Genomic DNA, 71,414 nt, shown 5'->3' with positions numbered 1-71,414 from the left:
CGTTGTTAGAGAAGAATGCTAAATTTGTATGGACTAAGCAATGTTAGGACAGTTTTGAGGAGTTGAAGAAGAGATTGACTTCTGCCCTAGTGCTCATCTTACCTGATCTCACCAAAAGCTTCTCTATCTATTGTGATGCCTCACGGCAAGGTCTAGGCTGCGTTCTTATGCAAGAAGGCAGAGTTGTTGCCTATGCATCTAGACAGCTGAGAAAACATGAGTTTAATTATCCAACTCATGATCTAGAATTAGCAGCTGTAGTACATGCTCTCAAAATTTGGAGGCATTACTTGATTGGTCATAAGTGTCAGATTTATATAGACCATAAGAGTTTGAAGTATATATTCACACAGTCAGATCTAAATCTGAGGCAGCACAGATGGCTAGAGTTAATCAAGGATTATGATTTGGATATGTATCACCCGGGAAAGGCTAATGTTGTAGCAAACGCCTTGAGTAGGAGGAGTTATGTGAACATGGCCTATACAACTCAACTACCTAAAGGGTTGTGCGAGGAGTTCAAATACCTGAATTTGGGTATTGTGGCTAACACCATGGAGTTAGAGGTAGGACCTACTCTAGAACAAGAGATTCATAAGGGATAGCTGAATGATGAGAGGATCAAGGATATTGCGGAATGTATAGTGATTGGTAAAGCCCTAGGATTCCACATGGATGATCAAGGGATGGTATGGTTTGGCAAAAGGATTTGTGTTCTAGAAGTGAAATCCATTAGGGAGTCAATTTTGAGGGAAGCTCATGACTCAGCCTATTCCATACACCTGGGGAGTACTAAAATGTATCTTGATCTTAAAGAGAGATACTGGTGGTATGGACTAAAGAGAGATGTAGCTGAGCATGTGGCCATCTGTGACACTGTGCTAAAGAGTAAAGGTAGAACATCAGAGGCCAGCAGGTTTACTACAACCTATGAAGATACCTGAGTGGAAATGGAAATAAGTTGGAATGGACTTCATAGTTGGATTATCCCATACACAAAGAGGATTTGACTCTATCTGGGTAATTGTAGACCGTCTGACAAAAGTGGCACATTTCATTCCTGTCAAGATAACTTATGTGGGTGCAAAGTTGGCAGAGTTATACATGGAAAGGATTGTATGTTTACATGGAGTACCAAAGAAGATTGTTTCAGATAGGGGTACACAGTTCACATCACATTTTTGGTAGAAATTGCATGAGGTCCATGGATATGAAGTTGAACTTTAGCTTAGCTTACCATCCTTAGACAGATGGATACACTGAGAGAACAAATCAGATCTTAGAGGATATGCTAAGAGCTTGTGCTCTACAGTATGGGACAAGTTGGGATAAGAGTTTACCTTATGCCGAATTCTCCTATAATAATAGCTACCAAAAGAGTCTTAAGATGGCACCGTTTGAGGCATTGTATGGTAGAAAGTGCAGAACCCCATTGTTTTGGAATCAAATGGGGGAAAAGTCAAGTCTTTGGACTAGATGTTTTGCAACTAGCAGAAAAACAAGTACAAATAATAAGGCAAAACTTGAAGGTTGCACAGTCTCGATAGAAAAGCTATGTAGACACGAGAAGAAGAGATTTGGTGTTTGAAATCAGGTGACTTTGTTTATCTCAAAGTTTCACCTATGAAAGGAGTTAAGAGATTTCATACCAAGGGAAAGTTGTCACCTAGGTATGTGGGACCATTCAAGATCATCAATAGGAGAGGAGAAGTTGCTTACCAGCTAGAATTACTAGAGCAGCTTTTTAGGTGTTCATGATGTCTTCCATGTGTCACAACTTAAGAAATATTTGAGAGTACCTGAGGAACAACTACCTTTGGAAGAACCGGATATCCGAGGGGATCTATCATACAAAGAATATCTAGTGAGAATCTTGGAAACAGCGGAGAGAATCACAAGGAGCAAGGTAATAAGAATGTGCATGGTTCAGTGGAGCAGACACTCTGTGGATGAGGCAACTTGGGAAAGAGAGGAAGATCTAAGAACTGACTATCCCAATCTCTTTGAACCATCTGAATCTCAGGGACGAGATTCATCTTAAGGGGGGTAGGTTTGAACTGGATATCCAAGACAATCTATCATACAAAGTATATCCAGTGAGAATTTTGGAAACAGCGGAGAGAATCACAAGGAGCAAGATTATAAGAATGTGTAAGGTTCAGTGGAACAGACACTCTATGGATGAGGCAACCTAGGAAACCGCAGCGCCGCTCGCCTACAAACCCCAAGCTGAACCCCTCCCTCTCTCCTTTTCATTTGCCGCAACTGAGCTCACGCACCACCATCGTCTGCCTGCTCCTAAGCCCCAATCGATGATGCCGACGCGCCTGTGAGCTCTGATGTACTCCACCGTGTTCGTAGGTGGCCTCAATTCTTCATTTTGGTAACGGAACGATCAGATTTCACTCACTCGCGCTCTTTGTCTCTCTCCAGATCACCGCCACCATCGTCCCAGCCCTTCAGAGCTCTCCCAGATGCCATGACCACCTCCATTGGACTCGCGGTGAGCTTCTCCACCTCCCCATGCCCCCATTTCATTGAATGATGCCCTGGAGTGCCGTATCGGTGAGCTCTAGTCATGTCGGCCATGGCGCCACCGTGGGACTATCGCCTCGATGTGTTCCCCGCCCTAGGTTTGCACCTCATTGAGTTCACAAGCACATTTACTCCAATCCTATGTGTTTGGTTTGTTCTGGGGTGGTCCAGAACACTGTATCCGGCAGTTCACCGAGGCGCACAGCTCACCGTCAGCCATGGCGGGCTCACTAGAGACATTGTGTAGCCGGTGGGGGATCTCGCGTTCGTTCCTCACCGTTGGATCTACGCGGATGGCTTTGATTAGAGCATACCCCTTGGGTCTTAACCAGTCCACTATGGGCTGTGGACTAGGCCCATAGTGCCACAGTCAGCGCGTGTCCATGCACACATGGTGCACCGCGCCACTCACGCATGGGCACATGGCTGCCTAGTCAGCCGACGACGTGATCAACTATGACCCACCAGACATTTTGCAGATTAGTCCCTCGGTTTCTAGTGAATTAACCCGCGGTTCAGTTCAGTTCAAATGAATTATTTTTTAGTCCTGTTTTTATTCGTTTTAGACCCTGCAGTTTTAGGAAATAGTGCGCGCCGTCCATAATACGTTATAATTCAAATTTTAATTGTTCTAATTCAAAAATGAGTTTTATTTATTTATAGAAATGCCATTGGAACCTTATTTCATGCATAACTTTTGTGTTTTAAGTCCGATTTGAGTGATTCTTTTGCTCATGTGTTCGTAGCAGTACGTAGAATAGTTTTATAGGCTTCTTAATCTATGCTTCTACTGTTTGGTGTACTATTCTAATATAAGTCTATTTATATGCATGTAATGATTGGATTGGATGCTTGATTGGTGAATTAGAACATGTTTAGAGGGTGAGCAGTTCATGGTGATTGAGGATCAGTAGGAAGATCAGCAGTACTAGGAAGAGAACTTTGAGGAAGGCAAGTGTTAGCAAAGGCCCCTTGTACCTATGAACTTCACAATTCATATTCATGCATGTGTCTAAATTTGAATTACCTTTAATGACTTTACCTAGATTATTACTTGTACCACATATCCTTGTTACCTATGGTTTGGGATGCATTTTGGATAGATGCTGTAGCGCTCAACATAAATAATTGTTAAACATAATTAAAGGTATTATGCAATATATTAAAATGGAGCTTTTTAGCAACAATTAGGGGGCTAGAGTACGGGGTTGAGTGATCTAGTGCCTCTCCATAAGGACTTAATCCTGAAGCAGCCACCCAGAAGGTTTCGTACAACCTCGAGTGTCATATGGCTCTGACTTTAACCTAGTTAACTAGATTGTACTAGCTCGTCTGTAGCTTTTCGTAAGGGCAAGAGGAGGGCACTAGTTGGTATGTCTCCTTTCCTGCTAGGGTGTGTACAGTGCCACGACCATGCGTGCCACTCCTAGAGGAGGGACACATACAGCTAGACGGCTGAAACCTTAGTAGCTACGACTTGTTAGTGCAACTAGTGAAGGGTTACATAGTGAAACCCTACCACACTTCCTAGGTAGAGGTGTTGTGGGCTTTGCAAACCCCTGGCATTGGGAATCATGGCTCGGTGGGTAAAGTTGTACAATTTCTATAGAAATATTTAACCTGTTATAACAGCCATGCTCACGGATACGAGCAATCTAGATCCATCATGATTAGTGGTTACTGTGGATGGTTGGGAATTGATATAATCTTGATTATACATTAATATCACTTAGGATTTGGGATTATTCACTAAAGTAGTGATTCAGGATGCTAAAACTTGAACAACTAAAATTGCGAACCACAGTCAAACCGTGTCTAGCCTTTGAGCCTCATAGATCCCTTTGATATACTTGCTAAGCATGGTGAGCTTACACTTGCTTTACATTCAATGAAAATCCTAGATGGGTAATAGATAATGTGTATGAAGAGTTTCTGGAGGATATCTAGGACTACTAGGATGATGCTCACCAGTTGGAGTCCCTAGTGGTAGTTTGGGTTTAGTTGTCCGCTGTGTGTAATAATGTTGCCTAATGAGCAAGACTATGTGATAACATTATGATGAGATATGCGATGTAACAAGTACTTTACTTTGATATTATTACAATTTGATGGTATATGTGTGTTTGGACATCCTGGGCGCACATATATGAGTACTTGATTTTGCTATGCAAAATTAGGGTGCGACACAACTCCTTCATGTGCAAGATGCAAAGTATCCCAAATTTACTTGGCAACATCCACACCAATCACTCTATTGTACTCATCACCATCCAAGACACTAGGGTAGCACACTAGTGGCTTGACCGTTGAGGTGGATGATTCTCATTTCTTCCATGGTTGGATTCTTGGGATCAACTGGTGGCTTAAATTCATTACAAACGACCTCCCAAATGCTAGGATGAAGACCTATAAGATAGGCTCTCATCAAGTGCTTCCACTTGGCAAAGTTAGTCCCATCGAAATGAGGTAACTTGCCCGTGGGCACATTGATGAAAGACTTGCGATCATGGTTAGTCATAGACATAGAGGAATAGTTGAAGGATACGACAACATATTTGTTATCATTATTCTTCTTGCCCTTTCCTTTCTTATCCTTCTTGCTATGCACTTGGTAGGACTCATCATCATCAGCATCTTCAGAGCTGCTAGTAGCTCACTTGAAGATGAATTGGAGGCTTTTGCTTCTTGTTCCTTCTTTCTCGCTTCTCTTCTTTTTCTTCTAGCTTCTCTCTTAAGTCTTCTTTTTTCTTTTCTTGTTTTCTTCTCTTCTAACCACTGCTGCTCCTTTTTCTTCCCTCTTGCTTCTCTTTTCTCTTTTGTAGCTACCTTTCTTCTTCATTTTGAGCTTTTTTGGCATCAGTTGCCTCTAGCTATGGGAGCATGGAGTTGCTTGTTGTAGAGGCGCTAAGCTCACTACTGTCGATGTCATGTAGCCCAACATCCTTCGGATCAACATTGATGGGCTTCACAGCACTGGATCCTCCCCTAGGCTCCATACCTCACACGGTGAAGTGCACACGAGGTAACCTTGGAGAGGCGCTTCTTGCGGACAACGAGGTTGATGACAAGCGGGTAGCATCCCAGTCTCACGACGTGGGAGGGATGGTCCCTCTAATCAAAGGTGATCGGAGATTCTAACCAGCTGAGGAAGGTGGGACGGCTATCTCAGCAGCGCATGTGTCCCTATAGCGTACCTTGTGCTAGTGCTTGGACTAGATGGCATCGAATCTATCGAAGATCATGATGCATTCGTCAGCATCGGGGAAACCGTCTCTGTCCTTGCCCGCTGTGCTTCCTTTCTTGGCTACCGCATCTTTGCCGTCCCCTTCTTTTGGCCCGCCGGCCTATCATAGGAAATGTTTGAAGAGCTCATAGTCCTTGTAGAGGTGTTTGATAGGGTAGGCATAGTTGGTGCATGGACTGTCCATGAGCTTGTTGAAGTGGTCAGGCAGTCCCTATTGGGGCTACTTGCCCATGCGATCAGCCATGGCGACCAACAGCGGTGTTGTCCAATTGGTGCCGATCCTTTTTGTTCTTCTTGCCCCTCTATGTGGAGGGGCCCTTGTCTTGGTCCGTGTGCTTGGCCTTGCCTTTGTCCTAGCCCCTGTTGAAGACCGCTCCGATCGCTTCCTCGCCGGAGGCGTGGTTAGTGGCGACATCGAGTAGGATGCAGGGTGGTATGGGGTTTTAGGCATCCAAGCTTGTGGATCAGGGACTCATAGGTCATCCTAGAGAGGAATGTGTTGATGATGTCCACGTCGACTGACATTAGGGAGGGAGTTGCATCAGTTGGGAGAACCTACGGATGTAATCCCATAGGGACTCGCTGGGCTCCTGCTAGCAACTCTTGAGGTCCTAGGAGTTTCTAGGGCAGACATACATCCCCTGGAAGTTCCTAACAAAGACCCCTCTGGAGGTCTGCCCAGTTGCAGATGCTGCCGTGTGGGAGGAATTCAAGTCATGCCCGAACATGTTCCCCCACGCATATGGGGAGATATTGAATGATGAAATAGTCATCATCCACCCCTCCAGCTCGGTAGGCAAGCTGGAAATCTTTGAGCCAAATACCAGGGTTTGTCTCCCCAGTGTACTTGGTGATGTTGGTGGGCAGTCAGAAGCGCTGTGGGAACGGCGCCCTCTGAATACGTTGGTCAAAGGCCCATGGTCCTAGGCCCTCAGGGCTAGGACTTCGGTCGTCCAACCGATGACCGTGCCTAGGTCACTTTTCACCGCTCCCCTCGATGGTTTAGCTAGGATGCGTGTCGCCTGCTCTCATCGCTGTCCGGTGGATGTCATCATCATGTCAGGCCCGATGCCAGTTGCTAATGATGCTACGAGCATCCTGGTGTGGACCAGGCCGCTAGTGTACCGACGGTCGGTGCGGAGCAGGCATTAGGTTGGATTGAGGCGTGACTGCTGCCTCCCAAGCCGCACCTAGCGGCCATAGCGATGAGCGGATGGAGCAATCCGTCTGGCATGTCCCCGCTCCCCTAGTGGGGAGAGAGGGCACGTGTCGGAGTCATGACGCGGAGCTTTCCGGTTGTTGAACGATGGTGGCTTCTACTAGAACCCAAAGGTTCCAGTAGACCGCCCACTCCTAGGGGTCGATGGGCTCGAAAACGCCGCGCAGAAGCATTGCTGCAACAGCGAAGTTCTAGCTAGCCCGAGCGAACTATGGGAGATCGTTCCCCTCGTTCATGATGTCATGTTGGACCTAGCGGGTGTGACCCAGGGCGCCGCCTATCGGGTTATGCGCATGGGGCATGATGTGCTGCACCGAGCTTGTCGGAGTAGGCCGTAGCTGGTTATGCCGCCATTGTCGTAGTTCCTTGGCGTGCGCTTGTGCAAACGCGATGGCCCCCACACACGGGTCCAGAGAGGTGTGAGTTTGTGCAGACTCTGCAATGACCAACGGCTGTCTCAGAGCGTCCACCACAGTGCACTCCCGGGATGATGGTGGCTAGGTGCCACATCACCGATGCTAGAGTCATCACTCTCACCCTCGTCACCCAGGAGTTCATGGAAAGTGGTAGGAGCATAGCTCGCCATTCCCACAAATTCAGATGTGAGGGGGATGGCGGTAGCGTCCCTCAGAGCCCATCGAGCCCACGCATCCATGGGGGATGTGAGGCCATAGGGGAACCAATCAGTATGGTGTCCATGATGCGGTCAATACAGTCCCTCCAGATAATCGGTGGGAGATAGTAAATAGAGAGTAAATTTCAGTATGCATATTACTCACAGCGGGGTTTGAGCAGAGAGTTTGCTCGGAATGAAGCACAGATGCCTCATTGTTGAAGTCATCATGCGTCTCGGAGCGGATGGAGAGCACCCCTCTAATGGGCGCCAAAACAAGTGCCTCCTCGCGAAGGTGTAGTATGCTGAGCCAGTCGGCGATGAAGTCTAGGCTTCCAAAGAGGAAGGTCTAAGATGGCTCAAAGACTGGTGGAACCCACATCCCAACCGATGGGAGTCCAGGAAACTTCAATGTGCCAAAGTGAGTCGTATCGCCTGAGTCCGCCGTGGTGAAGGTGGCGGAAAAGTGGGCCATCTGATGACCAAAAAGTGTTGAACGTACAACATCTTCCACACGTACGATGCCAACTGTCGGTGCACAAAATGACCAACAAGTAAATATTTGTAGTTTTACCATACATTGTGATCGGAGGTGGCCTAGCACTCAATGACATAAGGTTTATACTAGTTCAAGCAACGTGCCCTACGTCCAGTTTGAGTCGATCGGTGACTTTATTCCTAAGCCAGGTGCTCGAAGTTTGTAGTAGGGTTACAAATGAGAAGGAGAAAGATGGGGGGTACAAGAGGTCCGGTCGGACTCTGGTCAGAAGGGACAAGAGCGATAGGAGCTCCGCTATGAGCTAAGTGTTCAAGCATGTGCTTGAGGTTCGAACCTGGCGGTTCTATGGTTGTGAACTAGTGAACTTGATTGATCTAATGAATCTAGAATTACTTGAAAGTTGGGAGAGAGCAGCATCCCCTTTTATAGATGAAGGGGATGGACTTACAAGTGAGGGGGAGCGAGTATGTATGGTTCTGAGCCTTGCTACCGATGTCAGCGGGTATAGGATGATGGTAGGTGCCCACAATACTGTTGAATGTCAGATGCACATGGGAGGTGGTGTTATCTTCTTCAGGCATGGTAGATGTCAGCGCCTGCCACACTGTTGATACCTAAGGTAGGCAAGGGGTTTTTACCATGTTCGTTTGGTATGGTAAAAGTCGACGCCCACAACACTGTCGATGCCCAGAAGCATGTGGGAGGGCCTTACTATGTGGGAGTTAATGGTGCCCACAATACTATAGAGAAAAATGTCGGCGCCTACAACACTATTTGTGTCAGGGAGGTTGTAGAATATTGTTTATGCAGGTGTATAGGGTACGGTCCTTGGTATCATGGTTTGACTTGTGCACCCTACCTTGCTTTCTCTATTCATTCCCCAGTCCCTTCCAAGCAGGTGTCGCACCCAATTTTGTATAGCAAAACTAGGTACTCATATATGTGCGCCTAGGATGTCCAAACACACACTTATATCACGAATTGCAATAGTATCAAAGTAAAGTAGTTATTACATTGCATATCTCATCATAAAGTTAATACAAAGTTTACTCAAAGGCAATATTATTACATTCACAGCGGAATAACTAGCCCAACTGCCATAGGGACTCCAACTGGTGAACGTCTCCCTAGTAGTCCTGGACATCCTCCGAAAACTCTTCATATCCATTATTTGTTACCCATCCGGGATTTTCATTGGATGTAAAGCAAGTGTAAGCTCACCATGCTTAACAAGTATATCAAAGGGATCTATGAGGCTCAAAAAGGCTTGACACTGTTTGACTGTGGTTCTCAATTTTAGTTGATCAATTTTTAGCGTCCTGAAATACTACTTTAATGAATAGTCCTAATTCCCAAGTGATATTAAAGTATATTCATGTTTATCTCAATTCCCAACCATCCATAGTAACCACTAATCTTGAAGGATCTAGACTGCTCGTATCCGTGAGCACGGCTGTTATAACAGGTTAATTATTTCTATAGAAATTGTACATCTTTACCCATTGAGCCATGATTCCCAATGCCGGGGTTCGCAAAACCCACTACACCTCTTCCTAGGAAGTGTGGCAGAGTTTCACTATGAAACCCTTAGCTAGTTGCACTAACAAGTCGTAGCTACAAAGGAATGGCACACGTGGGCATCGTAGCATGATGCACACCCTAACAAAAAAAGGAAAGATACCCTCTTACCTCTTACTGGAGCTACGAACGAGCTAGTATAATCTAGTTAATAGGTTAAAGTTAGAGCCATATGACACTCGGGGTTGTACAGTCCCTCCTGGGTTGCCGCTTTAGGATTAAGTCCTTATGGAGAGGCACTAGAGTACTCAACCCCTGTACTCTAGCCCCCTATCTGTTGCTAAAAAGCTCCATTTTATCACATTGCATATAGCCTTTAATCATGTTTAACAATTATTTTATGTTAAGCGCTACAGTATCTATCCAAAATGCCTACCCAAAAACCTAAGGTATCAAGGATATGTGGTACAAGAAATCATCTAGGTAAAGTCCTTAAAGGCATTTCAAATTAAACACATGCATGAATATGTATGGTAATAGTTCATAGGTAACAAGGGGCCTTTGGTACACTTGCCTTCCTCAAAGTCGTCCTAGAAGTACTGCTGATCCTGCTGTGGGTCCTCAGTCACCTCAAATGGCTCACCCTCTAATCAGTGATCCAATCATCAATCAAGCATCATACCAATCATTACATGCATACAAGATAGACTTTCATTAGAACAGTACACCAAACAGTAAAAACATAAGTTGAAAAGCTTATAAATCTATTCTACATACTGCTACGAACACGTGAGCGAAAGAATCACTCAAATCGGACTTAAAACACGAAAGTTATGCATGAAATAAGATGTAATGGCATTCCAGTAAATAAACTGAACCTATTTTTGAATTAAAACAATTAAAAATATGAATTTCCACGGTTATAGGACTGCGGGCACTAAATCTAAAAATATAGGGTCTAAAGTGAATAAAAACAGGACCGAAAAATAATTACTTTGAATTCAAATGGACTGCGGGTTGATTCTGAGAAAACCGAAGGGTAAATCGCAAAAGTGCTCGGCGGGTCACGGTTGACCACGTCACAGACTGATTGGGCGGACGCGTGGTGCCCTCTGGTTGGCGCGGTGCACCACGCATGCGTGGGCGCGCTGATGTGGAGGGGTGGACCGGGTCCATGGCCCAACCGGTGGACCGGTCATGTATCGAAACGGTGCATCTAATCCTAACCGTCCAACGCAGATCCGATGATGCCAGTGCATGCGGGTCAGCTTCCGGCGTCAGTACAGTGACTCCGGCGAACTTGCCATGGCCGGCGGTGACTGTGATCGATGATACAGTGTCCTAGCACACAAAACAGAGAGCTATTGTGTCCACGCCCCGCTAAACGTCACTGTTCGACTGCCCGTTCCATCGATTCACTCTGCGGCACCATCAAGTCCTGTATTTGCCTTTGATTGCCTTGCCTGCCGTGTTTGCCTCTGTCTGCTGCCTGCTTTTGTCAATGCCTCTGTTTGGATGCCCAGGTGGCCAAGCCGTGCTAGGCCTATTCCTCTCCTCCCAGCGTGCATTCACCATCACCATCGTCGCCTATCTTGTGTCTGTCGTATACCATTGCTTGTCTTGTTTACATCTGCCAAGTTGAGCTAGGTTGGCCTTTCCCACCCTCCCTTTTTTCTCTGTTGCAATGAATGCCGTTGCCGGCCACATCGCGCTGTCCTTGCTATCGCCTGAAGCCAGCTCTTGTGAGTGAGTAGCATGGAGCTGCATGCATGTGCTTAGAGATAGGCCAGTAAAAGCTAACGTCTCATCAAGTTCTGTCCGCTGTCTTCCATCTTTTTAGCAAGTAGCCAGTGCACCTTACAGCAAGTAGCCAGTGCACTATATAGCAAGCAGCTGAGCATTGCTACAGCAGACCTTTTCCTCCTCTACCTCTGCTACCGGCCTAGATTGGCCTCTGGACTGTGTCTGTGCCGAGCCAGCACCCGATTTGGTAGCGCCTGCATCGCCTTGGTCCACTCCCCGCGCCATTCTTGTTCCTCTCCATGGTCTCTCCCAGGCCATATCAACCACAACACCGCCATGGCTAACCACCGACGCCACTGCCCGGCACCGTGCGAGCAGGTGCGCCCTGAGCCGTGCACGGCTCCGCGCCTTCCTCTCACTCGCCAGTGCTGTTTCCCCTCCAGTCACGCCCTGGCTACGCCGCCATTGTAGGTCCCACGCTGCCCATGCTCCTCAGCCCCATGCTGCCTACGCCAAGTCCCCATCGTGATGTGCCACTGCGCCCGCAGCCACCATGCCTAGAGCTCCGCGCCGGTTCGTGCATCTCCCCACTGACCTGCTGCTGCAGCCCGCACCTCAGGTGGCCGCGCCGCTCCATCTCCGTAGCACCTCACTACCGCCGTCCGCTGCGTGAGCTCTTGGTCATGTTGGAGTGCCGCTCTCCCACTCCTCCATTCCCGACTCTGTCTTCCTCGCAGCAGCGCCTTGCCTCCACCGGCTGCTACCGTGGCTCTTTCCGTCTCCCTGTGCACGCAAGCGCGCAGCTCGCCTCGAGTCTCCTCTACATCGCTCCATCGTTTGTGGCCACACCCGCTGATGCCATAGTGCCTGCACCCCCGCTGCCATGCCGCTGGCGACCACGCTGTCCTCGGCCATCACCGTTGCTGCCGAGCTTCCTGCTCTGCCTTGCCTCCTCTTCACACGCGTAGGTGCATCGTGAGCGTCTAGACGCCATGCTCTTGCAAGCAAGCAAGGTAAGCTAGCGACCTGGCTGTGCATGCTAGCTTGTTGACATCCCCCCTGCGTCACACCTAATTTGTGGATGTTTTCTTGTAGGAAAATAATTCTAGAATACATTAAGAATACTGCACGGCCTGTTGGGCCACAGATTGCGCGGCTGGCGCAAATCGCGCCAGCTATTGGCCTACGCCCTGTTCCAGCGCTGGGTCGGCCGTGTGCCAATCCCGCCTGGGCCGCCACGCCCCTTACGCATCGCGTGGGCTAGCCATCCACTGGGCCTCGCGCCTCTATAGGCCGCTGCGCCTGGTCAATGGGCCGCACAGCGCTACTGGGCCACCGCCGTGCCTTACTGCGCTGCTGGGCCGGCCGAACACACCGTCCACGCGCTGGGCCGCCTTTGCCGCCACGGCCTGGGTTTTGAGTTGGACGGGCCAGTCTTGACCGGCCAGGCCTAATGCGGTCGTGGTGCGTATTTCGCTTTCTGCTAGTTTTATTAATTGTTTAAAATGGCTGAGGTTTAGTAAATCCATAATAAATCAAATAAAAATCATAAAATAGTGAAACTAGTCTTGTTGACTCTCTAAAATTAGGATCTACCTATTAGTATATTTTGTTCACATAGTTCGATAATATTTTTGGGAGCTATATAATTAATCTAAGATACTTACTATTGCAAAATATAAATTTGTAGGAACTTTCATGATAAATTGGTAATAGTAGTGGATCTAAAATCTTTATAGTAGGTTCCTAGCAATATTAGCTGCTCACCATAATTTTTGCAGCTCTAGAATAATTAGTTGCTAGATAAATAATAATGTCCTATTGTGAATAAAGAAACACCTTGGTTTATATAACTAAAAGAATTGTTGGAAAATAACGCCTTATCCGACAACGTGTTTATGTAGCCTAAGTACGGTCGTCGTTAGAACTAGCCCGTTAACTCGAGAGGCGTACGTCGTATTTTACGAGCCACGATTGCAATCGACTAATTGTGTCTTTGCATTGCATCGCGTTGCATATCATATAGGTACGATGATGGATCAACGGATCAATTGAAGGATGATTGGGAATCCAAAGGTGGTGTAATGGTATTCTCTCTAGGAGATGATGCAATGGGCTTGCTATTCAGTTGTTGGTGGATGATCTGAAGATGTTGATACTAACTTTTAAAATGTCTTACCTAGGCAAGCCCCGATGCATAACCCCTACTTTCTGCAGTTTAAATTATAGTTGCGCATTAAGTTTTAAGGAGTTGATTGAAACCCACTTGCATATACATATCTTTATCCTATGAGTCTTACTAGTATGACAGGAGCGTATAGATTGCTATTCTACAGGACTCTGGTAAAAGTCGAGTGATTGCCTATCACTCATGAGAGATAGGAAATATATTACTGTATTATGATCATTTGGAAAATATAAAAATGATGGAAAGGTAAAATGGTGACCAAACAGGGATATAGTTTAGGTATTGGTGGGTGTAAGAGGTTGTGTCGCCGTGGATGCGGGGCATGGCTTGGTTACACTGCTTTCCCTGTCTGGTCGGTTAAGGACCGGTCCTTGCATAAGATTCTAGGCAAGTCACAGACTTATTATCCTGAGCACATACTTAAGTATGGGCGCTTAGAAGGCTTGTTGCTCTCTTGTCGTGGATCCGGCTCTTTCCGGACCGACTGTCAGGGTTTTATTTTGGTGGAGGAGGTCCTTGCACCGCACTAAGTTTGGGACTCAGGGGTGGGGGCTTGGAGTCCCAGTTTGGATGGGGACCTAGACATCTGGGACAAGAGAGTGATGGGTTGGTCCTGCTTGTGCCTGGGGTACAAGCGGGGCGTGTGTTTTTGGGGTACCTAGCTGGGGGCATTGATTCATAAATCGTCGGACGATCCGGTACGGCTTGTCTATGGTTTAGCATCGTAGTAAGAACTGAAAGATAAAGGATGGAAGATGGACAAAGGAAATCTGATTGCTTACCACCTGCTTGAAAGTAGCATAGGTGCTTACATAGAATGGTTAGTTAATGAATCAATGCGGCTATTAATAAAAATCAAATATAAGGACGCACGCTTAGTAATGCTTCCTGTAAATGCAATAAACCCACAAGCCAGATAGCCTTGCATATCCTTGGAGTCTTTTCTTTCCTCCTATCGGGTAAGTCTTGCTGAGTACAATTGAGTACTCAGGTTTTTATTTTCCCCTGTTGCAGGTGACAGGTGGATTCTAGAGCTGACCCTTGTGTGTGGATATCTCCTAGTGGGCTCGGCGAGGAATCCTTTACGCTGCGATCGTAGTTTTTATTTACAACTCTCACCAAATATTTTTATAAATGAAAGTTTTATAATTTGTTATCATATTGTACATATCAAAGTTTCATCCTGTCATGAATAGATATTTATTTCCGCTGTAATTCTGATCACATGTTGATATTCCGCTGTTAAATTAAATTATTCATAACTCTAATAATATGATTACGTTCCGCTGTTATACAATAACTATTATACTCTGATGTTGTACTAAAAGTGGTGTATGAAATGGTTAAGAATGATGTAAGCTTTATTCTCTCATTTGTGATCCTGATGGCAAAAATGTGGATTTTTGGGTTCTCCCCTGGGGTGTGCCCGACGGAACCGAGTAATTTAGTGTACTCCCTTGAGTGCTTAGTGTCTAATGGAAGATAAGCACTCCTATGAGGCATTAGATTAGGCGGTTCTGCCACAGGTGGTATCAGAGCGCAAATGAGGAAATAAGGCTTTGAAAATCTTTTCTAAACTAAAATTTGACAACCCATTTTTACAAAAAGTTAGGACATTGTTATGCGAAGTTATATAAGTAGCTCTATTATTATGGTATATATCTAGTATAGATGGCACTCTGCTGACTTAGGTAGGATCAATCAAGTTTCTGCAGGTACACTGACTCGAGCATAGTCCGATAGTATCGACTAGTTATAGGGAGAGAACGATGTGCCAAAAAAATTTGAGAACGGTTGCCCTATATTCGGCAACAGTGAAAGGACGTATAGGATGTGCATGCATGCATATCCTATTTGTGCATTATAGCGCTCGTATGGCTTGCTGATACGCTACCCCTAGGTGTCACATGTGTTGTATTGTGCACGATAGACTTGTTCCTGTTCCAGAGTTAGGTCTACACTGTGGCTTCGTGTTTCGTGTTCGCCCATGGTTAATGCCTGTCATGACCCACATCTCTCCGTACCCCTTTTCTATGCTCTTGTCGGACCCTTGCCCTACAGTTGTACTAGTCAGTAATGGCCTCGAACGTCGCTCGCCTTGAACGCGTGAAATTTGGTCAATTCATCATAGTGATCCCGTGCAGGAACCCTAGTGAACCATGCCAGGACCACTGAGCGCTCCGCCTTTATAAGCAGAGCCTGACTTAGCTATTGGTGTCACCACTCGGTGCACTTTAGCTCGCTTAGCTTTTCCTTTGAGACAGCTTTTTGCTCAGCCTTCCTCACCACCACCGCTAGAAATGGCAGGAGCCTGGGTTAGTAGTTACTGCCTGAATGTTGAGGGTTTTCCCAAAATCCTGCATGCCACCCTACAAAAGCTCGAAGTCAAAGATTGTCCCGAGTATGAGGGCCATGAGTATGAGATGCATGGCACCGATCGGTGTGAGGTTACCGTCTACATTGGGAAGAGTGAAGAGTTCCCCGATGTCACTGAAGCCTAGAGTGTGACCACAACTGAGTGTAGCTTCACCGACACCTACCAGGTTGTGGCCCGCAAAGCCTTGTGGCACCTCTGCCAAATCTATGAAGAGCATTGCCCGTACCCCCATGCGGTTATTTCCTCCTTTGGACAAGAACCGGCGGGTATGGAGGGCTCGCATGGAGGCTTTGCAAGGGCGGGATGCGTAAGAGGATAGTCCAACCATGGTGCACTTGACCACGTACCTGCTCGCTCTAGATGAGCAGTATGATTGGCAAGCCTTGGAGCTGAGGGCGTGCCATCAGCGCACCGAGGAAGCCGAGATCTTCAACCGGATGCTCCAGGTGTAGCTCGCCAAAGCGCATGCTGGTGCTGCAGCTGCTGAGAGTCGGGAGGCTACCATGGAGGAAGCTCTAAAGGAGGCTAAAGACCGACATGTCCATCAGCTGGGTGAGGCCTATCTGTTCATGAGGGCCAGGCAGAGGACGTTGGCTGCTGAAAGGTAGGATGCCCCAATCTTGGAAGGGATCCCTATCCACCCGCCAGAAAGAAGAAGAACTAGTGTTGTAGAACCGCCAACACCTCCACCAGTCGGAAGTGTTAAAAGTAGAACCCTTGGTTCCTCTCACTCAGCCATTTCCCCGAGAAGATGTAGATTAGTTGCCTTAGGGTGTTGTACCCGTAGTAGTAGTGCTTGTTGTCGCTGTCCCCCGGTATTGTACTCTTGACGTTGTTGTTCGTCCGTAGTTGTTGAGATCATCCGCCAGTAGGGAAGGTGAATGCTGTATCAGGAATGAGAGCCTGAATGCCTATATGATGTACCCGTATAAGACCGTTGGAACATGCATTTTATTTAGTTCACTGTGTTATTGCGTTCATGTACCTTAAGTTCGTTAGATGTGCTTAAGAGTGTCATGGGTGATATTCAGCGGGTTACAAGAGAAGTTGCCATTCAGATACCAGTAGATCAGCCATGGTTGGATAATATAGGACACTATATCGACTAATTGTGGATGTCCTAATAGAACACTTGAATCTCTTTAAACCAAATCCGTCGTTGGATTTGAATTCCTTGTCCCTTGTTGTGAAGGGAACCTTTGTTGCTTGATTTTTTTCCCTTGCAATACTCTCCTTACTCTGTGGTCTATGACCCCACCGCCTTCATGGCGTGTAAGTTGGTAGTAGTTGCCTAGTTAAAAGCTTATGGTGCCACGACGAAACCGAGGGCTCCCTGTGGAACAGCTGTCACATGTGACGCTGCTCGGCACGCGCTGGTATCGAGGTTGTTGACCAAGTACCTTTACCAAGTTACACTGCCATACCACTTTTGCTACAAATTTTCTCCTTGGAAATATTCAGGGTGTTCAAATGGGAAATCCACAACGAGTTGATGCAGAAGTGTTCTCTCAAGGTAAACAAGAGGAGGTGGTTTTGAAGGAAGAAAGTATGACGTGGTCTCAGTCTACACGAAAGATGGATGTGGTCGAGTAAAGGAAATAAAAGGAAGAGTAGTAAAGGAAAGTTAGCAGTGGATAGTCGGGAGTAATTGAAAAGCCTGAGTGGATGTCATGTCCTAAGCCCTGTGTTTAGTTGACCACGCTACGCATGTTGGGTCATTTCGCTGCGTGTCCTACAAATGTTGTCTGTATCGGGCCTTTAGCACCCCGTTTTTCGCGTGGCCGCGGCATCGTGCCGCACTCAGTCGTCCTTGTGCACTGTGCACTTTTCCTTTTCCCTAGCATCCGATCAGCTCTCGACTCTCATGCCTCGTCCTTGTACCGGACCCCCCCTTCCCTCTTCTTTTTCCTTGTTTTGGTGACACGACCACCCGCACGCCTACCTCGTCGAGCGGACCCCCCTCTCATCTTCTTTATTTTCCCCCTACCGCTCACGCAGGAAGCGCACCATGTTTTTGACCTTATCTCCATAGCATGCACCATCTGTGTATCCCATCCCTGTCGCATCCACTTCCTGTGTGTTGCGTCTCCCCTCCGTTCGCCTATATAAGATACCCTTGATCCTTGCTCTTCTTCTTCATCCCCATTCCTCTCGCATTCACAGCAGAGCTATGAAATCCAGTCGACGTTGTGAAGCTAGGTTCGTCTGTCTGAGGTGATGGTGTGATCTGAGAAGAAGAAAGGATCCGGTTCATCGAGGAAGTTCGAGTTCCCTTTAGTTAGTTGGTCTTAGGGTTCACGATGTTTGAGTTCTGGGAGTCCTATTTCTGGACCATATGGTGCTATGCCATATTTTGGATAATCATCTTCTTGTTGTTTCTCCATTGCCCTCGTCTATCTTGACTTCTGGAGTAGGTCTCGATTGTACCGGGTTGCTCTTAACCCTGTATCCCTAGATCCCCTGTGTGGTAGCATTCGAAGTCATGTAACCTTTCGTGTAATCCCTGATCTACGTACTGTAATCGCATTTTCCCTTTTTCTGGTTCCAGCTTCGAATCTCGGGACGAGATTCTTTTTAAGGGGGTTGGTTATAACACCCCTGGTGTTATGAGCTCGTTTAGCACCCCGATTTAGGCCCAAGTAAAAATTTTCAAAACGAGTTTCTCAGGTTTTTAAATTAAAACGTTCTTGAGGCAATAAGCGAATCCTGTATGACTTAGTTTCGTGTACTTAAATAAACGCTCAACTTAAATTACGTCGCGCGTAGAAATATTTAGGAATGTCAAGCGACGATGTTAGCGAACAGGTTGTCCTGTTAGATTAAGCAGGAAAAGCAATTTTTATCAATAAAATAAAGTCTCTTAATAAATAGAACGAGATATATATACTCACAAGTTTATTTTCTTAAGCACGAACGGATGAGAGCGCGAGCAGCAGTTTCGTTTATTTTTCTAACGTACAGCGAACTAGTTGATTAGCATTTATTACCGTCGCGTCCTTGCACCACGACGTGTCCGTTTGCCTGGCCCTGTCGTGTCCATGCCCCGCTAAACATCACCGTTCGACTACCCGTTCCATCGATTCACTCTGCGGCACCATCAAGTCCTCTGTTCGCCTTTGATTGGCTTGCCTACCATGTTTGCCTCTGTCTGCTGCCTGCTTTTGTCAATGCCTCTGTTTGGACGCCGTGGTGGCCAAGCTGTGCTAGGCCTGTTCCTCTCCTCCCAGCGTGCGTTCACCATCACCATCGTCGCCTGTCTTGTGTCTATCGTATACCTTTGCTTGTCTCGTTTACATCTGCCAAGTTGAGCCAGGTCGGCCTTTCCCGCCCTCCCTTTTTTTCTCTATTGCAATGAATGCCGCTGCCGGCCACGTCGTGCTGTCCTTGCTATCACCTGAAGCCAAGCTCTTGTGAGTGAGTAGCATGGAGCTGCATGCATGTGCTCAGAGATAGGCCAGTAAAAGCTAACGTCTCATCAAGTTCTGTCCGCTGTCTTCCATTTTTTAGCAAGCAGCTAGTGCACCTTACAGCAAGTAGCCAGTGTACTTTACAGCAAGCAGCCGAGCATTGCTGCAGTAGACCTTTTCCTCCTCTACCTCTTCTGCCGGCCTAGATTGGTCTCTGAACTATGTCTGTGCTGAGCCAGCACCCGATTTGGTAGCGCCTACGTCGCCTTGGTCCACTCCCCGCACTATTCTTGTTCCTCTCCACGGTCTCTCCCGGGCCGCATCAACCACAACACCACCGTGGCTAACCACCAACGCCGCTGCCCGGCACTGCGCGTGTAGGTGTGCCCGAGCTGTGCGTGGCTCCGTGCCTTCCTCTCGCTCGCCCGTGCCGTTTCCCCTCCAGTCACGCCCTGGCTGCGCCGCCGTTGTAGGTCCCGCGCTCCTCGGCCCCGTGCTACCCACGCCAAGTCCCCGTCATGACGCGCCACCGCGCCCGCAGCCGCCATGCCTGGAGCTCCGCGCCGGTTCGTGCATCTCCCCGCGACCTGCTGCTGTAGCCCGCACCCCGGCTGGCCACGCCGCTCCATCTCCGCAGCACCTCACTACCGCTGTCCGCGCATGAGCTCTTGGTCATGTTGGAGCACCACTCTCCCACGCCTCCATTCCCGACTCCGTCTTCCTCGCAACAGCGCCTTGCCTCCACCTGCGTCGCCGCGGCTCTTTCCGTCTCCCCGTGTCACGCAAGCGCGCAGCTCGCCTCGAGTCTCCTCTGCGTCGCTCTGTTATTTGTGGCCACGCCCGCTGATGCCATAGTGCCGCACCCCCGCTGCCATGCTGCGGCGACGACGCTGTCCTCGGCCGTCACCGTTGCCGTCGAGCTTCCTGCTCTACCTTGCCTCCTCTTCACAGCGCGCAGGTGCACTGTGAGCGGCGAGACGCCATGCTCGTGCAAGCAAGCAGGGTAAGCTAGCGACCAGCTGTGCATGCTAGCTTGTTGACGTCACCCCCTGCGTCACACCTAATTTGTGGCCGTTTTCTTGTAGGAAAATAATTCTAGAATACATTAAGAATACTGCACGGCCTGTTGGGCCACGGATTGCGCGGTTGGCCCAAATCGCGCCAGCTATTGGCCTGCGCCCCGTTCCAGCACTGGGCCGGCCGTGTGCCAATCCCGCCTGGGCCGCCGCGCCCCTTATGCGCCGTGTGGGCTAGCCATCCGCTGGGCCTCGCGCCTCTACGGGCCGCGTGCGCCTGCGCGCCTGGTCGATGGGCCGCGCAGCGCTACTAGGCCACCGCCGCGCCTTACTGCGCTGCTGGGCCAGGCCGAACACACCGTCCGCGCGCTGGGCCGCCTTTGCCGCCGCGGCCTGGGTTTCGAGTTGGACGGGCCAATCTTGACCGGCCGAGGCCTAATGCGTCCGTGGTGCGTATTTCGCTTTCTGCTAGTTTTATTAATTGTTTAAAATGGCTGAGGTTTGTAAATCCACAATAAATCAAATAAAAATCATAAAATAGTGAAACCAGTTTTGTTGACTCTCTAAAATTAGGATCTACCTATTAGTATATTTTATTCATATAGCTCGATAATATTTTTGGGAGCTATATAATTAATCTAAGATACTTAATATTGCAAAATATAAACTTGTAGGAACTTTTGTGATAAATTGGTAATAGTAGTGGATCTAAAATCTTTATAGTAGGTTCCTAGCAATATTAGCTGCTCACCATAATTTTTATAGCTCTAGAATAATTTGTTGCTAGATAAATAATAATGTCCTATTACGAATAAAGAAACACCTTGGTTTATATAACTAAAAGAATTGTTGGAAAATAATGCCTTATCCGACAACGTGTATATATAGCCTAAGTACGGTCATCGTTAGAACTAGCCTGTTAACTCGAGAGGCGTACGTCGTATTTTACGAGTCACGATTGCAGTCGATTAATTGTGTCTTTGCATTGCATCGCGTTGCATATCATATAGGTACGATGATGGATCAATGGATCAATTGAAGGATGATTGGGAATCCAAAGGTGGTGTAATGTTATTCTCTCCAGGAGATAATGCAATGGGCTTGCTATTTAGTTGCTGGTGGATGATCTGAAGATGCTGATACTAACTTTTAAAATATCTTACCCAGGCAAGCCCCGGTGCATAACCCCTACTTTCTGCAGTTTAAATTATAGTTGTGCATTAAGTTTTAAGGAGTTAATTGAAACCTACTTGCATATACATATCTTTATCCTATGAGTCTTACTAGTATGACAGGAGCGTGTGGATTGCTATGCTACAGGACTCTGGTAAAAGTCGAGTGATTGCCTATCACTCATGAGAGATAGGAAATATATTACTGTATTATGATCATTTGGAAAATATAAAAATGATGGAAAGGTAAAATGGTGACCAAACAGGGATATAGTTTAGGCATTGGTGGGTGTAAGAGGTTGTGTCGCCGTGGATGCGGGGCATGGCTTGGTTACACTGCTTTCCCTGTCTGGTCGGTTAAGGACCGGTCCTTGCATAAGATTCTAGGCAAGTCACAGACTTATTATCCCGAGCACATACTTAAGTATGGGCGCTTAGAAGGCTTGTTGCTCTCTTGTCGTGGATCCGGCTCTTTCCGGACCGACTGTCAGGGTTTTATTTTGGTGGAGGAGGTCCTTGCACCGCACTAAGTTTGGGACTCAGGGGTGGGGGCTTGGAGTCCCAGTTTGGATGGGGACCTAGACATCTGGGACAAGAGAGTGATGTGTTGGTCCTGCTTGTGCTTGGGGTACAAGCGGGGCGTGTGTTTTTAGGGTACCCAGCAGGGGGCATTGATTCGCGAATCGTCGGACGATCCGGTATGACTTGTCTACGGTTTAGCATCGTAGTAAAAACTGAAAAATAAAGGATGGAAGATGAACAAAGGAAATCTGATTGCTTACCACCTGCTTGAAAGTAGCACAGGTGCTTACATAGAATGGTTAGTTAATGAACCAATGCGACTATTAATAAAAATCAAATATAAGGACGCACGCTTAGTAATGCTTTCTGCAAATGCAATAAACCCACAAGCCAGATTGCCTTGCATATCGTTGGAGTCTTTTCTTTCCTCCTGTCGGGTAAGTCTTGCTGAGTACAATTGAGTACTCAGGGTTTTATTTCCTCCTGTTGTAGGTGACAGGTAGATGCTAGAGCTGACCCTTGTGTGTGGATACCTCCTAGTGGGCTCGGCGAGGAATCCTTTACGTTGCGATCGTAGTTTTTATTTACAACTCTCACCGAATATTTTTATAAATGAAAGTTTTATAATCTGCTATCATATTGTACATATCAAAGTTTCATCCTGTCATGAATAGATATTTATTTCCGCTGTAATTCTGATCACATGTTGATATTCCGCTGTTAAATTAAATTATTCATAACTCTGATAATATGATTACATTCCGATGTTATACAATAACTATTATACTCTGATGTTGTACTAAAAGTGGTGTATGAAATGGTTAAGAATGATGTAAGCTTTATTATCTCATTTGTGATCCTGATGGCAAAAATGTGGATTTTTTGGTTCTCCCCTGGGGTGTGCCCGACGGAACTGAGTAATTTAGTGTTCTCCCTTGAGTGCTTAGTGTCTAATGGAAGACAAGCACTCCTGTAAGGCATTAGATTAGGCGGTTCTGCCACACACGTCGATACATATTTTTCAGGATATCAATGGTACTTTAACTTTAAAAATTAACAAACAACTTATATGTAGGATACTTCTAACTATAGCTTCAGCTGTAAGAAGTCAGACGCCACATCTTGGACTAGAAAATCTTCTGGATCATCATTGATTGGTGACCAACTGCAGCTTGGTATTTGTGCAAAGCAAGTTCTCTTAGTCGAACTATTGAGAGGTTAGATTCTTAATTATAGAATAGATTGTAAAACATGTATTGTGGAACACAAACTTGTTATGATTATTTTTTCCGTAGCACTTGATTACTAAAGAAGTGCAAGCTTATCTTTCGCGTATCGTAGGCATGAAGTGATGCGACAATTGATGTTGATGTTTCAATTTTGCATTTAAATTTAGAGTTATATTTTAACTATCTATCTTTCGTGAAGACTTATGTAAAATTGATTGGAACATTATGATTGTGGTATCTATTTTAGATAACAGTATAACACACGCTCATACATATGTTATCGTTGTATTATGTGTTTCTGTTGCAACGCACGGGTATTTACCTAGTAGGAGTATAAAGAGGGGAAAACTAGTTGGGCCTTTCATGAGCTGAAAATATTATGGATTGAACTCACCCCATGTATTAGTCAGACTGAGCTAGCTTGGTCAGGTTTTTATCATCCAGTTATCTATAATCAAATTGTTAAAAAAGAATAAGTTTGACTTCATCTTGTATACCTAGATGCAATATATTCATGTCCTACCCTCCTCGTAATCTAAGCGAGCGGTTGATGGTTGCAAATTTTTTAGAGTTTTGGCTCTGTTTGCTTGCATGTTTGCAGGATTCTCATACTCAGAGTAACTCGACTATTGGTGTCCTAATCCTTTTGGCTTGTGCTTGGCTTCATTTTTGCAGGTTGCTCCTCCTCGATCCATGGACTCGTTGGAGGTTGAAGGACATGCACTTTGACTTGATGTCAAGATTGTAGATTAACCAATTTTGCCAGAGATGAATGTTTTAACAGACAATCGAATTCTCAGCTCCTTGCATCTATGGTTAAGGCTGTCTCTTATCGTTAAGCTCTAAGCCATTATGGCCTGTTTGGTTTTCATCATAAAAGCAATCCGTGACAAGTGCTGGTGTTTGGTTCGTCATGGAATCAATTTGTGTCTCATGGAGTGGCTCCACTTATCAACTTCCGTACGCCATTAACGACGGGTGGAGTCATTCCTCGAAAAGTCTCGAATGGCTCCATACCAAACCGATCCATTCCGAGTGAGATGAATCTCCAAACCAAGTAGTTCCTTAGTCTCCAAGGCCAGTCTCTGTAGAAATTGAGGAAATCAGAAGACAAAATTTGTATGGTTATCAAGATCAGAAAGAAGATAAATAAAATTACGAATAAAGTCGCAAATTAGCAAGACAATAAACCCTACCTCTTGCTTGTTACCCTGTTGTAATGTGAAAAAATTTCACAATTGGGGTGTTCTCACTCTAATTTCTGTACTATGTTTGTAACGAATGAAAAATATTTATTTTTTGAAATAACCCCAGAAATCGGCGGCATCACACGGATGAGGAGTGCGATTTTTCTGAACCAAAACCCGAAAAGGCCAAAAGCCCAAACCAAAACAACTGCCGAAGCGGAGAGGTGCCAAAAACGGGGCCAAGCCAGATAGTGCTTCTGCGCGTCTGCCACCGCTTCGGCCGCCACCCGCGCTTCCCCTCCTTCCTCCCCATGGCGGCGCCCCAGCAACCTGGTAAAACCCTCCTGCGCCCCAGTCCTTCGCGTATGTCTGAACTCCAACCTCATTCCTGCTTCATCTCCATCTCCTCCTCCTCCCTCGCCCCCCCTTCTCCGCGCATTCATTTTCTTCTCTGCTCTCTCCAGCTCCCCTCTCCGGGTCGGCGCCCAAGAGGTTCAGGGCGATGGCCACAGACGTCGCGGCGGCGGCGGATCCTCCAGCCTCCAGGGGCTGTCCCGCGATGAAGGCGGAGTTCGCCAAGCACGCCGAGTACCTCAACGCCCTGGTACGGATCCCGTTTATGTGTCGCTCCAACGCTTTTGTGTTATAAGCGAAGCTTTCGCTTCTCGAGGTTTTTATCCCGCGCGATGCGCTCAAAGAGTAGGGGTTATCGTATAGGTTTGTAGGGTGGTGCGAGAAATTAGCTGCCAGGGCCTAATGTGCGCGCGCTAGGTGTTTGGAGGAATTAGTACGAAGCCAGATTTTGGATTAGGCGTCCACTTAACTGATATTGGCAGGATCACATTGGGTTAATCAATGTTGTTGAATGAGAATATTTCTGAGAGGCAAGTGTGCTGACCTTGCGGGCACGTAATTCATTTGCGTCAGGCCAACCTGCAGTCGATCCCCTATTTAGTTAGGCATACAGCACCTTTGCGAGAACTATGGTTCACTGGATACAATTATTCGTCTAGAGTTGACACCAAATTCCTCCCAAGAGACACTGTATTCTGCAGGCGATGTCAGCCATGATGTCTCCTGATTGAAGTCAAACTTTGTTTAGCATGTTGTTTTCTGATAGGATTGCGGATCCTACCAGCTATGGTTCGGAGGTTGTAGGGATGGTTGATCGGAGGACGGAAACAGGAACGACGCTGGGGCGCCGTGTTCACGATCTAGAGGAAGGAGGAGGAGGCTAGGGCTGTTATGAAGTCTCCTGGCTCCCTAAGGGAAGCCGAGCAGATTGATTGCTCTTGCTTAATTGTTTCAATTCCTTACAATAGCTATATATAGCAAATAATGAAAATACTAATGGGCCTTGCGCCCCCCCCCCCCCCCCTAATTCCTCCTGCGCCTAACTAGCCACTAGTGGGCTTCTGCCTTCGTGCATATGACCGACCGGTCATAACATCTCTCCCCGCCTGCTGAAACATCTCGTCCTCGAGCTGGAAGTCTGGAAACTGCTCACGGAATTCCTGGAGAGGCTCCCAAGTTGCGTCGTCTGCGGGCAACCCACGCCACTCAATGAGGACGCGCCAGATGCCCCGGCGCTGTTCAGCCCGGAGGGCACGCGCCGGCGCTGGGAGCAGACGCCCATCGAGGACCGGAGGGAGTGATGCTGATGTCGTTGGAGTATCGCCGCGGTGACGCTTGAGCAACCCCACATGAAAGATGTCGTGGATGCGGGCGCCCTTTGGAAGCTGTAGACGATAGGCGACACGGCCGATGTGCTCCTGCACCTGGAACGGCCCTGCATAGCGTGGTCCCAACTTGTGCTTCGCCCGTGGATCAAGAGACTGAGCAGTCCTGTGCAACAGACGCAGCCACACCCAGTCGCCCACCGCGAACTCCACGTCACGGTGGCCGGCGTCGTAGTATTTCTTGGACAGCTGCTGGGCTTGAAGTAGACGCTGACGAACCTCGGCGAGAATCTCATCACGGCTGCGTAGAAGAGTGTCAGCCGCAACCGTCCGGGCCGTCCCGGGCTTGTATGGCAGGATTGGCGGCGGAAGACGGCCGTAGACGACCTCGAACGGGGTGGCACGCAGGGCTGTATGGAACGTAGTGTTGTAACAGTATTCCGCCCAAGCGAGCCAATCGACCCACGCCTGAGGCCGATCCCCTGTGACGCACCGCAGGTACATGGCGATGACCTTGTTCACCACCTCGGATTGGCCATCAGTCTGCGGGTGAAAAGCCGTACTCATGCGCAGCTTGACGCCCGCCATCCGGAACAAGTCGTGCCACACGTTTCCAGTAAATACGGGGTCCCGATCACTGACGATGGACACCGGAAACCCGTGCAACCGAACGATGTTGTCGAAGAAGGCCCGTGCGACGGAGGCGGCGGTGTAGGGGTGGCCGAGCGCTATAAAATGCGCGTACTTGGAGAAGCGGTCGACCACCGTGAGAATGACCGACTTGCCGCCCACCTTTGGGAGGCCCTCGATGAAATCCATGGAGATATCCGCCCACACCTGAGACGGCACCTCCAGCGGCTGCAGGCCTGCAGCAGACCCGCCGACTGCAATGTCTCCGTCTTGTTGCGCTGGCACGTCGTACAATTGCGCACCCAGTCTTGGACAAGCGCGCGGTCTCCTGGAATGTAGAAGTCGGCGCGTAGACGATGGAGGGTCCTCTGGACACCCTCGTGGCCCGTCGAGTGAGCCAGGGAGAGCGCCTGGTGACGCAGGTCGTCGTGGTCGGGGACGTACAGCCGGCTGCCATGGAGCAGCAGGCTCTCCTCCATGCGCCAGGGACCTGGCAGGTCGCCGGCTTCTAGTTGCGCGCGAAACTGCTGTGCGTCCGCTGCTGTGATGGTGGCGCGGCGGATGTCGTCGACGAAGGCAAACGAGGGTCCCGAGCGAGCACAAAAGGCTGCGCCAGCCTTGCTGTCCGGATCAGCGTCGCGGCGAGAGAGAGCGTCGGCGACGGTGTTGAGGCGACCCGGCCTATATTCGACGGTGAAGTCGAAGCCGAACAACTTGCTGATCCACTGGTGCTGGGGAACGGTGGAGAGACGCTGATCCAAAAGATACTTCAAACTGCAATGGTCAGTGCGAATAAGAAAATGACGCCCCCATAAATATGGATGCTAGTGGCGCACCGCCTGCACAAGACCGATTAGCTCCCGCTCATAGGCCGCCAGCTTGAGATGTCGTGCGGCGAACGGCCGGCTGAAGAAAGCGATGGGGCCGGCGGCCTGGTGCAGGACGGCGCCGAAACCCGCGCCTGATGCGTCGCAGTCCACCATGAATAATTTGTCGAAATCGGGCATCTGGAGGACGGGCCCCGTGGTGAGGGCGTGCTTGAGCGCCTGGAAGGCCTCGTGGGCCTCGGCGTCCCAGGTGAACGCGTCTCGCTGCAAGAGACGCGTTAGGGGCGCGGCGATGAGGCCAAATTCCCTAATGAATTTTCGGTAATAGCCTGCCAGGCCCAGAAAGCTCCGAAGACCCCTGACGGAGCGCGGCGCCGGCCAGGCTGCGACGGCCGCCACCTTGTCGGCGTCCATGGCGACGCCGTCCTTGGAAATCACGTGGCCCAAGTAAGCCACAGACGTCGCCCCGAACGAGCACTTGGAGCGCTTAAGGTGGAGATGATGCGCCCGAAGCTCGCTGAGGACGGTGGCGATGTGCTGAAGGTGTTCCGCCCAGGACGAACTGTAGATCAGAATGACGTCAAAAAAGACTAGCACAAACCGCCGCAGATACGGGCGAAGGACGTCGTTCATCAGCGCCTGGAACGTGGCCGGTGCGTTGGAGAGGCCGAACGGCATCACCAGGAACTCGTAGTGGCCGTGGTGGGTGCAGAACGCCGTCTTGGCGATGTCGTCGGCGTGCATCCGCACCTGGTGGTAGCCCGAGCGCAGATCGAACTTGGTGAAGAAGCGAGCCCCGTGTAGCTCGTCCAGCAACTCATCCACCACCGGGATGGGGAACTTGTCCTTTGAGGTCTTAGCGTTGAGGGCGCGGTAGTCGATGCAGAAGCGCCAGGACTTGTCCGCCTTGCGGACGAGGAGCACTGGGGCCGAAAACGGCGAAGTGCTTGGACAGATGATGCCTTGGGCGAGCATGGCCTCGCACTGACGTTCCAGCTCATCCTTCTGGAGCTGGGGGTAGCGGTACGGTCGGACGGCCACCGGCGCCGTGTCGGGTAGCAGGTGAATGCGGTGGTCGTACGGCCGGGCCGGTGGAAGACCGCGCGGCTCGTCGAAGATGGCGATGTGCTGCTGTAGGAGGCGGTCCAACAGCGGCTGTTGATTGTCATTGGAGACAGCCGCTGCCTGGACAGTCCCTTCAGGCCCGCCCATGCCCGTCCAAAGGATACGGCGGTCGTGGCGGGAGAACGACATCGTCTTGGCTGCCAAGTCCCACAAGATAGGACCGAGCGTCTTCAGGTAGTCGTAGCCGAGGATGAGGTCGAAACCGCCAAGGTCGAGGCCGACGCAGGTGATGAGGAAGTCCTCGCCCTCAATGCGAATGGGGACCTCGCGGGTGATCCCTTCGCATCGTAGGCGGTCGCCGTTGGCCACCGTAACCCGCAACTGGTCGCCCCCCATAGGAGAGAGACCCAAGCGGCGCATAGCATCGCCCCGGAGGAAGTTATGGGTAGAGCCAGTGTCAAGAAGGGCCACCAGGCGCTCCCCTTTCACCTCCACCGGCAGTAACATCGTGTTCTCCGTCGTGATACCTGCCAAGGCATGCAAGGAGACGACGAAGGCGTTAGCATCTGGCTGCTCCTGGGCGGCCGGCTCCTCCGCCTGTACCGCAGCAACCGCGGCACCGTCCTCGACCGGCGCCGCCTCGTCCACGATGCAGTCGTTGGCGGCGATGTAGAGGAGTCGGTGGCATATGTGACCGGGGGCGTAGGCCTCGTCACAGTTGAAGCAGAGCCCCCGGCGTCGGCGCTCCGCCTGCTCTGCTGGTGTCAGGCGGCGGAACACGCGACCTTCGGGCGGCGCGTTGGCCGCAGCGGCCCCTTGGCCTCCCGGCGTTGGAAGACCTGCGGCGGTGCGGCCAGGTGGTACTGGTCGCGGGGGCGGCCGTGCACCGCGCGCAGGGGGCAGCGCCTGCATGGCTGCTGCCCGTCGCTCGAACGCCCGCGCATAGTGCATGGCCGTTTGGAGGTCTTGGGGCTCTCGCATCTCCACGTCGGCCCGGATATGCTCCGGAAGGCCGCCCATGAAGAGCTCGGCACGCTGTAGTGTAGAGACTCCCGGGGCGTGGCATGCCAAGGCCTGGAAGCGCGCGGCGAAGTCCTGCACCGTCTTAGTGAAGGGCAGCCGGCCTAGCTCAGCCAAGCGGCTACCCCGTAGTGGTGGTCCGAAGCGCAGGCGACAGAGGTCCCGAAAACGCTCCCACGGCGGCATCCCTTCATCTTGCTCCAGGGCGTGGTACCAGGTCTGCGCCTCGCCCTTCAGGTGATAGGAGGCGAGCCAGGTACGGTCAGATGCTAGCGTACGCTGGCCCCTGAAGAATTGCTCACACTGGTTGAGCCAATTCAGGGGATCCACGGAACCGTCGTACGTGTGGAATTCCAGCTTATAGAACTTGGGCGGCGCTGGCGGAGGTCCGTCATCAGAGGATCCCCCTGCAGGAGCTGCTGGCACCGTGGTCGACGTCGCCGACGACTGCAGGGTACCCCCATGGAATAGGGTGCCGTCGGCGCCCCCGTATAGGACGCCGGACGCTGGAACGCCCCCATGCGTGACGCCCAAGCCTGTGTAGAGCAGGGGCAGCACGGAGGGCTGGGAACGCGCTGTAGTGTAGACGGGTGACACCGATGCCTCTGACATGCCCGTGATCCAACTCGGCAGCTGCGATGGCGACCGGGGAAATGCGATCTGTGTGATCGGTACTCCAGTGGACGGGGGCGGATGCACGGCCTGGTGTGTCGAGGAAGCCGACCCGTCGTAGGGCATGCCGTACTGGTAGGAGACGGCAGCTGTAGCGGCCGCCGGCTGCGGTGGCGGAGGTGGCGCCGGCAGGGCCTGCTGGTACGTTGGCTGCGGCGTCGGCAGGACCGGCTGTACCTGCTGGTACGGCTGGTAGTAGTAGGGCTGAGGCTGCGGCTGGGGCGCGTACGGCCCCGCGAGGAACGAGCGGATGCCCGCAATGGCCTGGCCGATCTCGAGAACGGCCGCCGTCAGTTCTTCGGGCGTCATGACGGGGCCCTGCGGTGTCGCAGATGGGGCGACCGCCCCCGAGGTGATCACGATCGCGGACGTCATCTGAGGGCGGCGGCTGCGTGGTGGAGGGAAGGGGCTGCGTCGCGGGAAGTGGCGGCTGCGGGGGTGCCCCCGTCCCTGTGGATGGGGGCAGCGGCGGCGGCATGGTGGAGGCTGGTGGGGGTCCCGACATCGCACCTGCGATCTCTGATACCAAATTGATAGAATTGCGGATCCTACCAGCTATGGTTCGGAGGTTGTAGGGATGGTTGATCGGAGGACGGAAACAGGAACGACGCTGGGGCGCCGTGTTCACGATCTAGAGGAAGGAGGAGGCTAGGGCTGTTATGAAGTCTCCCGGCTCCCTAAGGGAAGCCGAGCAGATTGATTGCTCTTGCTTAATTGTTTCAATTCCTTACAATAGCTATATATAGCAAATAATGAAAATACTAATGGGCCTTGCGCCCCCCCCCCCCCCCCCCCCCCCTAATTCCTCATGCGCCTAACTAGCCACTAGTGGGCTTCTGCCTTCGTGCATATGACCGACCGGTCATAACATTTTCACACACAGACGAGTCACAATATAGGTGATTTATAATTATACTTGTACTTGACCATGCGTATGGCTGCAAAATATATTCCAACTTTGCCGCTTCTGCAAATGTCCTCTTATCCGAGTCAATTGCATTTAATTTATATGAGACCAAGTCTTTAACTCTTCAAAGCCACTTCAACCATATGCTACAAATTTGGTTAGCTTTCCTTTAAATTTGATTAAAGTGTTTCGAGCACCTGGCATTGTCACACTAGTTTTATAGTTTGTCAAATCCTTTCCTCCTTTTACAATCTGAAATCATTATCACATAGTATGTTCGACAATATTGTGTAAATTATCAATGTTTTTTTATATTTTCTCTCTGTTTACTGTAGAACGACAAGAGAGAAAGGCTTGTGAAAGCTAGTCGGGATGTGACAATGAACAGCAAAAAGGTCATCTTTCAGGTCCACAGGTAAGCAGTATAGGTCTTTGTACCTCTGCTTGATTTCAACATTTAGCAACTGTGCTGCTGCATTATTTTATATTTTGCAAAAAAAAAAGGACAAGAAAAGGACATATTTTTTAATGGCAGACTGTGATCCTCAGAATCATAGATCTCTCCATGCCATTACTCAATTTGAGTATTAATCATTATACTGTCCGCGTTTCAGTGTTTTGTGTGAAAAAAAGTAAAGAAGCTTTATGTAAGTTTTGCAGGCAGAGATTCTGATTGTCTAGTCACTTGGTCACTCTGAACCTTGTTAATGAATAGGTATATCTTGTTATCACACTTGCATGGTAGCACCTGGCATAAAAAATCTACAAAAAGTGTGAATGGACATATCATATCATCAACAACAATCATGCAAAGTTTGAGGTTGAATAAAATTTTGTGCATGTGGAGAAAGAGAAATCAGCATGTAAATAGTTGCAGCTTGAGGGTGCAACTGTTCATATCTGAACCCACAATTCACCACTATTCACAAGCTGATTTATCTTTTTCTTTTCTCCTTGCAAATGTTTTTGTTCAACCTCAAATTTAGCATGATGTTAGATGATGATAAGATCTATTCATTCAAATAGCTGATAGAAATTTTTGTTGCACTTTTTAGTGGTGCTACCGTTCATTGGTAACACAGTAGCACCTAAACATGTGGCAGCACATCATCGGAGTTGTTCCCGTTCCGTATGTCTATATACCAGTTGGATTTTTTCCCCTCACTGTAAAAACATGGGTTTACAAAAACCTATCCCATGCTGCTAAGTCTTACTGTGTGTACATTCAAGAAATATACATTAGTTAAGCTGTTTGGATCATTTGTTTTTCTCATGTTGATGATCAAAATCAATTTCTGTTTAAAGTCAACTTTCACTACACAACATGTTTCCGTTAATTGTAATGCCTGTGAGAATGTGAATCGTTTGATGCTATACTAAAAAAGATCAGCTGTAACAAATGAGTTGGCCATGTGCAAGTGTCCTTAAATGTTGAGTGTCTATGTTTCTGAGTGCTGATACCATGCCAAGAAGCTTCTTTATCATGGCTTCATAACCGAATAGTCCAACTGTTTTACTGGTTTCTTTGCTGTAGAGTTCATATGCCTTCATATACTGTTGATTTGTTTCAGAATCACAAAAGTTAACAGGGACGAAGTTCTCTCCAAGGCAGAAAATGATCTTGCTGCAGTGGTTAATCAATTCATTGCAAAACTAGTAAAAGAATTACAAGGAACTGACTTCTGGAAGCTCAGAAGAGCCTACACCTTTGGTGTTAGTACCAATCTTACTCTTCTACATTTGTTTATAAATTGTAGAATCAAATGCACTGCCGGTCCTTCCATGATGCACATTCATATCCCTAAACTTACTAATGGTGTTGTGTGAGGTCCAAATCACCAAAACTAGTATCAAATCGCCTGCGTGGCAAGTTGATTTCACGATGACATGGCACAAAAATGTGGAGCCCACATGCCGGTCTCATCTCTCTCCCCTACCGGCATGTGGACACACATGCGGTGCCCCATCATCCCGTAATCAGCTTGCCACGTGGGTGGATTAACACACGTTATGGCGATTTGGACCTCACGACACAGTTAGTAAGTTTAGGGACCTGGATGTACATTTTTAAGTTTAGGGACGTAGATGAAACCCCGAGCACTTTACTCTAAATTGTAATAGATCTGATATGTTTGCTCTTGACCATTGCAGGTACAAGAATATGTTGAAGCTGCAACACTGTGTAGATTTTGCAAGACTGGCACTCTATTAAGTCTTGCTGAAATTAATGATTCTTTACTAGCACTAAGTGATAAATCTGTTGAGCCCTTACAGTTAAATGTGCTTGACTATCTTTTAGGGGTAAATACACCTGTACATCTATAATTCAATTCTCAATGTCTATAAATATTGTTTTGTTTGAAGCCGTTAACAGTTCTGCATTTTCCATGTCTTAGGTTGCTGATTTGTCAGGAGAGCTTATGAGGCTCGCAATAGGCCGTATTTCTGATGGGGAAGTTGAATATGCAAAAACTATCTGTGCTTTTGTACGTGATATTTACAGGGAGCTGACTCTTGTGGTGCCTCTAATGGATGACAATAATGAGATGAAGAAGAAAATGGAGGTCATGCTGCAAAGTGTAGTAAAAATTGAGAATGGTATTATTTGATTGATGCCTGACAGAGTTAATATTTTTTATTCACTCCTATAAGACTATAACCAACCAGAAAGCTTCAGGCATGCCTCAACTAGAAGATGAAACGTAAAAATATCTTTGATTTCAATTGCATGGCATACTATATAGCTTTTGATCCCTTTGATATGCACTAGTCCATATCACCAGGAATACAAGACCTGAGTACTGATGCTGACTTATATACTAGTAAGAGAAGCTAAGTGATTTTTTTTTGGTGCACATTTCCTGAAATGGCTGCTTTTATAGGCTTGTTCCCAGCAGGAGATGTGGTATATATAATTGTCTCTGTTCTTTTTTATTTGATGTTTTTAGACTCGTGCACATGTACGATGGAAAAAACATAAACATGACATGTACTAGTCTTGCTGCCTTCCTAAATTCGTGTGTCCTCAATCAGTCATTATGCCCAATGAAGAAAAAGATTTTAGTCTTATAAATGTAGCACTTGACAATATGATAGGATTTTTTTTTTCCACATCACGAGTTACCCACATGAATGTGTTTATAATTTGTCACTAAACATCTTTCTGTCTTCTGCTGTTTTAAATTATTCAATGGTCCATATGTAGTTACCTCACATGCTTAAATTTCTGAGAACATATTTGCACTCTGTTCTTGTTGGCTAGTGTTATCCTAGTCACTACCTTTTGTTATGTTACCTTTTCTTTTTGCAATATGACTAGTAACCAAATATGAAATATTTGAAATGCAACATTTGGTGTCCTTAGTCTGCTATATATATTTTTTTAAAAAGATGTCCACATTTCTGCTAGCTTCTTTGAAAGATGTCCATATTTCTGCTTGCTTTTCTGAAAGATATTCATATCTGTGATACCGTGATAGTGTGATACTATCGTGTTTCCAGTTTGTTAGTATTGCACTCCATGCAGCAGCAGCAACAACAACAACAAAACCTTTAAGTCCCAAACAAGTTGGGGTAGGCTAGAGTTGAAACCCAGCAGAAGCAATCTTTCTTTCGGGTTTCATCTCCATTAGAATGGCTAGGTTTAACGTTGGCTCGCCACGCCTATCACAACCCTCCTCCTTTACCAGGGCTTAGGACCTGTTATGTTGAGACAACATAGGCGGAGTTAGTATTGCACTCCATGCATTCTTTAATATTTGATATTTGATATTGATTAGTTCAATTGCTAGCATTTTTTTTTAAAGATAGTCATTACATGCTCAGAAACATTTAACTTCTGCATATCCTTGTGTTTCAGCTTGCTTCAGTGTTCATGTGAGAGGTTCAGAGTACATTCCTCTGCTAGGATCATCAGCAGACCCAGATTATTCCTTTTTTGGTGCCTCGGACTTTGACCAATGAATGTTTTGAACCAAGAAGCACTAATTGAGTGTTAAAGGAGCTTAGATCGATTTAATGAGAGTGGTTGTCTCAAGGCTACTTTTAGGTTCCCATGTTAGTGTTTGATTTTTATCGCCAGTTTATGTTGCACATCTTGGAGTCTGTAAATCTTGCCCTAACGTGGTAACCCGGGAGAATCATGTTGCAAGACTACTCTTTTTATGGTGCAGCCTGTTTGATCTGTGCTAATAACAGTGTTGGTACCAGCTGAAAGATTTTTCTTTGCGTTGGTAACTCCATTGAAGCTATACATAAATACATACATACTCCGGTCAAGACATGTCACGGATGTCGCCTTCAATCATTATTTTTCTATTGTAATGTATTTTTAAATTCCAACTATTTCAAATTGTATTCAAATTGTTAGTCATTTTAGACAGGTTGTTCGGCTGATGGTTTGTACGGTTGATAAACCAGCTGAAGCTGATTTATTGTGACAAAAAAAACACTGATAAGTTTGAGCGAACAGGGCAACCTCTAACTAAGTAACTATACATTATAGTTGCCTATATTATACTTAGTCTGCATTAGACCTTATGCAACACAATTTAAGTCAACATAAACATATGAATTGTCTTTGTGTTTTGTTGTCCTGCATGATAAAATTATGTTTGTTTGTTTATATTTTATTGCATATAGTCACCTTATATGTTTTATTAGAGTTCTCAGATTTATAGTAAAGATAAAGAATGTGGCATATTTTATTTTATGTTTCCAACGATTTATGCAAATTTACATTGTCTAATAAAAAAAATCATGGGCAGACTGCATTGCGAATGGTTGGCTGTAGGTTAATGTAGGCAACTAATCAAACTCTAAAGACTGTGTATCTAGAAAATCTAAGACGGTTCACAATTTAGAATGGAGTAAATATATTCTAAGATGGAGTATATTTTAAGAGAAATACATCTTTAGTATTTTCAAACTAAATATTTAATCTGATCATATTTTGTTGAAAAGTATTTATGAACGGGGATGGACAGCTGTATAGTTTTTGCCTCACCAGTCAAGGATATATGAGTGGAGAAGGATTTTGCTTTCTACCTAGTCGATCAAGGTCAAGTATACAGGCATATATGGTGATTAGTTGCTTGCATTAGCCTTAGCTTCTATTAGATATTATACAACATAAATGCATAATCCAAGGCAATGTGCGATTTCTTGATGTTTGGTTGTCCTGTACATGCAAGATATGTTTGGTAAAATAATATTTGGTTGTTTTTTATGTGGCATGTAGTCTTCTCTATGGTTGTAAGGTCTATTAGAGGCTTTATGTTATAGCAGATGTAAGGAAGGTGAGAATATATTTTATATTTGTTTGTCTAATCAACCGTGCCTTTCATGAAAATCTGCATTGCTTAATACAACTAAAACTGGCATACTAACTAATATTATTTTTTGTTGTGCTTTGAACATTGTACAAGTCTATAGAAGAACCTCGATGAGTAACCTAATATAGATAAATACACTGCACAAATTTGAATCAAACTAATGGAGACAACCAAACAAGCCCATACAACAAATAACCTCATCTTGTCTCACTAGGACAAACTAGCCCTTGCCATAGTGAGGGAGCCAGGTAGCCTGAGATGGCAAGAAAAAAACTCAACAATAAAGAAAATGAGGAGGTTCGCCAATAATCTAAACACTTAAGTAAAGACTTTAATACTCACTGCAGTTTTTTAGCCCGTGCGCACGCTCACATGTCACATCCCACCGACTCCCATACTCCCGGCGTCCGCACTCTCTCTCTCTCTCTCTCTCTGGCGACCGGCGAGCTCCTCCATGACGACCTCCTCCCCGTGCCCACGCCCCACGCCTCCATGCACCCGCGCCCACGGCCCCACCCACGCGAGCTCCTCCCCCAGTGGCAGCCATGGGGGATTCGGTGGATCCGATGGCGGCCATGGCGGATCCGGCGAGGTAGGCCTCCTCGTCCTCCTCATGGATCTCCGAGTTAGGGTTCTAGCGAGCTCTTCCTCTCATCTTCCCTAATTCCGTCGGGCTTAGAAGGGAAGGTTTGGGGGAGGAAGGGCGGACAGATGGTAGGGATGGCTAGAGGGTGGTTAGGGGCCCTAGCAATGGCGAAGGCGGCTGGGCCAAGTCGGGGCGGGGGAGCTCCGGCGAGAGGGAGGGGGAAGGCGGCCAGCGCGGGTAGGCCGCGGAGCTTTGGCCAAACCCTAGCGCACTGCGGCAGGGCGGAGGGCGACGACGAGGGCCAAGGACGAGGTACTAGTGCAGCCACCGACGACGAGGAAGAGGGGGGGCATGAGGTTGAAGAAGGTCGTGCGTGGCATGCACGACTGTTTTTTAGCGCCGTCCAAACACTTAACCATATTTGATCTTTTTGCTACTTAGACGAGGTAAGATTTGGCTAAAGATTCAAACATTTCCATAGCCCACAATTTTCGTCGTGCTTTGCACTTACCACAATCATCTATGGAAACACTAACCTGTCTTGATATCTTTGCTTTGAAACTAATGATTAGTAGAGGATTTCGACGAACTAATAAAACAGAAGGAACTAGAAATGTGCCTTCCTTAGACTAGTATTTCGATTATGCCGATGTTACCAATGGTGGTTATCCAAAAGATGAGTTCCCACCGGCAAAGAGGAATATATTTTTTAGTTATAGCTTTCGAGGAAAAAAAAGAATTAAATCATAGGAATGAGCAAACAGGAATAACACAGAAAATATACACAGATGCCTCATTAATACTTCTCAACATGCTTACAGCATCAGCATGCTTGCTCCGTTGCTCACACCGTGCGGGCGAACGCTAATAACTACTTCCACACAAGTAATGCAGCAGGCCACCTCAAACTACATGAAGAAAATCATGTATTTTTTTCTTCGAAATGGTAGGCTGACAACAATATTTCAAAGGAAAGAAAACGATCTTTCCTACATTCCAAACACTCTCTCCGAATTTCTTTTCTCTATTTTATTACATTTCATGTATTTTTTTCTCCAAATTTTTTTTAATCCAAACCGCCCCTAAAAAAAACAAGAGAAAAACTAACCCCAATTGTGTTGGTGGGCCTTTGTTACATTATTCAGGCCCAGGACACAGGATGCACAGACAGCCCCGTCCGACGCCGCCGTTAACTACCCGTACGAGACGGCGAAGTCGTCCCCTCGTCCCCCAATCCCCTATCCATCGAAACCCTAGCGCGCAATCCCCGGCTTCCCACGCCGTATCGCCGTCGCCATGGGCAAGAAGCGGAAGCTCGAGCCCAAATCGGCGGCAGCCGTCAAGCCGGTTAAGGCCTCCCCGACCACCACCAAGGCCCCCTCGGCCGCTTCAAACAGGTCCGCCACCGCTAAGGCCGCCGGTCTATCCGAGGTTCTCGCCCCCGCTGAGGCGGCCAAGGAGAAGCGGCCCCAGGGGGCAGGCGGCGAGGAGGAGGTAGAGGAGGAAATTGAGGAGGAGGTGGAGGTCGAGGAGGAAGTGGAAGTGGAAGAGGAGGATGACGAGGGCGAGAGCGACCCGGCCTCGATCCAGGCGCTCCTGGATTCGTTTCCCAAGGACCAGCTCGTCGAGCTGCTACGCGACGCTGCCGTCGCTCACAGCGACGTGCTATCCACCATCCGGCACGTGGCCGACGCCGACCCGGCTCAGCGGAAGATCTTCGTCCACGGCCTCGGCTGGGACGCCACAACCGACACTCTCTCCGAGGCGTTCGGCCCATACGGCGAGATCGAGGACCTCAGGGTCGTCACCGATCGCAACACGGGCAAGTGCAAGGGGTACGGGTTCATCCTCTTCCGTCACCGCTCTGGTGCCCGAGCCGCCCTACGCGAGCCCCAGAAGAAGATTGGTAACCGCAGCACCGCCTGCCAGCTCGCCTCTGTTGGCCCTGTCCCTGGTGGTGCGGCCAACAGCCCTGTGCCAGCCCCGGCTCAATTGCAGCTGCCACCAGTGTCAGAGTATACGCAACGGAAGATATTTGTCAGCAATGTTGGTGCAGATATCGATCCGCACAAACTGCTTCAGTTCTTTGCAAGGTATGGTGAGATCGAGGATGGCCCGCTTGGGCTTGACAAGGTCACTGGGAAACCCAAGGGATTTGCTCTTTTTGTCTACAAGACCATTGAAAGTGCCAAGAAGGCTCTTGAGGAGCCACATAAGCATTTTGACGGAGTGGTGCTGCACTGCCAGAAGGCGATTGATGGACCAAAACCGAACAAATTAGGAGGAGCTGGAGGCTTTTTTGGTGCTGGGGCTTCAAGTGCGGGCAAGGGGTTTGCTGGTTATGGAGCTACTAGTCATTCTCTGCCTGGAACTGTTGGTATTGTCCAGCCAATGTCACCTCTGGCACCTGGATTGGCTTCACTGCCTGGTGGTATTTCTGCTGCCCCAGGTGTGGATCCTGCTCTAGGGCAGGCCTTGACAGCTTTGCTTGCCACCCAGCAGGGGGCTGGGCTGAATTTGAATAGCATTCTGGGGGTCGGTGCTAATGGATCAGGGTTGCCTCCGCATGGGGCAACTGGAGCATTGGGTGGTAGCGGTGTGCCGGGGATGCAAGGTGGTTATATGGGTGGCTATGGTGGTTCTGGTGGGTATGGGGGTGCTGCTTCAGGAGGCCCCGGAAGAAATTACATGGGTCATTAGGTAAGATTTGGCAGGTAGATGCATCTAACTGCAGGAAACTTGTTTTGCATAAAAAGAAACCTTGCGATTTTACTTGTTCTGATACGGAAATTGGTTTTGCATGTCCATAGATGTCTCACCACAATCCTCGTTATTGTTGCTGTATAAAAGTAATCTTTCATTTACATTGTTTTCATGGTTAGATTTTTTTTCTGGTTAACCAGGTATCTATGATGATAATTAGCATGTCCCCAGTAGAAATTTAGTTATCTTTTCAGGTTTAGTTTTCTGAAACGGCCAGTTTCTATGTCAGGGATTAGAGTTTGAAATTTACATTCATGGTCTGAGAACTATTAGTGTCTTCATCGAAGTTTTTTCATTTTTCAATAATTGTCTATTGTCATGCTGTTTGCTGCTTATATGGGATAGCTGTGCTATTAGCTAGAGGTTTGAGGTATTTATTCATCTTGTTGTACAGTGTCCTCGGTAGTTCATTATCTACTTATTTGAGGTTTGTGACAAGTCCTACAGTTTTCATCTGAGTCAGTTTTGCTGTTCTTTCATTTAACGTGTAACCTTCATCGTAGTACATTAGTTCAGTTATTGGCGTACAGTATGTTTGGCAGGCAAATTTTGTTTGCACTTTGCAAGCATAAATTAGGTTCATGACAAGTCTTATTTTTTTCATGTGTCTCCAATTTGCACTATTCTGTTTGCCATGAAGATAGTGTGTATGCATTGACCCTATAACCTATTTTGTATTACTTGTTTTCAACTGACAGCCCAGACCACAAACCACAGTTATGCTTTATTGGGAAGGTTGTCTTTGTACACAAATACTATCATTGAGAACTGTTTCACTTATTTTAATCTATCTTGCTATTTGACAGGATGGTTATAACTATTTTACTGTGGCCAGATGATTCTACATGTTCCTGCTTGGCACTTATATAAACTTGCTGTTTTAAGCTGTTTCTGGCTACTCAGTTATGCCTGTGATCAAAGTTTTCATAGGAACTTTAGTTCCCTCCACCTGTCATTTCAAAACGAAACAGTGCTTTGTACAACTATTTCAATTTTCAAAAGGACATCTTATGGCTGCAAGACTATTGTAAAAGACTTCATGTGGATTTAAAGCACTGCGGTATTTAAAGATATTACTGTTTTTGTACGGTTTTCAAAAAGGCCAAATTAAGGCTTGCAAAACTGTTGTAAAAAACTTCCTGTGGGTTTAAAGCACTGAGCTATTTAACGACAATGGTTTATTGTTTTATATGTATGGTTTTTAAAGAGGCGATCATGTGGCTTGCAAGACTGCTGTAAAACAGTGTGGATTTTACTATTTTTCTGTTTTCACCTAAACCTGTTGTTATGTTTAGACATAATTTGTACTCTGCATTGATAAGTGTCATTTTAGTTGCCATCCTAATTTGCAGGCAATGCACGTCTATTTCTTAAACAAAGTTGGATATTTCTGTTTTTTTATATCTAAAATAATATTCCCTAGTTTGCAAATAATGTCTTTATGTGGACAAAATGTCAAAGTTGAGAATGTTTGCTCCTCCCTCAGTCCCAAAAAGAATGCAATTGTAGGTTCGAGATGAGTCAAACTTTCCTTAAATATAGGTTTGCTATGAAAATATATTTCATAACTAATCTAATGATATTTATTTGGTATCATAAGTGTTAGTAATTTTTCATATAGATTTGGTCGAATTTGAAATTGTTTGACTTCTCAGGAAGTGATAATTGCATTCTTTTTGGGATAGAGGGAGTATACAAGTGAAATATTTGTTTATGGTATTGAAAGAGAGGCTACTAAATGCTACTTGCTACTTGCTGGGACTTTTTGTTGCTGGAATGATCTTGTTGGTATAGCTTATCTTTCTCATATCTGACTGGACAATTGATTATGATTATGTGGCAGGTGCACACTGTTGTATACCATCTGACTTTGTGCACTGTCGGCAAAGGAAACCTCTGTTTTGTTATGAATCTCATTTTTTTTTATGTGAAGGTTCATTGCCAATTTGACATACTCCTTTGCATGAGCGCACTAGATTATGATAATGCCACTTTGTAAATCAAAGGCTTTTGTATTACTCCCTCCATTACAAATTATAAGTCATTACAACTTTCTTGGAGAGTCAAAACATCTCAAGTTTGATAAAAATTATAGAGACAATTATAAAGATTTATGACACCAAATAGGTATGCTATGAAAATATAATTAATGAAGAATCTAATGATACTTAGTTGGTATCATAAATATTATTATTTTAGTATATAAATTTAGTCAAACTTGAGATGCTTTGACTCTCTAAAAAAATTGGAATGACTTATAATTTGGGATGGAGGGAGTATTTTGGTAGAAATTACTCAGATAAACAATCTATTGTGTTGGCTGAGAACTATTAGTAAGCGTTTTCTTTTTATAACCACCAAAACTATTTGTTCTTATTGCTTGATTGAAAACTTACCTCTATTTATGTTTTGAGGTATAGATTGTGGCATTGTCATGTTGTCATTTCATTATTGCTTGAATTCTTTATGGTATACATAATTCTTACTTTATGTAATGTAATCTTTTTGGGATGTCATTTGACATTGTTATTTGTTCAGGAAATCAATAGTGCTTTTCAGTGTATTGTGACCGCAATTTATCCTTGTTTAAAAGCAGTTAAAGATAGTACTGATTGATAGAATCCGTGGCCCTGAAGTGGCAGATTAGTGAGCTAAGCATGATGGTGCATGGATGATCCGATATCACTTGATTAATTCCTTGGTTTAATTTCTCGGCAAGCCGGTTGAGGCCTTATGTTTGCATTTGAGACAGGTAAGTACGAAATGCATACATTACCAGGTCCAAGTGATTCATATAGCGGCAGAAAGCTCTCTTCTGTAAATTGTATACAATGGCGGCTATCTGTTCAATTCTCAGAGAAGGGAGAGTGTTGCCCACAGGGAGGGAGTGGCAAGGTGGGGGTGGAACGTGGGAGGCCGCGCCCTGCTTCCACTAGGGGCTTTGCAGCTTCAAACGGACCGTAACCAGATGATATATATGTTGTGTTGAATTAGGAACCATATATATAATTACATGTAATTGTGCATGATGATATGCGGTATGGAATGTCGTACGGCATGGTGTGCATCCGTGTGCTGGGTTGTATTCCATTTTTACCCGAGACTTTGATCTGTCTTTGGCGCGTGAAACACCAGTTCATTTGATAAAGATGCAATTGTGTTGCAGATGATCTCGCTTAGAGTATGTTATTTCTACACGGGAGATGTAGGGGTTAGCTGCGTTAATTTACTTATTAAATTGAGTGTCATCCACCGACTCGAGACTCGTATAGTGAGAACTGGAAGGTTATTTCCTATCTTGAGAGCCCTACGATACCAATTAAATCTAAGTTGTAGGTAGAGTTAAGACTCCCTCTGTTAAGGAAATAAACCATTGCTTTTGGTTCTATCCAGCATGATAGATATCTCCCACTAAATTAAACAACAAAGGTGAAAAAAATGTCCCCTGTCTAAGCCTCAGTTTTCACTTTTTTAGATGATTGATTGCTTGTTCTACAATTTCTGCTTGTTTATTGTAATCGAATCAAAGTGCTACTTTCTCTTCTTATTCTAGCATGAGTTAGCTTTACCTTGTGAGCTGAACGAGCTCACTCGAGGCAGAGAACGAGCCGAGCCAAATTTAACTTTTAGCTCGTTGTTAGGATACCGAACCGAATCGAGCTAGATATCCTAACGGGCTAGACTGAGCCGAGATGTTTTTTTTCCCATAAAGAAGTACTAGGCCGGTAGGCGCGCTGCCGCTGCGCCCATTCTGAAGACACGCGAACAGTAACGGGAAATATGTAAAAATGTGGTGCTAAAATATCAATGAACAGCAAAAATCGGATGTCCAGTAAAAAATGGATGGACAACGGTTAGTTGGGGACTATTTAAAACTGATGGAACACTAAACGTCAAACTCATGAACAGTGCTGAACAGGAGCTGGAGCGCGGAGGAGGCAGGGATTTATTCCTGCATGAGGGTGTTAATCTTGTTACTACTACAAATCGAGTCCCTGCCTACTTAACACACGCGAGAGATAGCTTTGCAGCCGGTGATCTCCGCAGCCGTCGATCCGAACCCGTTGCAGTTTTGGCATAAAAAGTGTCCCGATTCAGGATATCCGAGCGGTCAGTCGTGGTCCTGACGCTGCGGCGAAGGATTCCGCTTAAAATCAAATTAGTTGGCTAGGCTTCTTGTCGTGGACTGTTTATCTGGGTCGTGGACTGTTTATCTGGGTCTAAGTCATTGATTTTGTACGGGTACTCGTATTTTTCTATATTTATTGTAAGATTTAACGGCGTTATAGTTTCAGTGGTAGGCAACGTCTTCGTCGACAGCGAGACGACTTCGTGAATCCTAAGATCTGTCGGCTCAGTCATTCGGAGATGCTCATAGGGGTAAGATTTGCGTACATATGTTTATTGGGATGGGTATGCGTGCGTGTTGTGGACGTATGCGTTGTACTATATAATTCTTAAAAAAAAATCAAGACAAAAATAAGCAATAATCCCACCAATAATCCCACAAACACTTTTAGATTTTGAGATAAGTGGGAGGTGAAACCAATACTACCAGCCGTGTTCCCTGCCTGTACCGTGGGGTGAGGGCCGCGTTTTCCCCACCGCGAGACCGTTTCCACCCGATTCGCTTGTTGGTTTCAGCCAAGGTGGAACAGTGCTTTTCTCTTACAGTAAACCAGCATTAGCTGAGCTTATCAACCCAGAAACTCACCAGCGAATAGGCTGGATACCCCTCCGCTCGCGAGTCGCGATAGGGTTCGCCGCCGCACCCCGTCCACTCGCCTGGCACGGCTCGTTGCGGCGCCCCGCTTCCCATCCGCTTGCTCACGGCCTTCCGTCAGTTCCTCGTCTCCGCTCGTGCTCTCCTCCGACTTCGACTCCGACTCCGCTGCTTCTATCGGCGCTCGGTCACAGGCTTCCCCTCCGTTCCCTCGCTCCGACTCCGCTCCCCATCCGACCCCGTTTTCGGTTTCCCTCCTTCCGTCAGTTCCCCGTCTCCGCTCGCTCGCGGCCTTCCGTCAGTTCCCCGTCTCCGCTCGCTCGCGGCCTTCCGTCAGTTCTCCGTCTCCGCTCCCTTGCGGCCTTCAGTCACTCGTTAGTTCCCCGTCTCCGCTCGTGCTCCCCTCCGACTCCGACTTCGACTCCGCTGCTTCAATCGGCGCTCGGTCATAGGCTTCCCCTCTGACTCCGTTCCCTCGCTCCGACTCCGTTCCGACTCCGCTCCCCATCCAACCCCGTTTCCAGTTTCCCTCACTCCGTAAGATGGCCGAGGAAGTCAGGGGCAGATATGTCTTTTTACATCTGAAAGCATCTAGGCCCCTAGTTGGGTTTCGGTGATTAATGACAATACATGATTACTATGACTAACGTGTGTTTTGCAGAGGCAATTAAGTTAGGTCACGGTAATGGAGATCGATTGGGCTATCATGATGGTCATGCCCCTATGATGGAAATCGTTTCGGTTTTCAAAGGATGGATGACAAGGTTAAGGATGGACTAGTTCTAAGTGTCGATTGGAGTTGGAGTGACACTTAGAGTAGTTTAGGACTTTGTTTTTCCTTTGGCTATACTATTAAGGGGGATACGGACGGGTAGCTTGACCTAGGTGAGTCTAGTGGGTTAGGTGTGGTGCACACTTGCTTAAACTAGCACTAGGTAGCTCCAAAATAGCCCTTAGATCCAATGGAGCAAACTTCATTCACATATGATCGAGAGTTGGAAGTGAATGGAGGGTCAAATACTGACCGGACGCTGGCTTCGGTGTGACCGGACGCTGGCTCAGAGTCCGGTCAGTTCATTTGATCAAGGTAAAGTCGTTTGGAAGTGACCGGACGCTGAGAAGTGAAGTGACCGGACGCTGAATGCTAGCGTCCGGTCGACATCAGTAAGGTTCCAGTGAGGGTAAATTGCGACCGAACGCGTCCGGTCAGTGCTGACCGGACGCTGGCCAGCGTCCGGTCACACTGTAAACATTGGGTTTCGGGGTGACCTGACCGGCGCGTCCAGTCACCCCGCAGAGGCACATAACGGTTCGTTTTTTAGCCCATGTTATAAATACCACCTCCATTCATGTGTGGGAGTACTTTTGCTCATTCCAATAGCTGAGAAACACCTTAGAGAGTGCCAAGAAGAGCAAGGTCCTAGTGAGGTGATTGAGATGTGAGAATCCCAAAGAGAGCCCTCATTAGTGAAGCAAGAGTAGCAAAGTGTGCATCCACCCTTCTCATTAGGCTTGTCGTGGTCAAGTGAGAGTTCGTGCTTGTTACTCTTGGTGATCGCCATCACCTAGACGGCGTGATAATGATTGGGAGTTTGGTTATCATCCGGCAGAGCTTGTGGGTGACCCAACTCAAGTTGTGAGCGGTTGTGGGTGATTCACCGCGATGGAGTGTCAAAAAATCAACCCATAGAGAGCACTTGATCCTTTCGTGGATCAAGGGGGAGCTATACCCTTGCATGGGTGCTCCAACAAGGACTAGTGGGGAGTGGCGACTCTCCGATACCCCAGCAAAACATCGCCGCGTTTCTTCTTCTCTCTTTACTTTAAGCATTTACTTTGAGCAATTCATTACTTGTCATTTACATTCCTAGAATTGCCATGCTAGAGTAGGATTAGAACTTAGGGTGCTAAACTTTTATGCGTTAGATCAATAGAAATACTTTCTAGGCATAAGGGGTTAATTGGGCTAACCATAGGTTTTGCTTATTGCAAAGAAATTTGTAATTAGCCAAATTCACCCCCCTTTTGGGCATCTTGATCATTTCAATTGGTATCAAAGCCTTGTGCTCACGTATTTAGGCTTAACCGCCTAGAGCAAGATGTCTCACGGGAATGGACCTCCTCCTATCTTTGAGGGAGATGATTTTCCTTATTGGAAAATTCGCATGGAGGCGTATCTAGAAGCTCTAGATGTTGGTATTCTTAGAGCCGCCTCACATGGCTTCCCAAAACCTCGGGATGCTCCTCACCTACAAGGCGATGAGGTAAACTACGAGAAGTGGAATGCAAAGGATCGAAACACCATCTTTAGATGCCTTTGCAAAGATGTGTTCAATCGGGTGAGGAACCACAAAGACGCCCATGCACTATGGTCGGACGTTTGTGCGCTCCATGAGGGAACTAAGAGTGAGCATGAGGAATGCTATCACCTTGTCATGAAAAAGCTCAACTCTTTTGAAATGCTTCCTAAAGAATGTGCTAATGAGATGTATTCACGATTGACTGTTCTTGTAGAGGAAGTCAATGGGCTTAAACTCACTCAAATGCAACCATTCGATGTTGTAAGAAAGATTTTGAGTGTCCTCCCCATTGATAAATATGGGCATATTGTGATCGTGCTTCATCAAGGTGATCTTTCCACCGCTACACCGACACAAATCTTGGGAAAGATCAATGCTCATGAGATGTATATGCACATCACGTCACAAGATGGCTCATCCTCTACCAAGAAGAAAGATAAGGACTTAGCATTCAAAGCTAGCCAAGAGAAGGGTAAAGTAAGACTTGAGTATGAAAGCTCAAGTGATGATGAAGTTGATGATGAAAGTCTTACTCTCATGGTGAAGAAGACTGCCAAGATGCTAAAGAAGCTCAACAAGAGTGACATCAAGTTCGATGGCAAGAAGAAGAAGTTCTTCACTAGCTCTAGAAGAAAGCCAATCTCTGAGATGGATTGCTTCAATTGTGGAGAACTTGATCATCTAGCACACCAATGCACTAAGCCCAAGAAAGACAAGTTCAAGAACAAATACAAGGGCAAGAAAGATGACTCAAGCAATGAAGAAGAAGAAGAGAAGAAGAAGAACAAGCCATACAAGAAGAGAGATGGCAAGAAGGACTTCCATAAGAAGAAGAAGAGTGGAAAGGCATACATTGTCGGTGATTGGCTCACGAACATTGATTCATCTAGTGGCTCATCCGATGATGATAGTGACAACGAGAAGGTGGCCGCAATTGTTATCAACTCTTCATCATCTTCATCGCCACCACCGTCATCATCCTCTACACACCTATGCCTTATGGCCAAGGGTGATCTCAAGGTATCTAACAATGATGATAGCAGTGATGATGAGCATGCTAGTGATGATGATAGTGATAGTGATGATAATGAATACACCTTCTTATGATGATCTTGCTAGATTGCTAAAACAATACACTAAGATCATTATAAAAACTAGAGCTAAAAATAAAAAGCTAGAAGCTAAAAATAATTCTCTTTTAGCCAAATGTGATATAGCGGAAAAGGCTAGTGTTGAGCTTAAAGAAGCAAATGATGCTATATCATTCAAACTCAAGGAGCTCAAATCTTCTAAGAAAGAGCTTAAAGAAAAACATGATAAACTTGAGAGGACACATAATGAGCTCATCACTAGCCACAACAAGCTAAGAGAAGAATATACTACTTTTAAGGTTAATCATGACAATCTTGTTATTGCTCAAAAATTCTTATCCAATGAGCCACATGATGCTACTAACGATGTTGTTAAGATTGATATAGCTACATCATGTGATGACTTGATTATTGAGTGCATTGAGCAAAGTTCTAGTAGCAAGGACAAGCAAGTGGTTGAAGCCAATGATTATGATGAGTTTGTCAAGCTCAAGAATGACAATGAAAAACTCAAGAAAGATCTTGAAGAACTCAAAACCACCAAGTCTAGTGTGCTAGAAACTATTGTTCATGATGATGGTTTGATCATTGAGAATGAGAAGCTCAAAGATGAGAACAAGAAGCTCAAGGAAGAGAAAAACAATGATGCTCTCAAGGAAGAAAACAAAGAAGGTCAAGTTGGAGAAAGAGCATCTTAAGATTGGATTGAGCAAGTTCACTAGAGGCAAGCATCTTCAAAGTGAGCTACTAATGAACACCATCATGAAGATGGATAGAAGTGGCATTGGGTACTTGGCAAACCAAGAGAAGAAGGCTCAAGCTCAACAACAACATAAGTCCAAGCCAAAGCCAAAGAGATGTTTGGAGTGTGGACAAGAAGGCCACTTTGCTCATGAGTGCCAAACTCCACCACCACAACCCTTGCCTAAGCATGCTAGACATTTTGCCTTCAATGCTCACTACATGCTTAGAAAGGATTCTAGTGGAAAGATGAAAGTCATGTTCTTAGGTCCTCCCAACAAGAATAGGCCTAAGAAAATTTGGGTTGCAAAGTCACTTGTTGAGAAGGTGAAGGGCCCTCAACAAGTTTGGGTTCCTAAAGCTTGATCTTTTGTGTGTAGGTGAACTACAAGACCGGTGGAAGTCATTGGGTTATTGATAGTGGTTGCACACAACATATGACCGGTGATCCTCGTATGTTCACCTCACTAGATGAAGAAGTAGATGGACAAGAAAGAATCACATTTGGAGATAACTCAAAGGGCAAGGTCAAAGGATTGGGCAAAGTGGCTATATCAAATGATTATTCCATCTCCAATGTGCTATATGTTGCTTCATTGAGTTTCAACTTGCTATCCTTTGGACAATTATGTGATCTTGGCTTCCAATGCTTGTTTACCGAGAAGGAGGTTGTTGTATCCAAGAAGAATGATGATCATGTGTATTCAAAGGATTTAGATACAACAACCTATATCTAGTGGACTTCACCTTCGAAGATGCAAACTTGAAGACATGCCTATTCACCAAAACAACACTTGGTGGCTATGGCATAGAAGACTTGCTCATGTTGGGATGAGCTCACTCAAGAAGCTAATAAAGAATGATTTGGTGAGAGGATTGAAGGATGTGAAGTTTGAAAAGGACAAGCTTTGTAGTGCATGTCAAGCTAGCAAGCAAGTTGCAAATACCCATCCAACAAAAGTTTCATGTCAACCGCAAGAGTGCTAGAACTCCTTCATATGGATTTATTTGGACCAACAACATACAAGAGTTTGGGAGGAAATTTTTATTGTCTTATGATTGTTGATGACTATTCAAGGTATACATGGGTATTCTTCCTTCATGACAAATCCAAAGTTCCATCTTGTTTCAAGAAGTTTGCCAAGAGAGCACAAAATGAATTTGAAGTGAAGCTTAAGAAGATAAGAAGTGACAATGGGAAGGAATTTGATAACACAAACATAGAAGCCTATTGTGATGAAGTTGGGATCAAGCATGAGGTCTCCGTAACATATACTCCTCAACAAAATGGTGTAGTCGAGAGGAAGAACCGGACATTGATTACTCTTGCAAGAACAATGCTTGATGAGTACAACACCCTCAAAGCTCTATGGGTAGAAGCTATCAACACCGCATGCTATGCATCAAACCACCTATTCCTTCAAAAGTTCCTTGGCAAGACACCTTATGAGTTGCTCAATGGAAAGAAGCCGGACGTCTCCTTCTTTAGGGTGTTTGGTTGCAAATGCTACATCTACAAGAAGCACCAACACCTAGGGAAGTTTCAAAGATGTTGTGATATTGGTTTTCTTGTTGGTTACTCATCAAAGTACAAAGCATATAGAGTATTTAATCATGCCACCGGCTCGGTTGAAGAAACATATGATGTAGAATTTGATGAATCTAACGGCTCCCAAGGAGTATATGAGAATCTTGATGATGTAGGTGATGAACCATTAAGGGAGGCTATGAAGAACATTCTGGTTGGAGACATCAAGCCTAAAGATGATGAAGATGATGTACAAGTGATTGAACCACCTTCTTCATCAAGTGTGCCATAAGATGGTGATAAAGATATAAGAGTAGAAAATGAAGACACTCATATCTTCCATGATCAAATGGTGGTACAAGCACAAGATGTTGATGCTCCACAACCTCCTCCTCAAGTGGTCAATAGAAGAAATACACCTCTACTACAAGATCATCCATAAGATCACATCATAGGGAGTCCATCAAAGGGTGTAATGACTTGCTCACAAAAACTTGCTTCATTTATTGCTCATCACTCTTTTGTCTCTTGCTTTGAGCCTACTAAGGTAGAAGAAGCTCTTCAAAATCCAGATTGGATAAATGCAATGCATGAAGAGTTGAACAACTTCACCTGCAATGAAGTTTAGACTCTTGAAGAGTGGCCCAAAGGTGCAAGAGTCATTGGAACAAAGTAGGTGTTCCAAAACAAGCAAGATGATCAAGGCATTATTGTGAGGAACAAGGCAAGACTAGTGGCAAAGGGGTTCTCTCAAGTTGAAGGTTTAGATTTTAGAGAGACCTTTGCACCAGTTGCATGATTAGAAGCCATCTGTATCCTCCTTGCTCATGCATCACATCATGAAATAAAACTTTATCAAATGGATGTGAAAAATGTATTTTAAATGGCTTTATCAATGAACTAGTCTATGTTGATCAACCTCCCAGGTTTGAAGACCCTAGATATCCTAATCATGTTTATAGGTTGTCCAAGACATTATATGGGCTTAAGCAAGCCCCAAGAGCTTAGTATGAGCGCCTTCGGGACTTCCTCATTGAGAAGGGCTTCACCATTGGGAAGGTTGACCCCACACTATTCACCAAGAAGCTTGATGGGCATATCTTCATTTGTCAAGTGTATGTTGATGATATCATCTTTGGATCATCAAATGAAGATTCTTGCAAAGAGTTTGGTGAATTGATGTCGAAGGAGTTCGAGATGTCAATGATTGGAGAGCTTACATTCTTTCTTAGTTTTCAAGTCAAGCAAATGAGAGAAGGGATTTTCATCTCTCAAGAGAAATATACAAATGATCTCCTCAAGAGATTCAAGATGGATGAATGTAAGCCAATCAAGACACCAATGCTAACTAATGGGCATCTCGACCTAGATGAGGGAGGTAACCCGGTTGATCAAACTCTCTACCGCTCTATGATTGGTAGCTTGTTATATTTGACCGCATCTAGGCCCAACATCATGTTTAGTGTGTGTATGTGTGCTAGATTTCAAGCTAATCCTAAGGAAACTCATTTGATTGCCGTTAAAAGAATCCTTAGGTATCTTAAGCACACACCAAGTATTAGTCTTTGGTATCCTAAAGGAGTTATATTTGAGTTAGTTGGCTATTTCGATTCGGATTATGCCGGTTGCAAAGTTGATAGAAAAAGCACATCCAGAGGGTGCCATTTGCTTGGTAGATCACTTGTGTCTTGGTCCTCCAAGAAGCAAAATAGTGTGGCTTTGTCCACCGCCGAAGCAGAATACATTGCCGCGGGTGCTTGTTGTGCACAAATACTTTACATGAAACAAACTTTGCTAGACTATGGTGTAGTTCTAGAAAAAGTACCTCTTTTGTGCGACAATAAAAGTGCGGTAAGACTTGCAAATAATCCAGTTCAACACTCTCGCACCAAGCACATAGATATCCGCCATCACTTTCTTAGAGATCATGTTGCTAAAAATGATATATCACTAGAAGGTGTAAGGACCGAGGATCAATTGGCGGATATCTTCACTAAACCGCTAGATGAGACAACATTTTGTAGATTGCGGAATAAGCTCAATGTGCTTCATTTTAGTAACTTTACTAAAAAATGAGCTTGTGTTGTCCCTAGCATTGCATTGTAATACACAACATGTTTAATGTTTTGTAATGCATATAGGGCTTGTCTAACAAGGTTAAGATAACCGCCGAAAAGCGTGTGAAGAAGCTTAACCTTGGATCAAACTTGACAAGTAACTAGATTTACTTACAAGTATTGCATTGCATATGCATGAATGTTGTTTTGTCGTTTGTCTTCAAATTTCCCTTTTATTGCCTATTTTCTTAAAAAGAATTATAGCCTAAGGCAACATATTTTTGAAAAACATGAGGGTTTGAGAGAGGTCACTCACATCAGTCCCAATTGGTGTTTATTTGGATCTTATTCAAGTTGGGACTTGATTGAGAACAGGCTGCATGAAGAACTTGAAGATTTACTGGAAAAGGAGTGACTGGACGCTGCACCGGACTCTGATGTCCAGCGTCCGGTCAATTCACAGGAGGTGAACTGCTGCCGAGAAGGAGTGACCGGACGCTGAAATAGTGTTTTTCCAGTGTCTGGTTAGATGGAGGTTCAGCGTCCAGTCGAGCAAGAAGGCATCAAAGCATGGTGACCAGACTCTGCTTGCGTCCGGTCGGTGTCCACCAGGTGTGTTCGGTTGCGACTCCAGAGGATTTGGACCTCTCTAGAATCGACCGAATGCTGGGTGGCAGCGTTCGGTCGCTGCCACCGAAGCGTCCGGTCAATAGGAAACGTGCGTGACTTAGTTTCTTTTCTCCGTTTCCTTTTCTGACTCGCTGGGGGCCACCATATAATCCAATTTCTCCACCCGCCGCCTGACCTAACTCGCCTCCACACCGACATCGCCAGAGCTCGTGCCCTAGTCATCGCCTCCACGCAGTCGCAGCGCCTTCCCATGCTCCCGAGCCACCTTCCTACACCACCGCATCCTCCCACGCGCCATGCTCGCCGATGCACCCACGCCAGTACTGCCTCGCTGCGCCGTCCCGCGCCACAACCACAGCGCCGTTGCCGCTTGCCCTAGCGCTGACATCGTCCAGTGCTCCAGCGCCGCCGTAGAGCCAGCCACCGAGCGTCATAACCCTAGCTCGCACTAGTGCCTCCCCTGCCACTTTTCTCCACGCGATAGTGCCCTCATTGCATCCTCCGTTGCCAATCCTCGCCGCATTGCAACCCTAATCAGTCGCCGACCCAGTGGTTCCCCATGTGTCGCTTCTCTTCTCTTCTCGGGTCACCGGTTCATTAGGTAGCAAGCCCCTATTTCAATTTCATACCTAATTGCTTGCTTTCATAGGATTTCGTATCTCTAGATGCATAATTAAAACTATTTGTATATCCTATCTATTCTATCGTGTAGCAAGTCGGTGTTGTTGAGGTCTCAGTGGTAGTTGTCAGTTAACTCAGGGCCAAGCTCACGAGTATGGATCGAGGCCAAGCCTCAGAAGTGACAGTCGGCAGTTGTCTCTTGTTAGTGGCAGTTGTTCTCTTCAGATCCAACCGATGGTTCACGTCAAGAATGTTGGGGGCGGTCCAGGTGATGAGGATCCGAGGCATCTGCCTTGCTTGCCTACAGATCCAAAAGGCAAGGCGACGAAGAAGACTGCAACAAAAAAGCGCAAGTACCCAGATGCAGAGATAGCTAGAGCAGCTGCAGTTGCAGAGGCTGTAGAGCGTGTCGAGAGAGGAGGTGCTCACAGTGGAGTCCAGATTACAAATCAGCTTTCACCAGAAGCAAGGGCTACACTTGAGTGGGTTGAGCGCCTTCATGGTCGTCCACCTGGGACTCTCATGATTGGAGGACGGTGTGTTGCCATCAATGAGGATTAGCCTCAGGGGGAGTCACAACAGCAGGCACCGTTAGCAGAGCCAATTTAGGAGGGACAACAGGCCGAGAAGATAGAGCAAGCACCTCAGCCATAGCTTCGCTGCTCTAGTCATACCCGTGCTCCACTCATACCGATGGTAGATACATAGCGGAGGGGTTCTCGTCTACCACCCAGACCATAGGGTCCACCTCCTATGACACACTTGGACTTGAGGGCCGCCATGACCAAGCAGGTGAAGTAGCTCAGGTTTGTAGAGTTTGAGTAGTGGTTCCCACGGAGGAGGGATGACAGAGCATCAGAGGACTTCTACACACCGCTCTAGGAGGATTTTTACAATACATATCTTAACAGTGGAGCTATATTTAGGCCTCAGAGGGTGTGCCACATTGAGTCTATAGTTGTAGTAGCTGGAGAGCCCATTCGCCCCTACTTTACATATCTACCAGGGCTGATAGACTTGATTGGACGGATAGGATTGTATATTCTATCTTGGGTTCGTCAGTTCTATGCTACACTATGGATTGACCCGCAGCACAGATACATTCACTTTGCATTCAGAGGTAGGGATTACAGACTGACAAGCACTAGAGTCAGGGAGATACTCAGGCTTTAGGAGCAGCCTATCAGGTTACATGATGTTTGCTATGGACAGACAGCGCCTCCTAGATGCCCTCATGGCGGTATGGTGCCTCCCACAGATTTGGTTCACCACTGCTTCAAGCAACCTTTTGGTGAGGGGTCGAGCAGGACTCCCAGTGATCTTACTCCTACAGCTAGAGTGCTAGATGCCATTATGAGGAGGACCCTGATTCCGAGGATGGGGTATCGCGAGGGCTTGACTCTCTTGCAGCTATGGCTTCTCAACTCTTTGATGCAGTAGACTGTATTTGACATTTGGGATCTCCTTCGATCAGAGATGGAGGATACTATTGCTGAGAGGTCCAGAGGTCATCGACAGTTGCCCTATGCCCATTAGATCACATTTCTTATTCACATGGTAGTTATAGTGAGGTCGCCTGAGATGTTAGCTGAGTATAGTGGTGCTACTACAGAGTTCCCTATATACAACCTGACTCAGATGATCTGCCATAGTACACCACATGCACCTAGTTAGTCGCGCCATTATCTAGATGTACCAGAGACTGCAGCCCAACAGGATGCTATTATTAGGGGTATTGCAGCTACTGAGGAGGAGCAACTTGCTCAATAGGAGGGGATGGTCGAGAGAGACCCTAGTGACAGCTCAGACAAGGACTACCGGGACATTCCTTAGATGCCTACACATCGACATGATCATGAGGCCGGCAGCTCTAGTTCAGCTCCACCTGCACCATAGACAGACCTCGCTCTCCTTACTATACTTGAGCAGATGAGGCAGGATCAGACACGCCAGGCTCAGGAGACCACTACCACTTTTGCACAGTTCCAGACTCGGCAGGACGAGTTTCAACGATAGCAGCTGGCTATTCAGTAGTAGATGTAGGCTCTACAGCAGCAGCAGTAGGCCATGCATCAGCAGCAGATCTTCATGTAGCAGTAGCTACTTGGATTTATGCAGCATGTAGTGATAGCGATTGGGGCTCTACCACCACATCCTTCGCCCCAGCTTGGTCAGCCTACCACCACTTCGATGACTCTAGCATTATAGCCTAGTGGGCTTCAGAATCAGGGATAGCCACCAGCATAGTTTGCTTCACCTATAGAGCAGGTGTCCCAGTATTTTGCTTCACCAGTGATAGCCCCATAGTTCACACCTCTTCAGACAGGCTTTACACCGACTGAGATACCCTCGCTGCTAGTGCCAGAGACTATAGTGTCCAGGAGCCTTGGTGCATCCTTTAGTGAGTTAACCGAGTAGCCTACTCCCCCATACTTGCATGTCCCAGGTCCTTCTACAGTTGCACCTATTACCGGGACTACAGAGACGCTCCCTTCCTCAGTGGCATCATCAGAGCCAGCTGCTTCAGTCATACCAGCATAGCCTACAACAGCTCATATTCCTAATCTAACCCAGACTGCTTTAGCATCGCTTCTAGCTACAGAGGGTCAGACTACTCAGAGCTCAGGGTCAGATGATGATGGCGTCCAGTTTTAGCTCGCTCCTCGTACCTCAGCGCCCGGCTCGTCCGCTGTAGCCCCGTCAACCGACCCTTAGGTTTTGGTATTTGATGCCAAAGGGGGAGAGGGTTCGAGTATGATAGTCTTAGGGGGAGTGACTATTTAGGGGGAGCTTAGCTTTCTTAGTAGTTTATTATCTAGTATATTTGGAGTTTTATGTGTGATACATTTTTATGCATTCGTCGTGTGTTTACTTCTATGCATTAAACTATATCTTTGTGATAGTGATATCTACGTGATCATGATATGTGACATGTGAGCTCTCTACTTTGAATCATTTATATGTCATATCACTTGTGCTATGCTTTTTTGCTTTGCTTCTGTGTTTTACTCTGATGCAAATGAGCTTTATTACTAGTACTCATGCTTATTTCATATCTTTTGAGTACATCATGTTGGCTTGGGTCATATAAGCTTGCCTAACACTTTTGTTCTTATTGCCAAAAGCTTATATGAACCAAGCATGTTAAAAACCTCATCTCTTTCACATACTCGAGGTAGTATTGTCATCAATCACCAAAAAGAGAGAGATTGAAAACATCTAGGCCCCTAGTTGGGTTTCGGTGATTAATGACAATACGTGATTACTGTGACTAACGTGTGTTTTGCAGAGGTAATTAAGTTAGGTCATGGTAATGGAGATCGATTGGGCTATCATGATGGTCATGCCCCTACGATGGAAAATGTTTTGGTTTTCAAAGGATGGACGGCAAGGTTAAGGATGGACTAGTTCTAAGTGTCGATTGGAGTTAGAGTGACACTTAGAGTAGTTTATGACTTTGTTTTTCCTTTGGCCATACTATTAAGGGGGCTACGGACGGGTAGCTTGACCTAGGTGAGTCTAGTGGGTTAGATGTGGTGCACACTTGCTTCAACTAGCGCTAGGTAGCTCCAAAATAGCCCTTAGATCTAATGGAGCAAACTTTATTCACATATGATCGAGAGTTGGAAGTGAATGGAGGGTCAAATACTGACCGGATGTTGGCTTCGGTGTGACCGAACGCTGACTCAGAGTTTGGTTAGTTTATTTGATCAAGGTAAAGTCATCTGGAAGTGACCGGACGCTGAAGGCCAGCGTCCGGTCGACATCAGTAAGGTTCCAGTAAGGGTAAATTGCGACCGGACGCGTCCGGTCACACTATAAACACTGGGTTTTGGGGTGACCTGACCGGCGCATCCGATCAACATGACCGGAGCGTCCAGTCACCCCACAGAGGCACATAACGGTTCGTTTTTCAGCCCATGTTATAAATACCACCTCCATTCGTGTGTGGAGGTACTTTTTCTCATTCCAATAGCTGAGAAACACCTTAGAGAGTGCCAAGAAGAGCAAGGTCCTAGTGAGGTGATTGAGATTTGAGAATCTCAAAGAGAGCCCTCATTAGTGAAGCAAGAGTAGCAAAGTGTGCATCCACCCTTCTCATTAGGCTTGTCGTGGTCAAGTGAGAGTTCGTGCTTGTTACTCTTGGTGATCGCCATCACCTAGATGGCTTGGTGGTGATTGGGAGTTTGGTGATCATCCGACGGAGCTTGTGGGTGACCCAACTCAAGTTGTGAGCGGTTGTGGGTGATTCACCGCGGTGGAGTGTCAAAGAATCAACCCATGGAGAGCACTTGATCCTTGCGCGGATCAAGGGGGAGCTACACCCTTGCGCGGGTGCTCCAATGAGGACTAGTGGGGAGTGGCAACTCTCCAATACCTCAGCAAAACATCGCCCTGTTCCTTCTTCTCTCTTTACTTTAAGCATTTACTTTGAGCAATTCATTACTTGTCATTTACATTCCTAGAATTGCCATGCTAGAGTAGGATTGGAACTTAGGGTGCTAAACTTTTGTGCGTTAGATCAATAGAAACACTTTCTAGGCACAAGGGGTTAATTGGGCTAACCATAGGTTTTGCTTATTGCAAAGAAATTTGTAATTAGCCAAATTCACCCCCCCCCTCTTGGGCATCTTGATCCTTTCAATTGGTATCAAAGCCTTGTGCTCACGTATTTAGGCTTAAACGCCTAGAGCAAGATGTCTCACGGGGATGGATCTCCTCCTATCTTTGAGGGAGATGATTTTCCTTATTGGAAAATTCGCATGGAGGCGTATCTAGAAGCTCTAGATGTTGGTATTCTTAGAGCCGCCTCACATGGCTTCCCAAAACCTCGGGATGCTACTCACCTACAAGGCGATGAGGTGAACTACGAGAAGTGGAATGCAAAGGCTTGAAACACCATCTTTAGATGCCTTTGCAAAGATGTGTTCAATTGGGTGAGGAACCACAAAGACACCCATGCACTATGGTCGGACGTTTGTGCGCTCCATGAGGGAACTAAGAGTGAGCGTGAGGAACGCTATCACCTTTTCATGAAAAAGCTCAACTCTTTTGAAATGCTTCCTAAAGAATGTGCTAATGACTTGTATTCATGATTGAATGTTCTTGTAGAGGAAGTCAATGGGCTTGGACTCACTCAAATGCAACAATCCAATGTTGTAAGAAAGATTTTGAGTGTCCTCCCCATTGATAAATACGGGAATATTGTGACCGTGCTTCATCAAGGTGATCTTTCCACCGCTACACCGACACAAATCTTGGGAAAGATCAATGCTCATGAGATGTACATGCACATCACGCCACAAGATGGCTCATCCTCTACCAAGAAGAAAGATAAAGACTTAGCATTCAAAGCTAGCCAAGAGAAGGGTAAAGCAAGACTTGAGTATGAAAGCTCAAGTGATGATGAAGTTAATGATGAAAGTCTTGCTCTCATGGTGAAGAAGACCGCCAAAATGCTAAAGAAGCTCAACAAGAGTGACATCAAGTTTGATGGCAAGAAAAAGAAGTTCTTCACTAGCTCTAGAAGGAAGCCAATCTCCAAGATGGATTGCTTCAATTGTGGAGAACTTGGTCATCTAGCACTCTAATGCACTAAGCCCAAGAAAGACAAGTTCAAGACCAAATACAAGGGAAAGAAAGATGACTCAAGCAATGAAGAAGAAGAAGAGAAGAAGAAGAACAAGCCATACAAGAAGAGAGATGGCAAGAAGAAGGACTTCCACAAGAAGAAGAAGAGTGGAAAGGCATACATTGTCGGTGATTGGCTCACGGACATTGATTCATCTAGTGGCTCATCCAATGATGATAGTGACAACGAGAAGGTGGCCGCAATTGTTATCAACTCTTCATCATCTTCATCGCCACCACCGCCATCATCCTCTACACACCTATGCCTTATGGCCAAGGGTGATCGCAAGGTATCTAACAATGATGATAGTAGTGATGATGAGCATGCTAGTGATGATGACAGTGATAGTGATGATGATGAATACAAATCACCTTCTTATGATGATCTTGCTAGATTGCTAAAACAATACACTAAGATCATTATAAAAACTAGAGCTAAAAATGAAAAGCTAGAAGCTAAAAATGATTCTCTTTTAGCCAAATGTGATATAGCGGAAAAGGCTAGTGTTGAGCTTAAAGAAGCAAATGATGCTATATCATTCAAACTCAAGGAGCTCAAATCTTCTAAGAAAGAGCTTAAAGAAAAACATGATAAACTTAAGAGGACACATAATAAGCTCATCACTAGCCACAACAAGCTAAGAGAAGAATATACTACTCTTAAGGTTAATCATGATAATCTTGTTATTGCTCAAGAATTCTTAACCAATGAGCCACATGATGCTACTAACGATGTTGTTAAGATTGATATAGCTACATCATGTGATGACTTGATTATTGAGTGCATTGAGCAAAGTTCTAGTAGCAAGGACAAGCAAGTGGTTGAAGCCGATGATTATGATGAGTTTGTCAAGCTCAAGAATGACAATGAAAAACTCAAGAAAGATCTTGAAGAACTCAAAATCACCAAGTCTAGTGTGCTAGAAACTATTGTTCATGATGATGGTTTGATCCTTGAGAATGAGAAGCTCAAAGATGAGAACAAGAAGCTCAAGAAAGAGAAAAACAATGATGCTCTCAAGGAAGAAAACAAGAAGCTCAAGTTGGAGAAAGAGCATCTTAAGATTGGATTGAGCAAGTTCACTAGAGGCAAGCATCTTCAAAGTGAGCTACTAATGAACACCGTCATGAAGATGGATAGAAGTGGCATTGAGTACTTGGCAAACCAAGAGAAGAAGGCTCAAGCTCAACAACAACATAAGTCCAAGCCAAAGCCAAAGAGATGTTTGGAGTGTGGACAAGAGGTGCTATATGTTGCTTCATTGAGTTTCAACTTGCTATCCGTTGGACAATTGTGTGATCTTGGCTTCCAATGCTTGTTTACCGAGAAGGAGGTTGTTGTATCCAAGAAGAATGATGATCATGTGATATTCAAAGTATTTAGATACAACAACCTATATCTCATGGACTTCACCTCTGAAGATGCAAACTTAAAGACATGCCTATTCACCAAAACAACACTTGGGTGGCTATGGCATAGAAGACTTGCTCATGTTGGGATGAGCTCACTCAAGAAGCTAATGTAGAATGATTTGGTGAGAGGGTTGAAGGATGTGAAGTTTGAAAAGGACAAGCTTTGTAGTGCATGTCAAGCTAGCAAGCAAGTTGTAAATACCCATCCAACAAAAGCTTTCATGTCAACCGCAAGAGTGCTAGAAAACTTGCTTCATTTATTGCTCATCACTCTTTTGTCAAGATCATCTACAAGATCTCATCAAGTGGTCAATAGAAGAAATACACCTCTACTATAAGATCATCTACAAGTTCTCATCATAGGGAGTCCATCAAAGGGTGTAATGACTCGCTCACAAAAACTTGCTTCATTTATTGCTCATCACTCTTTTGTCTCTTCAAAATCTAGATTGAATAAATGCAATGCATGAAGAGTTGAACAACTTCATCCGCAATGAAGTTTGGACTCTTGAAGAGCAGTCCAAAGGTGCAAGAGTCATTGGAACAAAGTGGATGTTCCAAAACAAGCAAGATGATCAAGGCATTGTTGTGAGAAACAAGGCAAGACTAGTGGCAAAGGGGTTCTCTCAAGTTGAAGGTTTAAATTTTAGAGAGACCTTTGCACCGGTTGCATGATTAGAAGCCATCCGTATCCTCCTTGCATATGCATCACATCATGAAATGAAACTTTATCAAATGGATGTGAAAAATGCATTTTTAAATGGCTTTATCAATGAACTAGTCTATGTTGATCAACCTCCCATGTTTGAAGACCCTAGATATCATAATCATGTTTATAGGTTGTCCAAGGCATTATATGGGCTTAAGCAAGCCCCAAGAGCTTGGTATGAGCGCCTTCGGGACTTTCTCATTGAGAAGGACTTCACCATTGGGAAGGTTGACACCACACTATTCACCAAAATGTGGGATGTGTAGCCATCTGAGTAAGCTTTCCAAAATGTCCAAGATCATCGAAATCAGAGTTCGGAGCTAAGAGATATAGCCATTTTAGCACTAAAAGGTCTGTGATCGGACGCTGGCATGAAAAACGACCGGACACTGGGGTCCAGCGTCCAGTCAGCACCTACGAGTCCGGTCACAGCGTTCGGTCAGTGTTTTTAGCGTGTCCAGAAGCGATCGAACGCTGGGAGAGTCCGGTCAGTGATGATTGGACGCGTCCGGTCGCTGAAAAACATCACTAGAACCTCTCTGTAAGTGACTAGACGCTGGGTTTCAGTGTCCGATCATTATGACGTGCGCGTCCGGTCAGTACGCGCTTTGCCTAGTGAAAAGGTAACGACTATTTTAGCCCTTGGGGCTATAAAAGGAGTGTGTGGCCGGCCTTGGGCTGGTTGCTGAGCACCCTCACACCTATGTGGCTTGTGTAGGAGTGCTTGGATGCCCTCTAACTCACTTGTGCTTGCAAGAGTACGAATCGATTACGAGTGAGTGTGATTCTAGTGCGTTGCATTGTGAGATTACATCGAGTGGCACTAGGTGATCGAGTTGTAGGCCGGTGGTGCTTGTTACTCTTGGAGGTTGCCATCTCTTAGATGGCTTGGTGGCGGTCTCCGTCGAAGCCCACAAGAAGCTTGTGCGGTGCTCCAGAGAAGAGCTTTGTGAGGGGCATTGTGCTCACCCCGCGGGAGCCACGAAGAGCAACTCTAGTTGAGCGTGTCATTGAGCTACCCTCACATTCGGGGTAGGTTCTTGCGGTGCCCGACGTGCGGGCTTGGCGGGTGATGCCAATTAGCCGCTGAACCACTAAGTGAGCGGTTGACACAACGGGGACGTAGCGTGTTGGCAAGCACGTGAACCTCAGGAGAAAATCACCGTGTCAACCTTGTTCTTCCCGTTGGCTTGTAATCCCCTTATACAAGCTTGTGATTACTTTTATATACATTGTGCTTGTGTAGTTGCTCTTGTGATTAGTTAGCTTGTGTATCTCACTAGTTACCTTCTTGCTTGTGTAGCATAGAAGTAGCTTCCTTGTGTGGTTAATTTGGTTTGTGTAACCTTGTTAGTCACTTTGCTTAGGTTGTGTAGCTAAATATTTACACTCTCTAATTTGGCATTGGTTGCCTTGTTATTGAGCATTGCTAGTGAGCTCTAGTTAGCCCGACACCTTTGTTGCTTAATTATGATCTTTGCAAGGTGCTAGAGAACATAGATAGAGGGGTGTAGTCTTGACTAGACCGATAGTTTTAATTCCACACCTGTTTCGGTTAGCCGACGTGATTAAGTTTTAGTAATGACTATTCACCTTCCCTCTAGTCGTCATCTCGACCCTTCAAGTGGTATCAGAGCTAGGCCTCTCATTTATGGTCTTCACTGATCCGAGAGGATGGTAACTTATGGGTTAGATGTTGATTGTCCACATATTTTTGATGGCACACACTTTACACGATGGAAAAATTGGATGATATGTAATTTTAAGTTTATTTACCCTCAAATGTGGTGGATGGTAGATGTAGGCTTTTCTCATATGTTGGATGAAGATAATCTAACTCAAGCACAAGAGAAATACCTAGATCTCGACATCCAAGCTACTAACATCATGTATAGATCTTTGCATGATTACATATTTGGAGAGATCATTGACATGAAGACCGCCCATGAGATTTGGAGTTATCTCAATGAGAAATATGGGACAGTCTCCGATGATGATGATGAGCCTAAGAAGGAGGCGTATGAGTGTGTTGAGCATGACCACAATTCGATGATTGTGGAAGATTGCTCCACCTCATGGTCAAGTGATGATGATAATGATCATATCACAAGATCACTTGACAAGATTGATGATGATGCCACAAGTGATGCCAATGATGATGCTACTCCATGCACACATGATGGTGATAATGATGGATCATGCTTGGGGTATGAGAGTGATGTTTCTTCAAGCTCTCTAACTACATCACATTGCTTCATGTCACAAGGTGACACTAAGGTATCTAATGCAAATGTGATTAATCTTGATTCATATGAGAAGCTTCTAGATAGATATGGTTGCATGATAAAAGCTTTAGAAAAAGAGATGGCTAAAACCAAGAAATTGAAAAATGAAAACTCTTTTCTAAAGAACACATGTGAACAATAAAAGCATCTACTTTATGTTACTACTTGTTCACATGAGGAGCTAAAATTGACTCATGAGGAACTTAGTGTTGCTCATGATAACTTAGTACAAGACCATGCTTTACTCATTAAGGAGATTTCCAATGATAAAACTAAAACTAGTGAGAGCTTAACACATGTGATTATTTTTATATACATTATGCTTGTGTAGTTGCTCTTGTGATTAGTTAGCTTGTGTATAGTTGACTTGTGTAGCTCACTAGTTACCTTCTTGCTTGTGTAGCATAGAAGTAGCTCCCTTGCATGGTTAATTTGGTTTGTGTAACCTTATTAGTCACTTTGCTTAGGTTGTGTAGCTACGTATTTGTGCTCTCTAATTTGGCATTGGTTGCCTTGTTATTGAGCATTGCTAGTGAGCTTAGTTGGCTTTGTGCTTTTGCTTACTAGCATGTGTAGGAGCTCCCTCATTGCTTGAAATACTAGTGGCATATGTTCGTGTGACCTTGCTCCTGGACTTGGTTAGGTGAGCTCTAGTTAGCCCGTCACCTTTGTTGCATAATTAGGATCTTTGCAAGGTGCTAGAGAACATAGATAGATGTGTGTAGTCTTGGCTAGATCGATAGTTTTAATTCCGCACTTGTTTCGGTTGGCCGACGTGATTAAGTTTTAGTAATGACTATTCACCCCCCTCTAGTCGCCATCTCGATCCTTTACATGCAATATATTCACAAAAGAGAACATTTCTGGGAATATTAGCAAAAGGAATTTGCGCTGTCACTATATTTCCATGCTAGAATGATGCAAGTGGTAAATTGAAAAATGTTATCAATGTGTTTTTTTAATTGTAAGTATAGTACTCCGTAACTCAGTCAAAAATATAATGGTTAGGCACTTTGGTTATGCATTTTTGTCAAAGGTTTTTTACTTTTTTAGTCATCTATAATTCTGGTGACTGCATCTGCATATCTCTGTGTGAAAAGTACTTAATGCCAGTAGTTTTTTGTGTAAGCCTTTTGTTTTCTCATTGGCTCATTAATACTATATAGCAGGGGGTTTTCTGAGTATATGGCTAATGGAGGTGAATTGGCCTATCAACAACTGTGTGGCAATATTACAGCAGAGTTCAGTGATTGCTCAAAACAAGTTAGCTCTAGTTGTCTCATCTTCTTCCTATCCATAAAAAGCAGCATCTAATAATTCTTTCTCCAGGTCCTTGAAATAATTTCCCTGCTCTCAATGCTAGAATTTAGTCGTAACGATCTTGCCGATTTACTAAAGGGTGTTCAAGCACACGAGAAAGAGAAGTTGCATTTGGTAAGTTAGCTTGGGATGTCGGTGTGGGGGGTATGATCCCGGGTACCCACGGTAGATCACATGGGCTGCGCCCCTAGGAGTGGCCCAGCCCATAAGACGAAGCCTTGCGGGGCACAACACTGATCGGCGCCTCCCGCAAGACACCGGGAAGATATCCTAAAGATACTACGAGATCTGTTAGGATACGCATGATCCCATGATTCCTATAATCTGTTGTTACTTTTCGGTTTTCTCTTAGATCTAACCGACTTGTAACCCTACCCTCTGGACTATATAAGGCAGGCAGGGACCCCCTCCAAACTCACGTAATATCATACGATAGCCAATACAATCCAATAGACCACAGGAGTAGGGTATTACGTCATACTGACGGCCTGAACCTGTATACTCGTTTGTCTCTGTTGCCTTATTGTTCTCGATTACACGCATCTCTGCCGATCAATCTACCTTCGTGGGATACCCCTTGGAGGACTGCCGATGATATTCTGTCGATAGTTGGCGCGCCAGGTAGGGGTGTGCATGTTGTTTCTATATCGAACAAGATGGTACATTCCGCAGGCTCTTCGTTCCTCCCATCGCCCGACCAGATCTTCACGGTCGAATCGATCTTATGGATCATTAACGCTGATGGAGTCGGAGAGCTCATCGAGCTGGTGCAGATCGATACTACGCCGATCACCCCAACACCACCAGCTCGATACTACGCCGATCACCCCAACACCTGCGACTGCAGATTCGATCTCGGAACCACCTCCGAGGTCACCTTCACTGACAATTCACCGCCCGCTCCCTCGCCGACCAGACGTTTTGTCTAAAGCTAAGTCACGCTTTAACATTTTTCTAAATATTCTCCAATCTTCGTATATCGCCATAATATTTCTCCGAGCTGTTTTCTCCATATTTGCTCTCTAAACAATTTTCTTTCATGTATACCATCTTAAAGATGACATACAACTAAGTCTTAGGCGAACCCCTGAACAATCATGTTGATGCTCGGACGCCTCCAAAGACGGCCCTGTCTCCAGCTCCTCTCTATACGTGCACGAGCGTCTACCCTCTGCGTTATGGGTGGTCGGCAGTGGCTCCTTAGCAACAATTTGTTCTTCCTACACGCACACGGGCTCCGCGCTCCGCGTTATGGTTAATGTGCTAGCTAGAGCTGGAGACTCAGCTACACACTAGCTGGTCAGGCGGTTTGTATTAAATATAAATATATCTTTACACCAACTGATCACCGAGCTGCATACGCTATTTTATCGCCATTGCTGTTTTTTCTCCGGAGTTCATATATTTTTACATCATGTACTATCCGTTCTGCATATTTATATTGCAGGATCATCGTCCAGGTGATCGGACCACCTGGTGCTCGAACTTCTCCACCGATCAACTGATCGGACCGCTAGGTTCATGGACTTCGTCGCCGACCAGTTGATCGGACTGTTTGTCGGTCGCTTCTACTCAATGCTCACTTCGCCGCCGACCAGTTGACCAGACTGTTCGTCGCTCGTGCTTCATCGCCAGCTACGCCGGGGACTCCTCAGTGCTCGGATTCTTTGTGCAAACATCGCCAGCTATGCTGAGGACTCCCTTGGTGGTTGAATCTTGCCACGTCTCATCGGTGTGCTATCAAGCCGCTCCATGCTGTTTGGATCAGGGTGCTGATCTTGGGCAGTATGTCTGGAGTCTTGATACGCGCATGTCAGATGACGTCGACAAGCTTTCTTCTGTTGATTGTTTCTGACCCTAGCACCACGTGACCATGTCACCTACTGCCAGGCTCGAAGACTAAGTGGGCACACTTCACCTTACGGTGAATGTGCTTTTTCTCATTTCGGGGCTATGCCCGGGGACTGGCTGCCTGCTCGGCCGGTCTTCTACTTTAGACCCTGGCACCACATGACTACGTCTCCTACTGTTAGGCTCGGGGACTAAGTGAGCACACTTCACCTTGCGGTGAGTGTGTTTGCTTTAATCTGGAAGACTCCGTGCCTCTTGAAGCTAAAGAAGACTATCTCCTTTTCTCGTGGTCGGACTCTAAGTGGGCACACTTGGTCCGCTGTGAGGAAATTTTTTATTATGAACTTGAGCTCCTTACACCCTTATGGCAAGCCGTACTTGGGTTACGCTGCTCGGCGACGGTTCACGCTGCTCGGCGACTGCTCACAACTGCTCGGCAACTCATCACGGTGGTCGGACCATGAGTTTGACTGCTCGGCTTTATTCGCACCTGCTCGGACAAGTTCAAGACGGCGTTGCACAACGGGTATAAGGCGCTCAGGGACTAGCTGTGGGGGATACGACCCCGGATACCCACGACAGACCACATGGGCTGCGCCCCCAGGGGCGGCCTAGCCCACAAGACGAAGCCTTGCGGGGCACGACACTGTTCGGCGCCTCCCGCAAGACACCTGGAAGATATCATGAAGATACTACGAGATATGTTAGGATACGTATGATCCCATGATTCCTGTAATCTGTTGTTACTTTCCGGTTATCTCTCAGATCTAACCGACCTGTAACCCTGCCCCCCGGACTATATAAGGCGGGCTGAGACCCCCTCCAAACTCACGCAATATCATACGATAGCCAATACAATCCAACAGACCATAGGAGTAGGGTATTACGTCATACTGACGGCCTGAACCTGTATAACTCGTGTCTCTGTTGCCTTCTTGTTCTCGATTACACGCATCTCTGCTGATCAATTTAACTTCGTGGGATACCCCTCGGAGGACTGCCGACGATATTCTATCGACAGTTGGGCATGTTGTATTGCCATGTGGGCCATGAAATAATGCTTCCTTAAAATAACTAGATTTTGTTTAAGAGTGGAAACTTATTTCATTCTTTCACATTTAAACCGTAATGATGTGTTTTGACATTTCATTTAGCCTAGGAATACTGTGATTGGAGGAATCATTAGCACATCAGAGATTGTAATTTCATTTCTCATGGTTTTATATCAGGCCATGTTTTATTAAATCCTAAAGGAAACCAAAGCTTTACCTCTTTCGCAATACATTATAACACACTTGAATTTATATAAAATGATTTCAACTTAGTCTAATTTTCCCTGCTAAGAGTAACATGTGTTAAATTGTACAAGTGAAGCATTTTTGTTTTTGGCATGATAACTGTTCCACGTTTGCTACCTCTTCTTATTGCACCTGATAGCTACACCAGCCTTAGGCCCTGACCAATGTTCCCTTGAAATTGCATTGTATTGTAGTCTAACTACTCAATCTTTCGACTTATTTGGGTAATTTCCTGAGTGACCTGTGGTACTGGCCGGAATTTAGATGTAAGATATTTGTGCTTTCTACTTTCAACATGCAACATTGTTTCCATCATCTGCTTCGTATTTCTTCTGTAGCTTTCATACTGCCATTTTCTTCAATCGCTGATTATTTGTCTCTGGCCTTCCTGGTTTGGTTCGCTGATTTCTGAAGACAGCGAAGATTCAGGTGCTGAAGAAAGCTGGCAGGCCTTCAGAGCGCCTGGTGAACCACGAGGACTGCAGGTCGCGCAGCATGGCCCAGCACGTGTGCGTGCACGTCAAGGTGATCACGGAGGCCGCCGGCACCGAGGATGCCGAGGCGGACGCGGAGTATGACGCCGCCCTCAAGGAGGCCATACAGGGCGTGCAGGAGGCCGTGACCAGCATAAACGAACACATGGAGGAGGTGCGCTACGAGATTGACGGACTCGAGGCGGAGACGATCGGTAGCAAGTGGAGCGAAGTCGAGGAAGCGTTCCCTGGTACCCTGTCTATAAAATAGATAGATGATTTGTATTTTTGGCACCGTTCAGTTCAGTCTACCCGTGTTGTTCTTTTCTTTAAAACTTTGTACCCGTGTTATTCGGCTCAGGCCCGTTCGTGTGCCCTTAAGCCTGGCTTGATCTGTTTTTTTTTTCATCCGGAACAGTGTTTTTCTCTCACAAATTCCTCCAAATTCCTCTAAAATTCCTCCCAGCGAATGGGGCCCAGTGTACTCTTGTTAATGGAGCTTGACACTAATGGAATTGGTGTAGGTTAGCTTATGTTTTCGTGTTGCTTAAAAGAAGGATTGAAATTGGAACAAGACACTTTTGCGTTTCCCATATTTGGCTGTGATGTAGGACTGGTGCATACCGTTTGCCTTTTTTTTTTTAAGAAGAAGACCGAAGCAGATGCTCTGATGTTGAGATGAGTGAATGGCCGAGCCATTTGCACGGTCAGTTGGACAGGTAATCAGAGCAGGGGGTTGTGAAGATGTCCAGGCACGAGCGTACCTTGGTCACCGCTCGAGCATCTCTGAAGTGCTAACAATCCTTCAAAAACCGGTCACAGCCACCGTGTACTTTGTCTGGGCGTTTGATTTTGGGAACGAGATCAATGTCTGGTTTCTTGTCTGGAGGAAGCGATCCAAACAATTGCTTGGCCGGCTGGTTGGGCCCTGAGCCCCTGGCAGCAGCAACGGTTGGTGCCGGCGTGGCGTCCGTGATCGTGGAAGTGACGTGGCACAACTCTGATTTCTTTTGAACCAAATGTACAACCTAAAAAAAATAAACATGTTTCTTTTCAAATATCAAATCATATCTACATGCCCATAGCTAAAAGATGTTCTTATCTCATTTTGTTTTTTATTAGAACTGATTGCCCGCACTCAATAATGCAGGGTGTTGTTTGTTTGGTGACTTGTTTCTATACAATTCACTCTAAAGATACTGAGTCGTGTCACCCACGGACAACATCTATCTATTATATACTACACCTAAAAAATCAAATACGGCAAAAAAAAAAAAACCAAACTCTTCCACATCCCTCGTTAAAAAAATACCGTTTCCAAAAAAAATAAATACAGCACAAAAACGTTTGTGAAAAAAAAACATATACGACAAAAAAAACCATTTCTCCCTACAACTATCGTAAGCGTCGCCCCGCCCACGGCAAAAAAAAACACCGTAAAAAAACCAACATCCCCGTTTCCAATCTGAAAAAAATCAAATACGGCAAAAAAAAATATACGGCAAAAAAACCAAACTCTTCCACACCCTGTTTCAGAAACAAACTCTTCCACATCCCTGTTTTCGAAAAATACCGTTTCCAAAAAACAAATACAACAAAAAACGTTTGCAAAAAAAAACATATATGACAAAAAGAAACCGTTTTAGAAACAAACTCATCTAGATCGAAAATCATATACAACAAAAAAAAAACGTTTCTGAAACAAATGTTCCACGTCCAAAATCATATAAACGACTGATTATAGGCCACGTCACCATCCTGCTCCGTCCGACGCAAGTAGCGTGAAAAGACAGCGTTGCTCCGGCCTCCTCCCTCCCTGCGAGTAGTCTTAGGCAGACGCCAAACAGTCCCCCGACGGGACCCCTACGCAGCACCGGACCACACATGGGAATCAGGGAGGAACCGACAACACCACCGGCCGTCGCACGTTTTGAGCACCTGAACCTCCGAAGTTCGGGGCTAGAAAAAGCGATGAGATAGCGGACCGATGTCACGTATGACCCGACTCGACAATCACGCTATCTCGCACCCCTCCGCTCGCAAGGCCCCTTCTAGCACCAGTTGTCGAAGGGGCGCCACCAGCTTCCGGGCATCATCATCGACCCCCAGCGAGATGCAAAACAAGAGCCGCGCTCTCCTCAGATTTTCCTCCCTCATCTCCTCATTCTCTCAAGCACCTAATCGCTCAGAGAGGCAAAAGAACAGTTCATAGTTACGGTCATGAGTGCCTCAAACGGTAGAAAGGCCTCCATTTATAGGCCAGGGACGGACTAAACCGCATAAGATCCCCGCGTCGCGTGGTGAACCACGGGAGGTCACAGCCAATGTCAGATGCCCATGTGAGGTCAGGAAAATCGAGGCTTTCACAAAGGCATGGCCAGTATAGCGTCGACGAGACCACTCGGTCCAGCCTGGATCTCGAACCCCGATACGCAGCACACTGACACGACAGGGCTCATCGGTCACGTACCACATCGTTAGGGTGTCCTGACGGGGTGGAGCACAACGGCCACCTACCGCATTGAACGCCGAGCCCGCAAGGGGCCGAACGGCGAAGCTGGAACAAACCGCGAACTAGAAACCCGCATTCGATATGCACACAGCGCTTTCACGATCACTTCGTGATCGTAAAAACGCTCAGGGGCTACTGTCGGGGTTATAATCCCTAGGTGTCTCAAGGCACTGATTAGTTAGCAGGCCGAGCGGCCCACGACACATCAGCTAGCAAAGGCCCGAACGACCGAGGCACAGCTGAGCCAAGCAGAACAGGCCTAACATCAAGGCCAGGTGAA

The 71,414-nt window shown here is 46.2% G+C and overlaps 3 protein-coding genes across 4 annotated transcripts; all 3 read left to right on the top strand.

The window, feature by feature from the left end:
• Nucleotides 1–24,703: 24,703 nt before the first annotated feature.
• On the top strand, nt 24,704–35,572 carry LOC136451912 (uncharacterized). 2 transcript variants are annotated; one of them, XM_066452593.1, is made up of 7 exons: nt 24,704–24,802; nt 24,934–25,073; nt 31,605–31,684; nt 32,841–32,982; nt 33,421–33,570; nt 33,666–33,867; nt 35,129–35,572. In XM_066452593.1, exons 1-7 carry the CDS (start codon nt 24,781–24,783, stop codon nt 35,230–35,232), a joined length of 840 nt encoding a protein of 279 aa, XP_066308690.1. In that variant the 5' UTR covers nt 24,704–24,780; the 3' UTR covers nt 35,233–35,572. The 2 variants fall into 2 exon arrangements, with proteins under 2 accessions (XP_066308690.1, XP_066308689.1); XM_066452592.1 differs by having other exon boundaries at nt 24,704–24,832.
• A 2,816-nt stretch (nt 35,573–38,388) lies between these two features.
• LOC136449778 (RNA-binding protein P-like) lies at nt 38,389–41,140 on the top strand. The gene is made up of 2 exons (XM_066449968.1): nt 38,389–39,888; nt 40,758–41,140. Exon 1 carries the CDS (start codon nt 38,485–38,487, stop codon nt 39,886–39,888), a length of 1,404 nt encoding a protein of 467 aa, XP_066306065.1. The 5' UTR covers nt 38,389–38,484; the 3' UTR covers nt 40,758–41,140.
• Nucleotides 41,141–53,876: 12,736 nt separating this feature from the next.
• On the top strand, nt 53,877–68,925 carry LOC136454489 (uncharacterized). Its single transcript, XM_066454897.1, has 4 exons — nt 53,877–54,178; nt 64,850–64,943; nt 65,010–65,114; nt 68,564–68,925. The coding sequence occupies exons 1-4, from the start codon at nt 53,877–53,879 to the stop codon at nt 68,891–68,893; spliced, it is 831 nt and encodes a 276-aa protein (XP_066310994.1). The 3' UTR covers nt 68,894–68,925.
• The last annotated feature ends 2,489 nt before the right edge of the window (nt 68,926–71,414 follow it).

The sequence above is a fragment of the Miscanthus floridulus genome, chromosome 5 (assembly GCF_019320115.1).
Source record: "Miscanthus floridulus cultivar M001 chromosome 5, ASM1932011v1, whole genome shotgun sequence".
Lineage (NCBI taxonomy): Eukaryota > Viridiplantae > Streptophyta > Magnoliopsida > Poales > Poaceae > Miscanthus > Miscanthus floridulus.
This window is presented reverse-complemented; position numbering and strand designations above follow the sequence as displayed.

Excerpts from the sequence above, each read along its gene's own strand:
- LOC136449778 (XM_066449968.1), top strand. The coding sequence starts at position 38,485 with ATGGGCAAGAAGCGGAAGCTCGAGCCCAAATCGGCGGCAGCCGTCAAG.
- LOC136451912 (XM_066452592.1), top strand. The coding sequence starts at position 24,781 with ATGGCGGCGCCCCAGCAACCTGGTAAAACCCTCCTGCGCCCCAGTCCT. Across the intron at positions 24,833-24,933 it reads CCTGCGCCCCAGTCCTTCGC|CTCCCCTCTCCGGGTCGGCG; the intron begins GTATGTCTGAAC and ends TGCTCTCTCCAG. Across the intron at positions 25,074-31,604 it reads CCGAGTACCTCAACGCCCTG|AACGACAAGAGAGAAAGGCT; the intron begins GTACGGATCCCG and ends TGTTTACTGTAG.
- LOC136454489 (XM_066454897.1), top strand. The coding sequence starts at position 53,877 with ATGGTTCACGTCAAGAATGTTGGGGGCGGTCCAGGTGATGAGGATCCG. Across the intron at positions 54,179-64,849 it reads ACTCTCATGATTGGAGGACG|GGGGTTTTCTGAGTATATGG; the intron begins GTGTGTTGCCAT and ends ACTATATAGCAG. Across the intron at positions 64,944-65,009 it reads TCAGTGATTGCTCAAAACAA|GTCCTTGAAATAATTTCCCT; the intron begins GTTAGCTCTAGT and ends TTCTTTCTCCAG.